The following is a 72,089-nucleotide window of genomic DNA, read 5'->3' as shown; positions in this document are numbered from 1 at the left end:
CTAGTCGGATCTTTGGTGATTTTAGAATAGAATTTGGTGTCGCTAAGCATATTTACCATTTTCTCGATATAGTTGTTAGTGTCAAAAATGGCAATGCCGCCTCCCTTATCACAACTTTTCACAGTTATTTGGGTTGATTCTTTTAGTTGCAATAAAGCGTTGTGTTCATCAATGGAGATGTTATAGGGAGTATGTGGTATATATTTGGTGATGTTTTGTAGTTTGGAGGTGACAATTTTTTCAAAAATTCCTATTTCCGGATCAACTTGGTCCAGAGACGGTGTAAAAATCGATTTTGGTGACAAACCAGATCTATTTGGTTCACGCAACTCACATTCCTGATTAGAGAAGAAACTTTTCAATCGTAGTTTCCGAAAAAAACATATCATGTCATTGAACAGTTCAAATTTGTTCAACCCAGAGTGGGGAACAAATGAGAGGCCTTTCGATAGTACTGCAAGAGTAGCTGAGTTAGTATTATGACTACTCAAATTAAAGATAGGTATTGTGTTCATTGTCTCCAGTACCTTGCATTTCTCGTTTCCAGATACCTGTCCGTATTCTGTTGATGGTCCTGGAATTGAGGCTGATATTGACCCTGAGGTTGGTATGGTTGGTTCGATGGATATTGTCCCTGTGGTTGATATTGTTGATTGTATTGATATTGCTGTTGTGGCCGATATTGGGATCGATAATTCGTTCTCCAATTTCTTCTCGGTTGTCGTCTCCCTAAAAAAGGTCTGTACCCTTGATTCGCTCTGAAAAGATTTCCCCTCGGTTGAAAAGGTGACATACTAGAGTTACTTCCTGAATCCGAAGAATTAGAAAAGGTAGTAAAATTTTTTGATCTAGAGTCTGAATGAGTAATATATTCTTGATCATTTTCGCTTATTGGGGCATAAAAATTATCTGCCAAGTATGGATATACTTTTTCCATACTAAAAAAGCGTAGGTCTTTCTGTAATTTATCCATTTTGCGCTTAAATAGATAGTCGCTATATGAATTGAGGTCCATCTCTACATCTTCTAGCTTTTTTTTGATGTCTGTAATTATTGTAGAGTTTTGGATCTTATCCTCAAGATCTGCAATTTCTTTGGCTAGTTCGTCTAGAACCTCTTTGACCGTTTCCACTATAAGCATCATGTGGTCCCTAGAACATCTGTTAGAAATAAGGGACCAACGTTCCAGGAAATGCTTTAAATGGACAAATAGACCAGGGATGTTCTTTATCTGGAGACCCTGCGGAATAACTCCTGCTTTAAGATAGTCTAATATAAATCTTCCATGTAACTCAGTTCTTTTGCTTTTCTTTTTAAGGGCCAATAGTTTTAATAAGTCTTCACATTGCTCATTGTTTGATGTATTTCTAGTATCAAAACTAACCGAAGATCCTACCATAGAGGCAAATTCTTCGTCACTGAAGCCATGAGATTTTAATGTAGCCATAATGGATGCAAGGAAGAATAATATCAAAAAAAGCCGTGAAAGGAGAAAGACGATAGCAAGATTAAATTTAGATATATAGTCGGAACTGCTGGCTAGAAAACCCTGAATCACTACAAAAATATTATAGGTGAACAAATCATACACATAAAACTGACAAATAGAGACTGTGGTATACACTATTTGTTATTCTTTTCTCACACAAAATAAGACACATAAATACTGTGGCAAAGGGAATAATATAAGAAACAAAACCCCTCATGGACTGGCCATGAGTATAAATTCAATGGGAAAAAGGGGGGCCCCTACAATGTACTGAGTTAGCTACTCGTAGGGAGTATAATCTATGTAGAGAAGAGGTGTAGCAAACTCCATGCATGTATATAGACCCTAGATCTAATAATGTATACTATACAACATCCAAATAAATATGTGCTGAAACAGTGATATATCAAAAATTTCTTAAATCTTTTTATTTCAGTTATGATATATTTTCTTATTATTTTTTTCTTTTGGTTATAACTTTTTTACACATTCATTTCATTTTTTACACTAAAAACATTTATATCTTTTATAAATGACATTCAAAATCTGTAAAGAAAGATTCTTACAAATAGAAAAGTGCAAGGACAATCAGTGTAGACAGAAAAACTACATAAACACAATGTCAAAAATAAAATACAAAGGTGATATACGATATAACCAGTCGTTGGAACAATTGATGAAGGCAATGCGGTTGAATAGAACTACGCGCGTTTCGGCCAAGAGGCCTTCGTCAGGGGACCGTCATTCGTACATTACATATATACAAAAAATGTGATATGACCTAAACAAACAAAACAAAGACAAAAAATATATATAAATAAACAGCACATACACGAAAATCAAATTCAACAATTCATGGTCCAAACCGTATCAGTATTAGAGGGTCTATAACTTTTCATATATAGATGCATATATGTATACAGTATTTACATTTCAGTGCAACCACTCAATATCAATTATAACAAAACCATCTGATTATTTGATTTGAACATGCTAGATTGCCTTTTTATTGATGTTTATCAACTTTGCACTATACATGATAATTTTTTAACGTCAAATAGATTTTTTTCCTTAACGTTTTTACTTTACTCCTACATGTGGTTACTTTTCTACGGGGTTCAAGAGGAGTTCAAAAACCAACAGTTCCATATTTGAGATAAATTTTAAAAACAGAAGAAATAAAGAAAGAAAGATAACTCTAGATGTGAATAAAGAATTGATAAGATCGACCTATAACCACCCTTGCTCCAGAAAAGAGAAGCAACCATTATTACTTACATCAAAAAAGGAAGCGTTGTAGGATCAACACAGAATATTTAGTTCCTATGAAGGCAGCTATTATTTCAATGGCATCAATTCTACCATACTGAAAAACAGACAAACGGTCTTATTAAGACACTAAATATTCACTATACAGTGCTATAAAGAATATATATACTGGCTCAAAATAGAAATATACCTGATTTGTTAATGCAAATGACTTTCAGCGCACTCAATCATGTGCGTAATTCAAGTAATTGGGTCAAGTTGCGATAAAAACGTTTTCATGGAATCCTTTTCGAAGTAGCCTGACTCTGTATTAATGGAGGCAAGAGAGATACTATTTATATGCCGCAAAGTCCTTATTATTATCAGTTACGGTCTATTCACAACAAATATATGAAGTTAGTTAGATTTAGCAAACCAGAGGCCTGTACTGAAATACTATTTTTATGCCGCAAACCCTTCTTTTTATCCGTTAAGGTCTATTCTAAACCAATATCCGAAATTAGTTACATTTTGAGGACCAGAAGCCTGTGCTGGCGATATAGTTTTGAACCCACAGTGTACCCAGTTATGACAGGGCGGTAATCGCGCAAAAATTGTGCGGGTATATCCAAAAATGTTTTATTAAAGAACAGCATATGCGTACAAATGGAACATATAATAGTTCATTTTAAGTGCAGCTGAAGAGACACAAAATGTAACTAATTTCGGATATTAGTTTAGAATAGACCTTAACGGATAAAAAGAAGGGTTTGCGGCATAAAAATAGTATTTCAGTACAGGCCTCTGGTTTGCTAAATCTAACTAACTTCATATATTTGTTGTGAATAGACCGTAACTGATAATAATAAGGACGTTGCGGCATATAAATAGTATCTCTCTTGCCTCCATTAATACAGAGTCAGGCTACTTCGAAAAGGATTCCATGAAAACGTTTTTATCGCAACTTGACCCAATTACTTGAATTACGCACATGATTGAGTGCGCTGAAAGTCATTTGCATTAACAAATCAGGTATATTTCTATTTTGAGCCAGTATATATATTCTTTATAGCACTGTATAGTGAATATTTAGTGTCTTAATAAGAGCGTATCTCTGTTTTTCAGTATGGTAGAATTGATGCCATTGAAATAATAGCTGCCTTCATAGGAACCAAATATTCTGTGTTGATCCTACAACGCTTCCTTTTTTGATGTAAGTAATAATGGTTGCTTCTCTTTTCTGGAGCAAGGGTGGTTATAGGTCGATCTTATCAATTCTTTATTCACATCTAGAGTTATCTTTCTTTCTTTATTTCTTCTGTTTTTAACATTTATCTCAAATATGGAACTGTTGGTTTTTGAACTCCTCTTGAACCCCGTAGAAAAGTAACCACATGTAGGAGTAAAGTAAAAACGTTAAGGAAAAAAATCTATTTGACGTTAAAAAATTATCATGTATAGTGCAAAGTTGATAAACATCAATAAAAAGGCAATCTAGCATGTTCAAATCAAATAATCAGATGGTTTTGTTATAATTGATATTGAGTGGTTGCACTGAAATGTAAATACTGTATACATATATGCATCTATATATGAAAAGTTATAGACCCTCTAATACTGATACGGTTTGGACCATGAATTGTTGAATTTGATTTTCGTGTATGTGCTGTTTATTTATATATATTTTTTGTCTTTGTTTTGTTTGTTTAGGTCATATCACATTTTTTGTATATATGTAATGTACGAATGACGGTCACCTGACGAAGGCCTCTTGGCCGAAACGCGCGTAGTTCTATTCAACCGCATTGCCTTCATCAATTGTTCCAACGACTGGTTATATCGTATATCACCTTTGTATTTTATTTTTGACATTGTGTTTATGTAGTTTTTCTGTCTACACTGATTGTCCTTGCACTTTTCTATTTGTAAGAATCTTTCTTTACAGATTTTGAATGTCATTTATAAAAGATATAAATGTTTTTAGTGTAAAAAATGAAATGAATGAGTAAAAAAGTTATAACCAAAAGAAAAAAATAATAAGAAAATATATCATAACTGAAATAAAAAGATTAAAGAAATTTTTGATATATCACTGTTTCAGCACATATTTATTTGGATGTTGTATAGTATACATTATTAGATCTAGGGTCTATATACACGCATGGAGTTTGCTACACCTCTTCTCTACAAGTGGATTTAGCTCCTGAATAGAAACCCTAGGTCTTAGTGCCTTCACTGTTTGTTCTAGCTGTTTGTATAACAGCCAGTGATTCTAGGGGATACCAAATTTTTGTTGCAAGGCCTCAAACCCTAGGAGATCATCTTTACACATTACATCCCCTAAGCATCTAATGCCCAAGCTCTTCCAGAGGCCACTATTCCTGTTTTGTCCAAGATGTAAGAATGGGCTTGAGTTCCAGAGATCTATTGTACCGTTAATCTTAGGAATCTTAAGAAATTTCAATGCCGCCTTCCATGCCCCCCACGCAGACAGCATCACTTTACTTTTACTCCGCTTAAAATACAGGACATTGATTTCACGTGTTAGAATCCCCCTGGCCTTATCACCCGTTACTAGTTCATAGATTGTGGGGATTCTGTGGGTACCATGCAGTGCTTCAGGAAGATCATAATACAATAGATGGTTCATACGTAACAATAAGCAGACCCAATGGTATAACCTTAAGTTAGGTGCAGATAATCCACCTCCCTCTAACGTTGTAGAGAGTCGAGCTAACGATCTTCTAACTTTGCCATATTGCCATAAAAATTGTGAAAAAACTGCTTCCATCTTTTTCATCAAGCCTTCATCAATTAATAGCGGTATGGCACGGAATAGATACAATAGCTTTGGGAACATTGACATTTTCAAAACATTTACCCTCCCGATCAGAGACAAATGTAGTACATCGATCCTTCTCAGTTCTTTGTCAATTGTAGCTAATAAAGGCCCATAATTTTCCTGATTGATTTTTCCTACATTTGCAATAATTTTTACTCCTAGATAGACCGCGGAGTCCACATACCTTTGATCTCTTTTCTGAATGTTCTTAGAACAGATTATTATAGTTTTTTCTGTATTGAGTTTATACCCTGAATAGTTCCCGAACTCCTGAGCCAAACTACTTAGTTCCTGCATTGCCGGTTGCGGATTAGTAGTGACGATTGCCAGGTCATCCGCATACGCCAATAACTTGGTGGTATGACCATAAGATACAACAGGAGATATTCTATCAGATGCAAGAATCTTCCTAATTAGCGGGTCAATGTACAATGAAAAAAGTATGGGTGAACAAGGACACCCCTGACGGGTGCCTCTTCTAATCACTACCTCATCTGATTGAAAACCCATTGTAGTAATTCTAGCAACTGGGTCCATGTACATCGCTTTAATGGCTTTCCTGCATTTTTCTCCAAAACCCCTTCTGACCAATATCTCCCACATAAAATCCCAGACCACACAGTCGAAAGCCTTCTCGGCATCCAAAAGGATCATAGCCATATCTCCACCCGTAGCAGTGACTGCATCAAATAGTGAAATTGCCCTTGCTGTATGTTCCGTGGTACCTCTCCCTGGGACAAATCCATGCTGCCATGGTGAAACAAGTTGGCTAATAATCCGTCCTAACCTTTTTGCCCAAACTTTAGAGTATAACTTAGCATCTGTGTTTATTAACGATATCGGACGGTATGATCCTGGATTCTCCTCTGGTTTCCCCTTTTTATGAAATATAACGATATTGGTCTGTTTCCATGAGTCCGGGATAATACCTGAGCATATTATTCCATTAAAAAGATCTTCAAGCAAGGGGAGGATTTCATCCCCCAACACCCTATATACCTCTATTGGCAGACCGTCTGGTCCCGCCGCTTTACCAGCTGCCAGTTCATTCAGAGCGATTTTTATCTCCTCTGCTGTTATACCAAATCTAAACTAGCCCTGTCATCCGCTTCCAGCATTGGGGTTAGGGGGGACTGATCTTGCATAAATGGTACTACCCCTGGCTCTTGATCATATAATTTTTGATAAAAGTCCTGGAACACATCCATTATGGATTTTGGGTCTGTATATTCTCTCCCATTGTATTTGATCTTCCTAATTCTATTACGATTTGATTCTTGCCTGATGCGGAGCGCTAATGCTCTACCCGCTTGTTCTCCAGTCTCATACCTCCTTGCTCTTTGTGTTTGATATTCAGATATCTCCTTCTGTGTGATTATTTTTAAGATTTCACCCTTAACCCGAACCATGTTACTAACCGTCTCCCCACTATCCTTACCTGACACTATTTCCTCAATATGACACCTCTCTATTTCTGCTAGATCTGAGATGAGTTTCCCTACCTTACTTTTATCCTCTTTCCTTAATTTTGCTGCGTAACTGATCGTCTCCCCCCTTAATGCAGCCTTGAAGGATTCCCAAACTGCATTTCTGGAGGCACTATATCTATTACACTCGAAGAACTCCTTTACCCATTTTTTAATGTGTATAACAAACCTTTCGTCATCTAATAATTTCCTTTCGAAAGTCCATCTAGACATTTTCCTCTGTACCTTAGGGACTTTATAAGTCAGAATTAGGGGATTATGGTCGGATATTATTCTTGGTAATTTGTCAATATTGACCTTACCGATTTCCCCCGCTGTGACAAAGAAGTAATCCAGTTTAAAATATTTCTGTGCCGGATGGGAGAAATATGTATACCCTCGATCTCCGGGCACTTTTTCTCCCCATACCTCCACCAAACCGTGAGACTGGATCAAGGAACTTAAAGCTCTATTAACTTTACGTTTGCGACCTGTGTAGTCCCTCCCCCGTTGCCAATCTGCGGAGATATTCATATCACCGCATACTATCAACGGGTTCGTCCAGTTAGCCAACTCTTATTCTAATTTGTCATATACCATAGGGTCATCCTCATTCGGACCGTATATTGTACACAGCGTGAAGCCCAGATTCATTTCAACTAGTACCCATCGGCCAGAGCCATCAGTTTTACTACGCTTCACCCCGGACAAATTATTTTTAGCCAAAATAGCCACCCCTCTGATCGTTGATGATTGCGATGAACATCCAATCAAGGTATACCCACATATCTCCAACAACTTTCTTTTATTCCAGGGGATATGGGTTTCCTGAATACAAACTATATCTATATTATTAGATCTAACCAAGTGACTCACTCTCTGCCGTTTCTTCCAATCATTTAACCCCCCTGCGTTAATAGAACATATCCTAATGTCTGACATTGTTACAGTATTTGCGTTTCCTAAATTGACAGTTCACCATATATCTGATATCCGTCCAAAACCAAATCCTTTCCATCTCGTGATTTTCCAAGGTTTTCTTCTCCCCTTCCCCCTCCTCCCCCACCCCTCCCTCCCTCTGCACTCTCTCCCTCCCCTTACCCAGCTCCAGCCTGGAGCTGGCCTTCACCCCCCCCCCCCTTGCCCAGAGGCGCTCAGACCGAAGGTCTGTGCACGTGATGGTTTACAGCTCAGATTGAGGAGAAAGATCTGTAACCATTTTTTTCCCCCTTTCTTTTTTTTTTTAATTATAATTTTTTTTAGATTTTAGTTTTGTGACCCCCTACCTTATAAGTTTCAGCTCAAAACACCAATTAACCATAATTACCAATATAATGAACTCACAAATAGATGAGACCAGTATTTTAAACACACTTTGACCGTTTAACCACTTGCAGAGTCCTAGGCTACCTATGACAAGAGAAATTCTTTTGCCTTAATCTCAGAAGAAAAATAAGATGTTTTTCCATTTTTGATTATTTTCAGCTGAGCGGGGTTAATCAGATAAGCCTGCATGCCCTTGTCCTGAAACGGTTTGATCATCTGCCGCAATCTCCAACGTCTCTCAACCGTAATATGGCAAAAGTCAGGGCGGACAAAAAAACGTAAAACCATCAACTGCCTTTTGTTTATCCGGTCTCGCCCTCTCAGAGATCGCTTGCCTCAGATTGAAGTTACCCAAAAAGATTAAGATCGCTCTAGGCTTGTCACTCTCTTTCCGATTCTTATGGATATTAGCAGGGATACGATGTGCTCTCTGAACCTCCCTGTCAAAATCCCAGTCTTTTAAGTCCATAAAGGCATGTTCGAACAGTTTTACAACGAATGATTTCATATCTGTACCCTCTGACCCTTCAGGGATTCCCAGAATACGTAGATTGTTTTGACGCGATCTGTTTTCCAATGACTCAAGCTTCCATTGCATATCCGTTAGCTGCTTTGCATGCATATCAACCTTATTGGAAGCAGCCGCTGACTCCGCTTCAGTAGAAACAACTCTATCTTCCAAATTGGTGATACGTTCTCCCAAGTTCCCACATGCCTTGGTCAGTTTCCTGACCGCCCCTTGTATTTTTCTGACTGCTGCCTGAGACTTACGACTCTCCTGTCTTGCTTCCTCTCGATGCGCTAGAATCTCCTGGTGAATAACCTCCAGAAGGGACATTTGTGCAGATTCCCCACCTAGACCATCTGTGGCAGTATTAATCTGCGGCTGCTCCTTCTTCTGGCTGTGCATTCTCGATCTCAATAAAGTTTTCACCGCTGTATTCGGGGGACTACCTTCAACTTGTTCCAAATCACTGCCAGAGTCTAAATCACTGCCTTCTTGTTCCAGGCTGTCCTCCTCATCTTCCGACCATTCTCCGCCCTCTGATACAGAGAAGAATGCCTCACTCGGGGCTTCTTTTTTACCGCAGTGACTCCCCCCGGTATCGTCCTCCAGGATCCCTTCTAATACTCGGGGTATTGCTGAGACATTATCCGCAGGTTCAATTTCAGGAGCCTCCCCCTGCTGTTCTTCCCCCTCTATATTTTCAACAGTATTAGGTTGCTCAATATGCCCCCCTTTTGTGTCATCAGGGGATCCCACATCAAGCTTTTGTGTAGTTTGCGGCTGGATCTGAGTTAAATCAGCCTTAATATCCTTGGAGTCTTTATTTTTACTCACTCTCTGAAAAATATCTGAAATTGGGATAGTACCCTGGGAATCCGGATTTGATTTGCTTGCCCCTTGCTGCTGTACCGGTTTTTTAAGTGAAGGGGAGCCTTGTTTCTTCTTCTTGTTACCCTCTAAATCTATCAACGATTCTGCTAACTCGGCTGCTGCCTTCCTCCTAGCAGCAGCTTTGGCGCTGGCGTTCATTTTAGGGGCCATAATTTCCCTCCTCCTCTCTTTCAGCCCAAACTGCTCCTTACCGCCTAAGATACAATCGCTGTTAGTATCCTCCTCCACTTTCAAGTCCAGGGGATCCTCCAGAGTGTACCGTTTCAGCCCCACCTCGCCTTGTACAGAGCTCGCTTGACAGCACAATCGAGTATCAGCTTGCCGTAATTCAGCTGAGCGGGATCTCCTGCTCCGCTGCCAGCTCCGTTTTAACCAAATGCTCCGCACCGCTTGTCTGCTGAAGGCAGACTCCACGAACTCCACTGCCTCCGCCTCCGCCTCCGCCAGCAGTCCGGCAGCCGCCCGCCTCTCAGCCTCCTCGTTACCTGCAATACGTCCAGCAAGAGCCGCTTCAGCGGCTGACGGCGGGTCAGTTTCATGCAGCGCCTTTTTTTTTTCCCCCCTCTCAACGCCTGATCAGCTCCAGCTCGCGTCTTTTGCTTCGCATACCTGACAGGTCAGTTTCTCAGACGTTCTATCGATACCATGCCCTCACAGTACGTTCGGTAGAGGGATTACGGGGATTGTCAAACATTCATAGTGCACCTCCTCAATCGAGCTGCTTCCCGGCCGTCTACACGGCCGCCATCTTGCCTCCTCGCCTCGAGTCGCCGTGACGCAGTGAAATCTATGAGATTTCACTGCGCCACTTCTAGGACACAAATATGTCAATTTCTTACGCCTGCCTCACAGCAGGCGTAAGACTGACGCAGGCCCTTTCACATGGGGCTTGCCCAATGTGAAAGGATACATTGCTGGAGTTGCGTCAATTTTGTGACACACTCCAGCAATGCGTCACTTTTGCGCCATACAGATACGTCAGAAATACTGACGTATCTGTAACTCCTTGCGCAATGATGCGTCATACTGTAAATATGACGCATCATTGGTATTGCAAGGAGGGCGCAGTGAAAAGTGACGCATCGCTGTTTTCACGCAGCTATGCGTCACTTTTCATAAATGAGGGCCTAAATGTCCAAAATTGGTCACGCAGGTTCTCCTCTAATAAGAAATAAGAAATAACTTATGGTCTGATTCACGAAGGGACTTACTACACGTAAAGGTACGACACTGAGGACGCAATCTCCGCAAGGCGCACTGCAGAGAGTGCGAGATTCCATCATGGGTGCAGGGGTTCCACCTCCGCACTCCTAACTTTACTACACATACGTTTTGTGAATCGGGCTCCAAGTATTTAGATCATGATTGAAGGTGTCATCGATTAAATTATGCTTACATGTGTTTGTATGTGCACTCTACCCACGTTTCATAAAACTGTGTGTACGGCACGAAAACTTGACTGCGAACATTGTGCCAGAATTTAAGGATAAGCATTATGAGTGAGCGATTGTAGCGATCATGCATGCAGTAGTTGCAGTGATACGGGAGCCCAGAGATTTGAGGGGGCCATCACACTCCAGTAATAGCTGTCTTTTAGTCATTGCTTAATTTGAGCCGTGGCTTCCGTTGCTCGGCACCTGCACTTAATTGTCAACACGGGCGCTTATGACAGTCTGCCACATTGCACCACTGTTTGCCTAGATTAGAGATGAACACAACAGCAGTTGTTTATTAATTCAATATACATTAAAATGACTATTACTTGTGCCAAAGCCATTCTTATAGCATTGGGGGCCTCAAATAATCTGAACAGTTACATTTGTGGGTGTGATGTTTAGGGTTATGCTGATTCTGTCACTGGCGGCACTGGCAGGGGCAATGGGTGAAGTGGCCTCCTGAACAGACCTCCGGCATTTAATTTTTTACAAATTAAGCACTGCTTTTAGTGCCCAAGAGGAGATGGGTAGGACGAGGATTCCTATTTTCCTCGCTTGAATTCGCTCTATGGCTCTCTAGCTTGGATACTGTGTCTCAATGTAGCTGCAAGAATCTCAGTTATGAACGAGACATTTACATTACCCAGACGTGTCCTCCCCTGCTCCTCTGTAAGGACCTCAGGTCTGGACTGGCAGATTGCTTTGGAAAGAGGATTGCATTGGCATTGCAAACAATGGCGGTGTAATTAATTGGGAAAGCTGTTTGCTTTGTTTAAGCAGCGCTGGTGATTAGCATTCCTCTGTTATGTGCTTTTCAGAACAATTTGCATTAAAAGTTTAAACTCTAATGTTTGCTTTAGCGTCCTGAAACTTGTTTCTGGTCAAGAGACACATAGTTTTGTTGACTTTGACGCTCGGGCCTGTGCAAATGTTTGCGAAACCTGCTCGTTGCAGCTTAACGACCTTAATTAAGTCTCCCAGAGCTCGTACAACATGCCAGAGGAGGGTTTCAAATCCAGTGCCTTGGTCAGTGGCAGCTGGTGGAACTTAAATGGGGTGGGACGCCTTTTGTATGTTTTTAACATGTTGGAGGGTTTCACTTTAGTACATCAGTTTATATCACTATAGTGAGAGGCATTTATTACAAATGTTAATGAATGCCCTCACTATAGTGATATTGACTGATGTACTAAAGTGAAGCGCTCCTGCAGGATAAAAGCATACAAGAACCCAGGGCACTTTCAAATATGTGAGTTCAGGATATGTGCATGTAGAAAAGACAAGTGCTTGCCATTTGAGGGCGCCTTTTAAAGATGACCTGTAAACAAAACCATGCTTCAATGATCAGAAAAGTGGTGGATTCGAGGAGGTGTAGATGCTGCAGTCCAGCGTAACGATTTGCTATATTTATTTAATTATTTTAGATACTTACTTATTTTAGATACCTATATGGCATGTAATTGGACCAAAAGCACCAGAGAGCTTTATAAATGAACAAGGGGTACATTCTGGTTAACAAACAACCTATTAGCACCATAGTCGATGGAAGTAGGGGTGTGGGGAAAAAGCAGAATTGACCATGCTGGGGCTCAGAAGGTGAACAAGCAATGAAGATGCCACGAAATTCTGTCTATATCTTGTTACATTTGCTGTGCATTTGAAGCCAGATTCCACATGTCAGGCTATGTCCTCCGACAAATTGTTGCTTAATCGTTTAACGGAAATCGGTGTTTCCTTTTCATTCTCTGACTACAAAGTGAGAGAATTTTGCAAAGTGAACTATGTGGCAATCTTGCTGCAGTACATGGACTGTGAAAGGAAAAACTGTAGCATGCCATTTTTTTGAACTCATCAACATTTAAATACCTGTAAATGTACTGTACGAATATTTCAAAATATATCAGCAGTCAAGAAAAAAACAAATGAAGCAATTTTTGTTGTAATTCTGAAGTGTGATAAAAACAAACATTTTAATAGGATCAACACAAATCAAGAAACCTTATGTAGGGATGTGCAAATGATAAATATTTGCTGAAACCTGGTTTACACACATTGGACCTGATTCACAAAGGGCCTCCACACTCGTGGCGAAAGCCCCACAGTCAAGGGGAAGTCTCCGTACTCGGGACAGAATCTCCATTTGTGCACTATATGATTTTATCAGGAAAATGTAGGGCTCATATCTATCACACCATGCTCTAGTAATATATTTGCGATAGTGTTCCCTAAAATGAACCACCGGCTCCAAATCACACCCTTTCCACTCTCCTGCTGAACCAGTTTGACTCATTTGTTACACTTGTTCTTTGATACTTGGATTTTTCACAATGCCTATGACCTTAGATATATACATTTAATGGCAGCTTCTCCACTCTGAAAATTGTTCCAGCACCACGAATACAGAGGACCAAACAGCTCTTACCAGGAAGGACGCTACAGGTACTTATCTAACAATCATAATAAATCAGCTGGGAAGCACCAAGTGGCAAAGGGAAGGAATATTTTGTAACCGGTGATGGAGTGGAGATCAGTTTTAATTAAAGTCTCGATTTACCATCACCCGGGCCAATTCCTGCCGTAACTGGGGTAATGAATTGTTGCTGTTGTTGTAGAGAAGATCAGGAGCTGTACATCACATAAAGTTATAACCACAAATGCTAATCTATTTTCAGTAAATAATGAGAATTAGGTATGAGTTAAAGGGCTTTATTTCAAATCTTTAGTAAATCATCTTTATTAGAATCAAAAGTTAAATTAATCAATTATTGTCATTAGAATCTTATTCAAAGTCAATAATCACCAATAAGCAATAAGTTAATCACAATAAAATGTATTAAGCGTGCCCATAAAGGAAAGAATCCCTATCCTAGGATGGGAAGATAAAGGTGTCAGTCAGAACCCTTAAAGTGTTCTAACATAAAACTTCAGCATAGTGAAGTGAAGGGTGGTCTTTCTCATATTTAGGGGCCTATTAGGATGGCGGACGGACCTGCGTCCGTCCGCCATCCCAGAGGTGGAGGGACCGTCCGCAGGGGCAGCGGCGGTCCCTCCGTGCGAATTAGGATGTGACTGCCACCCTGGCGGTCACATCCTGTATGTTTAACATTGCGGCGGGTGCTGCTTGAAGCAGCACCCGCCGCAATGTTAAAAATGCATGTTTAGCCTTTACATGTACAAAGCGGCAGGCACCATGTAAAGGCAGGGGGGTACCATAGGTACCCCCCATGTGCACCCCCCACCCCCTGACACCCTGGGGGCCCGCAACGGGCCCCCAAACTGAAAAGACCACATGCTTTTCCACAGCGGAAAAGCCGCAGTTGAAAAGCATGTTTACGCATGCATCCTAATATGGCTGGCGGTGTCTGATAGACACCGCCACCATATTAGACTTCCCGACCCCCCTGCCATCCTAATCTGGCGGGGGGTCTTGTGAATCACCGCAGCGGTGAATCCGCATCCTCGGGGCCGGCGGTGGCTTCCGCCGGCCCCGAGGATGCGGATTCACCGCAATCATAATCGGGCCCTTAGTGTCTAAACTACGGAATTCCCTCCCTATACACTTGAGAACAAACAGCAATCTCATCAGTTTCAGAAAGTACCCACCTGCTCATCTAGTCACAGTATAACTTTGCCATTACTATGTCTGCTAAGCGCTTTGAAGCCTGCTTTTGGGTAGCCAATTGCTTTATAAAATCGGTTAACATAACACAAAATCAGCTCAATAATTCAGGAATCAATCAAAGCAGAACCCTAAAGAGAGGTTCAAGAAACTCATTAGAGACTTAAAACAGCGTGAGTGTTGGGCAAGATGTCAGAGTGAAATCTCTGAGTGGATGAGAATATACTACTCTAGGAACACATACTATTAGAGAACACATTTTATTAATGTTGCAGTTTGTGGTTTCTTCTTTCATCAACTAGTCAATCATCTTTCAATGCTCTCATGTGAATACGTTCACTTCACGTCTCCTCACAGGTATACTCACAGGAATAAATAGTCCATAGACAGCGATGTCTAAATGTACAACTAAGTTGTATCATTTGTAAATTCATATTCATCATTCCCCCATTCAAGTATTACCCCTTGCAATAAAAATGGAAAGAGGACTGGGTTCTCTCCTACATTCAAAATAATAGAAAGAGGACTGTTAACTTATAGATTCACTCACAAATGGGGGGCAGCCTTCTTGGAGTGGTGTTTTTCTGGCTTGCAATAAAATCTGAGAGAGGGTTGGGTTCTCTCCTACATTTGAAATAATGTGTCTATTCGAGGCAGTCATAATTCAATAGGAAATTACAGATAACCACCCTGCCTCTCTCACGTTCTCTTGCAATAGCCATTTGAGGAGAAGAATAGGCCTCTTCCCAAAACTTAATTATCTGTTCTATAGTCCCCAAACATTTTCCTTACTAGACCCTACACACATTGTGGCCACGAGTAGCCAAAAGTTGCAAAACCTGCAGGGAGTAGGGAGTCTCCATAGACAGCAAGTTGCTGCCTGTCTCTTAAGAACACCATGGGCCTGCTACTTTACCAGATTTGATGGAACCAACATTGACCCCACTAATATAGAAAGATGAAACAATGAAAACGCTCCCACTCTTTCCCCCTTAGGTATTAACTCACTCAGAATCAACTATCCACCGGACTTATCCATAAATGGAGTGAAAAAACACTTCAAACAACATATTTTAAGCAGTAACCTGGGAACTCTTACATCTGACTTCTAATTCTGCTTTTCTAAAGGAGCCATTAAGACCAATTGGATCTTCCACTCAAAACACACAGCAAAATGAGAAATGCATTTTACTCGCACAAGGCTGTCAACGGCACACAGAACATTCCCGATCTCAAACTCATAATATCACCCTCTCCTTCACTCAAAACGAAAGCTATGATCTCAAGTTATAAAAACGGCAATATCCTTATCCAAGCAGCGGACAATGACCTACAGGCATTCGACTCATTCTTCAGCAACCTAAAAAGGCAAGTAGGTGCTACAGCAAAACCTCCCAATTTCCCATCTCATACCCAAACTCCTAACCACTACCCTAATCCTACTAACACTGATCAAAGAATTACACCCATTAGTAATGTTAGCCATGCAGTTCACGAAGATTCACAAAGACTTCAACCAGCCACAAAAAAAAACTACTAGTAACCTGTCTCATAACTCAATTCCTTGCCAACACCCTAAACCTACTAACACCCCCAAACAACTACACGCAACAGAAGTCATAACATGAAATCGACACAGCTTCTCAGAAACTCTAACTAGACCCTTCTACAATCAGCCCTCTCAACTCGAGAAGCAACTGCCCAAAAATAGAAAATGGACCAGTTCCCAAGGAACAACCCCAAGACACAGAGCAAGAGACAGAAACAACACACAGACATTTCACACAAATTTGCAAGCGCTCACACTGTATGATAATATAGCATGTCAGTGCCCAGCACACAAACTTCATGTAAACCAAATCAACCACAACCACTCAGGGAAGACATAGATTGAGCCAAGAAGAAAGTAATCGCACTTCTACTCACACTGGAGAAGGTGTACATGCCCACTGCCAAGTGGACTGACTCCCCTTCTAGCAGAAAATCTGTCTACAGCAGCAGACCCACTACTCGCCGAGACAACAAGCTTCAACGGCCAAGGAGAACGAACAATCACCTCTCAAAAAAAAGAGATAAGAACTCTGATAACATACTATCAGGGCACGCAGAAAACCTCCCTTGACACTACATTCAAAATACCGATCGTCATATCCAAATAGAAAAACTGGAGACTCAAAACTCTACAAGCCAATCACAACAACCTGATCTTGATCACAATGAATAGAATGTCCACTACAACAACTCACAAAACAGTGACAAACCTGAAATGCATTCAACACAATTGCAGATCAGCTGCAAAACATGCAACTGATATAGCAGATATGATCTTAGCGCATGACCTGGACATTCTCTTCCTAACTGAAACCTGTCTCAACTCAATGACAGCCCCAATACTGGAATTCCTCATTCCCCAAAATGTTGCGATATGATTTACAAAAACTCCCTATCCTTAAACCCATTTAATGAGAAGATATATCATTGTTTGAACTCATGGGAGCATAAATCAAGCTTGATAAGAAACTGTCAGTGAAAGCACTACTTTTATACCATCCACCAGGTAACACAGTCTTCCAGTCTTTCCACAATCACAGTCAATGGTACTTCGCTCTCTAATACAATATTAATAGGAGATTGTAACCTACATTGAAACAATGACAAAGACGCCACAGTGGCAGCACTCAGTTACCAGCTCCAGGACATCAACATGATTCTAGCACGCAAGGGACCGACACACAACAAAAGTGCCACTTTTGACCTCATCATCCCTAAACAAGGAGCAGTAAACTGGTCAGAACACCATCAAATTCTTTTCAAAATACCCGCACAAGAAACAAAAATAAATGGTCAAACGAAAATGGAAAAAACATGGGAAAGGGAGTACAAACACGTAAACAGAACAGAACTGATGCGTTTGTGTCTAACCTCCTTGGTACCTCGGACTGAAAACATCGGTTCAAGAACTGACGCTTCTCTGCAGCAGCAACATGACTGACAGGTCAGAAGGTTGTTCCATCACTTCTAAAAAGGTAAAAGAAAAAAACTTTGCTACCTATACATTATCAATGAAAGAAGACAACTAATGCATATGGGACTACTATGGAGGAAGGAACCAAACATTTCCCATCATGAACAGTTGAGAATGCAAATATTCTCATGCAAAAAAGCTATCTTGAAAGCGATCAGATCTCAACTAGACAGAGCGAAGAACAGGCCCTGAAAACTCTTTGAAATAATAATACAACAATCAGGAAAACTTGCAGAACCCACAAATGCAAAAAGCTTGACTGACATCTACAACATCTTTTCATCTTTCTTCAACCATACAATCGCAACTATAAACAACTTTATTCAAAGCAAAAACTAGCGCCCAACCAAGGGAATCCACCAACCACACTCTTGCAACACATGAATTTTTTTTTTGATCAACACACCGCAACTGTCCCAAGGAAAAACGGAGCCTTCTGGAACAGTTTCGGATCTTTATCTGAGTTGGAAATCATGAAAAACATTTTGTCTACAAAACCTACCATACATTTCGTTTATCCCATTCGCTCCCACCTGCTGAAAGAAATCCTACAATCCATCAGCACCCCCATTGACGAAAAGTGTGACCGCATCTCTCCAACAACAATCCCATTCTAACCATGCTAGATGATCTACAAACCTCACTAGACCAAAATGTATCCTTATACTTCTGGATTTATCAGCAGCGTTTAACAAAGAGAAACTTTTGAAGTCAGAATGGGACTGTCAAGAGGTTCAATTCCTTCTTCCAGTACCGACAACAAAGCATCAAAATCAGCAACTCTCTATCTGATGTAGCAGACATAGACAGGGACATTCTGCAAGGATCTACAATTACATCAACGCTCTTCTATCGATATATGGAAACACTCACTGAAATTCTTAAACAATCAAAAATCTTGCTCTAGATGTATGCTGAGGACACGCAATGCTACATCAAATTCTCATCTCTAGAGGATATCCAGAGACTCGATGATACACTGAGGAAAACGCAGGATTGGCTCACACACAACCATCTAAAAATAAATCAGTTGAAAACCAAATTCATTTTCTTCTCACCACCCCTTAGACCCCAACAGCCTCAATCATGGTTCCTTAAGATCAAATTACTAAACTGCACCTCAACCCTCTGCGACTGCATAAAATCCCTATGCATTACAATAAAGGCAAATATAAACATGTAAGCTCACATACAAGCTGCGACCAGAAGTGATAACCTACATCTGCACCTTCTAAGAAGACATCAAAATGGCAGTTCAATCTCTAGTGCTCTCAAGACTAGATTATGGGAATGCCACACTCATAGGTCAACGTAAAGTCAGCCTAGCACCTGTGGAAAAGTAAATTTTGCCATGTTCTGTGTCCCTACGTGTTCCCCATGTTATGTTGTATGTGCATGATTAATATGCATATGTATTCCCCATGATCGATTAAAGATGCAATTACAGTTGTGTCCATCTCTAGTATGCCAGTTTCCAGTTCTCGTGAAAGCTACGAGTGTTAGGTCTATGTAAATCTACGTTGCCACGTTTCTCAGTGTGCACGTTATTTTCATTGAAAATCCCCGTTTCTAGGCCTCAAAAGGGCCCGGACTCAGATTCAGCTCCTGTCTCCTGAACCCTCTCCGAGGAGCGATACAGCCCCCACCTGTATCCCTGACCCTTCACTTACTTCCTGCCTCACAGTGCCCGGCTCGGCCTGGCTCTGCCTGCCAGTCTGCCAAGAGTATGTTATGATTCTAGTTATCAGTCCAGCTCTCCTTCTCTGCATTCCTAAGCTACTGAATCGCATCAATAGTTTCAGTCATCGTCTAGCCTTTACGTCTCCATGTAAGAGAAATACTGTATTTATGGTCATTTAATATTCCTCAACACACACTACATGTAGAATAATGCATGCACCAGTCTTAGTGTCTGTTAGCCTTTGCCCTGATAACTTTTGGATTCTATCAACATGTTCTCTAAACATCAGATACTAGATAGTGTTTAGGTACATGTCGCTCTGACTCTCCAGACTTTCGTCTCTCCTTCTAGCTCAGAAGTCATAGCCCCCAGCTTCTCCCTAGTAACACGTCATTGCCAGCTTGCGCGCACCACTAGGTTAGAGGTCCTGGCTCCTTAGGTAGCCCCCTCCATGTTTCCGCCCCATTTATGACATATTCCGTTACGTTTACATCACATGTCTATGTATACGCCCTGTTCACGCCTCTTGTTACACCTACTTTCTGCCTTACCTTTCGCGACTGCTACAGGCCCTGCCCACTGCTACGCCTATTGTATTGAACCTCATGTATTTTGTTTAAGTATATATACTTGTGCACTGTTATTAAAAGTTACCATTCCTTTGTCCCTGCCCCAGGCAGCGCTGCCATCCTATTCCCGTGCAGGTTGTCCTGTTCCTGTCCTTTATGCTGTATTAAACCTGCAAACTCCAGTTACCTCGAATCTTGACTCTTATTTATTGAGCTATCTGTTATTGTATATCCAGTCAAAAATAGAGGTATTATTTATTTATTTACCACATAATGGCGCCCGAATAGGGACTTGCCCTTTCCCCACGCGCCGGAGAAGCCACGCAAGCCCCCTGATCCTCTGCAGCCGTGACGGAACCATACCGTGCACGTGCAGATATTTCTGCTTCAAGTATCCCTCAGGCCCACGGAGGAGACGGAGGTTGCGGTCCAGCATCCAGACGAGGCGGTGGAGGAACGCGGCGAGTCCCGACCAGAGCCCAAGCCGAGAGTCCAAGGTCCGAGGTATCCGGAGGCCCACCTTTAACAGAAGTCCGAAGTTCGTCCGTCCGTCGTCGTAGCAGTCCAGTCCAGTCCGAGGCCTTCCGTTCTTGCTGCCCGGTGAGTACCGTTGCTGGGGTAGTATCTAGACAGGGTCAATTGCATTGTCTCTGGTCCGTGGGTTTGGGTACACAGATCCAACACGAAGTGTCCACTTAGGTGGATGCGGGTCCTGACGTGTCTCTTTATGAGACCGGTAAGTTTCGTACTGTTTTAGCAGTGCATCTAGTTTCTGTTCTAGTCCGTTCTGTTCTCGAGAAATTCATGTATTCTGTTTTCAGTATTCCAGGTAGTATTTTGTCCGAATTGTTATCCTAAATGTCATTCATGTATTTCAATGTCGTGGTATGAAAGTGGTGTATCTTCAGTAATTATCGTGTTCGTTGTGTATCGTATTGTGTCTAGATTACAGCCCAGTCATGCCATTGTTCTCAAAATTACGTCAGTTAAGAACTAGAAAAGGTCTGTTAGAAGAAGCAGTTCCTGTCCCGCCTAGGGACAGTCCAGGTCATTTTATGTATCAAAAGCATGGCATAAGTGCCATATTGTATCTAGATTTATGGGTGGAGTACACCAAAAAGTTAGAAGAAAAGTATAGATGGCCCGTATCGGGTACATGGGATGCCGAGTGCATCATGCGAGTAGAAGAAGCATTATGGAAAAAGAAAGCCAGACAGTCACAGAAAGATGCAATCGAGTTATGGCGCAAAGAATCTCATAAAAGAACCGAAAAAGAAATCAGAAAGTCAGAATTAAGTAGAGAATCCTCAGAAAGAGCCCAAGAAAGGGAATTAATCGAAATAGGTGAACGAGTTAAAACCGAACAGTCAGACAGACAGAGGAATGCCCTTATTAAGGGTATGTACCCTCTTCTTGCCGAGGGCTTGCCAAAAGCAACCCCGGAGGCATCCAGTAATTCCCCGCCACCCTTAGTTCCGACCAAGCTACGTCACAAACCGACTGCAGCTGATATTTTTCTCTCGTCCTATTTGGACGACACAGTCCCAGAATATGCAAATCCTGTTCCGCCAGCTCCTGTAAATAATGTAAATCCTGCTCCTCCAGTCACCGGGGCACCTGTTACAGCACCTGTTACGGTACCCCCGGTCCAGCCTACATTACAAGTACCCGCTACACTGGTCACTCTGCCAGCACGAGGAGTATCAATCGACGATTCCAGTTTAGGGGCCGCGGGAGGAGGTCCTCCTGGTACACCGCCGCCAAATAGACGTCTAGGAGCAGTCGAGTTACATGAACGTGCGTTACAGCGTACGCCTAAATATCAGTCCATTGCAGAAATCAGGCGAGTTCTTACTGAATGCTGTTATGATCCAGTCCCAGGCGAGGATAGTATGGTCCTATATTCCGTACGTATAAGACAGGTGTCCGAGTATTTGGACACCCTACCGAATATGAAAGAAGATCTAGACAGAATGTATCGTTTCATTCGTACAGGACAAGATCCAGAAAGTATTGGTGAAGTCATGTCTCTCAGAAAATCTGAGATCCAGTTCATGTTATTAAAGTTTCTGATCAATTGTTTAATACGGGAACAAGATTCCCCGACTAAAGATCCGACCGAAATGAAAATTCTGACAAGGTGGAGTGATAATATAGCCGAGGGTAAGCACAAGACACTCAATAGTATAGAGAGTATGTACAAAAAAATACGTAAAGAAATAATAAGGTTACACGAACAACGCAAAGAAGCTCTAGGAAGCGAGAAAGAAAATGACTCTTCTACTGAAGAGGTGGAAGACGAGAATACCGCCAGAATAGCGTATGTAGGTAAATCTAGATTTCCAGACCGACAGTCACGCCTAGAACACAAGAAAGTCTTTCATCTTCCAGCACCAGAACAAGGTTCTCTAGAACAAGTATTTCAAGCTACCGATCACATTCTGAAATCACGAATCGGTTATAGTGAGTTAAGTACCATGCATGAACAAGAACTAGCCCGATCAGCAGTTCGATGGACTACTGATTCTACCACTTTTCCAGACGAAATAGTGGCACAAATGTTTCTGAAACTGCCCCCAGCCGAGCAGCGACTGGTGGGTATGTATATGATCCAGCATCTCATTACATTGTATGAGGGTCAGCATTCCGATCCAGGTCCGTTACATGATGTTCTGAACGAGTTACTCCAGTATAGATGGAAAGGTTTAGGTACCGATTTAATTAGTACCATTCTAGAACAGAGCCACAAATATAGAACGTTCCTAAATCCGCATTTTGTTCACGTCTCACCTCCAGAAAGTAAACCGTTTTACATAGACAGACAGCATCCGTTACGAGAAGTACACCCAGTTAGGACAGCGGATGGTGAAATGCAACGAGTATTTGTTTACACCCCAGTTACAAAGATGGAACTCTTAGAGATGAAGAAATTAATTCCCTGTCACGACAAAGATCCAGCAGGGTTCCACCGAGAATTAAAAGACATGCTCCGTATGGGAGAATACACGTATCCAGATATTATTAAAATGTTAAAAGTCCTGTTGCCTGCGGGCATATACGAAAAACTCAAGGAAAAGGATTGGGAGGTGGGAGAGAAAAAGATTGATTGGACAGCTCTAGAAGCTGAAGATAAGATACGAGTACCAGGTACCGGTCTTGGAGACAAATGTAAAGAATTACCTGAACTGTTAATACAAGTTTTGCCTAGATTATTAGCCACGAAAAAGGAAGACTGGGATGCAATCTCAGCCTGTAAACAGAAACAAGACGAAGATACTAGTGATTTCTATTCTAGATTCGAGAAATGTTTTAGCATCAACAGTGGTTTGAAGACGAGTAGTGAGTCATACCCTCATCTTTTTGTTACTAAACTAGTCGAGAATTCAAGTCCACAAGTTAAAAATCGAGTTTTGAAAGTCGAAAGTACCTGGCAAGCTAATACTCCGTCCCAAATGCTCCAGATGCTCCAGTATCACCAGAATAGAATCAGGGAAGAGCAAGAACACGAAAGGAAACGTATGAAAGACACGAAAATGAAAGTATTAGTTGCACAATCTGTTCCCCAAGACAGTCAGAAGAGGGGTCCGAATCAAGCCAGTCATACTGCAGTTCCCGTTAAAGGGACATGCAATTATTGTAAACAGCCAGGTCATTTTATAAACGAGTGTGCAGTTCTGAAACACAACATAGCCACTGGTAAGACTAAAGAAAGACCACGTCCGCCTAGACAAGAACAAGTTTCGCAGACTTCTCAGCCACAGAATGCACAACAGACAGTTACAGCACCGCAGCCTATCGCTGCAACACAGCATGTCACACAGCAGATGTACCAGTATGCACAATCCGAGTATCCAGAGTACCAGCCGTATTCATGAAACAGCCTAGAGAGGGAGGTAGGCTTGCCTCTCATCGAGATTCCTGTAGATCAAGAGGGTCCCTATGTTCACAGTCAAGTATTAGGGAAAGACAGAAAGTTTTTGATTGATACAGGGGCAAGTAGGACGACTATTAGTCATGACGAGGTTCCAGGGGCTCCGCTCTCAGGCTCTAGAAATGTTTCCCTTGGATTTTCAGGAAAGCCTATTGTAAACGAGATATCAAAGCCAGTTACTCTAGAAGTTGGTCCATTGTCCCGAACTACTGATCTATTACTTACGAAGTCATGTCCAGAAAATTTGTTAGGCATTAAGACATTGAAAGAATTAGGTGCAGTTATTTGTTGTTCCCCAGAGGGAATACGTTTGTTTTTACGTGACTTCAAGGGTCACTATGTTTTACGAGATTTTGATCCGAGATTGTCTAATGTTCCGCAGCATCTATGGGCACAAGGTCCAACTGATGTTGGTTTTCTGCAAATCACACCCCATCGTGTGACTCTCAAACAAGGTGTAGTGTTACCACGAATCAGACAGTACAGATTGCCACCTGAGGCTGCAGCAGCCTTATCCAAAATTATTGACGAGCTCATTGCTCAAGGAGTGGTTGTAGAAACTGACTCCAATGTATGTAATTCTCCTATCATTCCAGTCATGAAACGTACTGATCCAAATGCACCTCCAGTATATCGATTAGTGATTGACCTTCGAGAACTTAATAAATGTATCATTCCCCAGTACCCAGTTGTTCCAGATATTTCTTCCCTATTGACAGCCATTGATTCTGAGGCTACATTTTTCACAGTCATAGACCTCAAAAACGCATTTTTCAGTGTCCCCATTCATCCAGACAGCCAGTACCTTTTCGGATTCTGTTTAAATGGAAGGAGCTATAAATTCACACGAGCTCCTCAAGGTTTCACAGAAAGTCCTAGTATTTACAGTCAAGCACTTAAGAGACAACTAGACAATATTCACATGCCAACTGACACTGCCCTGCTCCAATATGTCGATGATCTACTGATCACAGCCCGTTCTGAACGTGACTGCGAGCGAGCGTCACTTACAGTTCTGTACTTCCTAGCCGAGATGGGGCACAAGGTGTCCCCTTCAAAGCTTCAATTCTGTGTCCAGCAAGTGATCTACTTAGGCCACTTACTGTCCAAGAGGGGTAGGCAGTTGACACCTAACCGTATCCAGTTAATAGCGAGTCTTCCTCAGCCCAAGACCCAGAAGGAGGTACGTGCTTTTATCGGCCTCACTTCTTATTGCAGACAATGGATTCCTCAGTATGCATTTCTAGCCAAGCCACTGATACAGTTAACGACACAGGAGGCAGCCGTATCGACTGTCCTCCCTTGGACATCTGAACATACACTTAGTTTTAATGAATTGAAGAAAGCTTTATGCCAAGCACCTGTTTTAGCTACACCGAACTACAGTAAGCCTTTTACACTTTTTGTCACAGAACGTGATGGTACAGCATTATCTGTTCTCACACAAGATCAAGCAGGACAATACAAGCCCTGTGCTTATTTTTCGAGCACACTAGATCCAGTAGCCCAGGCTCTGCCTGCGTGCCTCAAGTCAGTTGCAGCCACAGCACTAGCTATCAGACAAAGTGATTCCATAGTATTAGGACATTCCTTGACAGTACAAGTTCCACACTCCGTGGAAGTTCTTTTAAACCGAACACAGACTCAGCACTTGACAATTGCACGTTTAACAGGTTATGAATTGACACTGTTCCAGCCACACATAGAAATCAGACGCTGCAACGTTCTAAATCCTGCTACACTGTTACCGTCAGTTACTTCAAATCCTGCCACACATGACTGTGTGGAAGTAGTTAACACTATGACAAAGCCAAGACAAGATCTGACAGATATTCCGTTACCAGATCCCGACCTGACACTTTATGTGGATGGTTCATGTATGAGAACAAGTACAGGAGAACTAGTAGCCGCGTATGCAGTGACTACTGACACTGAAGTTATTGAAACACACCGTATTGACACCCTGTCTGCTCAGGCAGCAGAGCTAGTTGCTCTGACCCAAGCCTGCATATGTGCCAAGAACCTGAAAGTTAATATTTACACAGATTCACGCTACGCATTCGGAGTCGTACACGACTTTGGAGTGCTCTGGCAGGAGAGAGGTTTCATGACTTCTCATGGAACCAAGATTCAGCATGGGTTCCTTATTCAAGCTCTGTTAGATGCAATACATTTACCGACATCTATCGCTATCATGAAGTGCAAAGCACATACGAAAGTCACTGACATTATTTCTCAAGGAAACGATCTAGCGGATCAAACAGCCAAACTCACAGCTCAGACTCCAGACACTCCAGTTAGCAAGACACCGACATCCACTCTAGAACAGACTACTTGTATGACAGTTAAGGACCCTACCCAAGATGTCATAGATATCCAGTTACATGCTACTCCCGAAGAAATTAAGAAATGGTCCGAACAAGGAGGGGTCCAGACAGATCAGGGATGGGTGACGAAGGGAAAGGCCACATGGTTTCTCCCCGACTCTATGGTTCAAGTCATTATCAATACCGCACATAGTCCTGCACATTTAGGAGAAAAAGCCATGTTAGACAGTATCCAGAACATTTGGTTTAACAAGCATTTACGAGCTGCAGCCAAGCAGAAAGTCCGTACCTGTATGATATGTTGCCAGTTCAATCCAGGTAAAAGTGTCCCGGTGGAACAAGGGGGATTCCAGCCTCCTGACCACCCTTTTGAAGTCCTCCAGATGGATTATATTCAGATGGAGCGATGTCGAGGTTTCAAGTATGTCCTTGTAGTTGTATGCGCTTTGTCCAGGTGGACAGAAGCATACCCAGTCCCAGATTATACAGCCGCGACCACTGCCAAGCAGTTGGTTCGTGAATTCTTCCCCCGCTATGGACTCCCTAGGGTCGTGTATTCTGATAACGGCCAGCTATTCTCATCTGAACTTATGAAGCACGTTTCCCTTTTACTAGGGTACCAGTGGAAGTTCCATTGTGTACGCCATCCAGAAGCAGCCGGTCTCGTAGAGAGACATAACCAGACCCTAAAAATCCGCATCGCCAAAGTTTGTAAAGAGAAAGGTGTAGACTGGCTAGTAGCTCTGCCAGTCGCCCTATTTTATATGCGCATGGTCGCACATTCCAGATCAGGTCTGTCCCCTTATGAGGTCGTATTCGGCCGCCCCCCGAACATGTGGGGTACACCTAGACCCCGAAGTATTACCGATGTTTCCAGTAATATGCTGACAGATTACCTAGCTTCCTTGATGTCTGCCCTACACTCTTGTCGTTCACAGGTTGCCGCCGCATTTCCAGACAATACCGAGGTGAAACCGCATGAAATCGTTGCAGGAAGTCTAGTGCTTGTCCGGAATTTCGATCGTTCAAGTCCGCTGGAGCCTCGCTGGAAGGAGCCGAAGTTAGTCCTTTTGACCACCCGCACTGCCGTCAAGTTGGAAGGCAGGAAGGGGTGGGTGCACCTGTCGCATGTCAAGAAATTTCACGGACTCCGACTAAAAACTGTTTCCAAGAACATTTCCAAGGATTGTCAAGATTTTAAAGACTGCCAAGATACTATTATCAAGGACTGTCCCGCTATTGACTCTGATTCAAAGGATTCCCTGTTAGAGAAAACTCCACAGCAGGAGTATAAAAGTAAGCTCCGGTCTAGTAAAATAAGTCAGCCAGTTTAATTGTCTAAGTCCCCCTGGGTGAAACGGTTAGACAGGTATCTGACATGTATGAGATAGACCCCCATAGTGAGAGAGTTAGTCAAAACTCTATCCGATGTATCGTTTTTCTAAGTTTTATATTGTTTTTGAGCTTGATGATTACCTGCACGAGTTATGCATTTCATTTATGTTTTCCAATTTCTCATGTAAATAAGTATTCTAATGCTACAGTAGAGCATACGTTTAGTGATCTGCCTCCTCACGAACTATCCTATCGTCTTGCTATGCGCAACAATACGTTTATCCGTATGTTACACTATTCACACCAGACCAGCAATGCCACTAATTGTTGGGTGTGTGGTCGACTCCCCCCTTTCCAGACACCTAAGGGAGTTCTGCCACTCTTTCCTTATCCGTTTTCACATAATGGTTCATGTGGAGCCTGGTCCACGTTAACGTCATCCTCAACTGATATGTCCCTTCTGAATAGTACATGTTTTCCAGACAAGCAAGGTCTCACCCATAGAACCGGGTTAGACCTAGAAAATGAAGTTTATAATTTAGGTAATTATTCTTCGAATTTTATGGTCCTGAATGTTCAGTCTGATACTACTCCAGATTTACCTGCTATTTCAGTATTACCAGTCAAAGGCGAATTATGTGTCCGAAAAAATGGTTCCGCACATGTAGGACATAGTGATTGTACTACTATTGTCAAGTATAGTGGCAGTGGGAAATCTATTTTCAAAGCCTCACGTCATTCTTATTTTGTTTGTGGTCAGACCGCATATGTTCGTCTGCCCCTCGATTGGGATGGAACATGTTACATTGCCTTCCTACTACCACCAGTTTTCCTAGCCCCATCCGATTATCATAGAAACACACATCTAGTACACATTAGACATAGAAGGGAGATTGAGTTCCCGATTGTCGATCAAACTGAAACTGCTCTAGAACAGTATACAGACTTCAATAGAGGTTTCTTCTTCTTTATAGGACCTATCCAGAATAGTAAGTTAATCCGTAGGTTAACCAGAACCCTTGAAGCAGTAGTGAATGAGACTGCCTCTGCCCTAGGTAACTTAACCGAAGAGCAATCTGCTATGAGATTTGTCGTGCTCCAAAATCGTCTCGTTCTTGACGTCATACTGGCCGATAGAGGAGGAGCATGTAGAGTCATCGGATCTAGTTGCTGCATTTTCATTCCTAATAACGCACCGTCTGTTTATTCAGCTATAACCAGACTTCATAAAATCGCCCATCAGTTACACCAGAATCCAGGCACCTGGACATGGTCCGGTTGGCTCTGGAGTATAATTTCTGCCTGGGGATGGAAAGTATTGTAATTTCTAGGTATTGCAGTAGCGATCATATTCAGTTGCTGCCTCTGTTTACATTGTGGCCCTGCGATTTGCGGCATTTGTGCTACATCCTGTATTCCAAGTCCTAGTCCTAAGTCCCGTTCCAAGACAATTCGAGACGAGCAAATGATACTGTATGAAATGATAGATGGTATCATGAATATTGATGTTTCCTGATGGAAACGTAGTGACAAGGAGGGAATGTGGAAAAGTAAATTTTGCCATGTTCTGTGTCCCTACGTGTTCCCCATGTTATGTTGTATGTGCATGATTAATATGCATATGTATTCCCCATGATCGATTAAAGATGCAATTACAGTTGTGTCCATCTCTAGTATGCCAGTTTCCAGTTCTCGTGAAAGCTACGAGTGTTAGGTCTATGTAAATCTACGTTGCCACGTTTCTCAGTGTGCACGTTATTTTCATTGAAAATCCCCGTTTCTAGGCCTCAAAAGGGCCCGGACTCAGATTCAGCTCCTGTCTCCTGAACCCTCTCCGAGGAGCGATACAGCCCCCACCTGTATCCCTGACCCTTCACTTACTTCCTGCCTCACAGTGCCCGGCTCGGCCTGGCTCTGCCTGCCAGTCTGCCAAGAGTATGTTATGATTCTAGTTATCAGTCCAGCTCTCCTTCTCTGCATTCCTAAGCTACTGAATCGCATCAATAGTTTCAGTCATCGTCTAGCCTTTACGTCTCCATGTAAGAGAAATACTGTATTTATGGTCATTTAATATTCCTCAACACACACTACATGTAGAATAATGCATGCACCAGTCTTAGTGTCTGTTAGCCTTTGCCCTGATAACTTTTGGATTCTATCAACATGTTCTCTAAACATCAGATACTAGATAGTGTTTAGGTACATGTCGCTCTGACTCTCCAGACTTTCGTCTCTCCTTCTAGCTCAGAAGTCATAGCCCCCAGCTTCTCCCTAGTAACACGTCATTGCCAGCTTGCGCGCACCACTAGGTTAGAGGTCCCGGCTCCTTAGGTAGCCCCCTCCATGTTTCCGCCCCATTTATGACATATTCCGTTATGTTTACATCACATGTCTATGTATACGCCCTGTTCACGCCTCTTGTTACACCTACTTTCTGCCTTATCTTTCGCGACTGCTACAGGCCCTGCCCACTGCTACGCCTATTGTATTGAACCTCATGTATTTTGTTTAAGTATATATACTTGTGCACTGTTATTAAAAGTTACCATTCCTTTGTCCCTGCCCCAGGCAGCGCTGCCATCCTATTCCCGTGCAGGTTGTCCTGTTCCTGTCCTTTATGCTGTATTAAACCTGCAAACTCCAGTTACCTCAAATCTTGACTCTTATTTATTGAGCTATCTGTTATTGTATATCCAGTCAAAAATAGAGGTATTATTTATTTATTTACCACACACCAATGAAAGCAACAATAAATGCAGCCGTAAGACTCTTTCTTAACAGGCACAAGTTTTGATGATCACATTTTCCCATCACTCAGAGCCCTCAACTGGTTCCCAGTTGAGGCTAGGATCCAACTGAAGGTTACTTGCATAACACACAAAGCTCTCCACAATCCTGATCCTCAATAGTTGATGAACAGATTAAAGCTATCAGTAGGTGGAAGGGACTCGAGAAGAACTAAATCCCTCACACTAGAACCAACCAGATTAAAAGAAAGGAAAACACACAGATGCACTTTTGCAGGATCTGCATAAAAAATGTGGGACTCCCTACCACCATCAACCAGAACAATCAATCAATCAGGGTTCTTATATTGTGTGGCTAATCAGGATTTCAAGGCGCTGGGGAGGGGGTGGGGGGAGGAGGGTGGTTCTGCAGTTCAGTCGAACAGCCAGTTCAGTCAAAGCTGAGCTTGAGCTTGAGCTGAGGTTCTGTCCCTCTGAAACCATCTTCCGAGCCAAACTTAAAACCTGGCTTTTCTCCGGACTCTAGTTTCCCCTTCATCTCCTTCTTTTTCACTTCCCCTTTTTCACTTGGGTACCCCTGGATTTTAGCGCCGGGACACCCCCTAGGGGGTAGCTGCGCGCTCTACAAACTCCATAAAATAAATAAAAAATAAATAAAGAGCCAGGTCTTGAGGTTCTGAATTGAGGCAATAAGGGTGATTGCATGAGATGTACAGGAAGAGATTTCCAGGTGTTTGTGGAAAATTAGGAGAAGGATATTCCTCCAGCTGTGGTCTTGCGGATCCGTGGAATAGTGGCCGGGGACAGGATGGCAGAGAGAGGGGTCTGGGGGCAGTGTAAGAAAGGCGATGGTTAAGGTAGGCAGGTCCGATGTTGTGGAGTGCCTTGCAGGCATGCGTGAGAAGCTGGAAGGTGATTCTATTGTTGATCGATAGCCAATGGAGATTTCTCAGGTGATCGGTGATGTGGCTGCAGTGGGGGATGTCCAGGATAAGTCATGCATTGGCTTTCTGGATTCTTTGCAATTTGTTGTGGAGCTTCTGGGTGATGTTGGCGTAGAGTGCTATGCTGTAGTCGAGTTCGCTGCTGACTCGGTGGAGACCCACTTAGGCAGAGCAGGTGGAAGCAGGAGGACGAGACAGCATTCATTTGGGGTTCATTGAGAGCGAGGAGTCAAGGATGATGCTAAGGTTACGTGTGTGGTCGGGGTTGCGGCGGGGCTCCAATCGCTGTGGGCCACCAGGAATTGTCCCAGATGGAGAGGGTGTTTCCCAGCTTGTGGGTGTCCTTTTTTTGGAGTAGAGTTTGAGGCAGCTGTCCGTCATCCGGGTGGTATAACTACCGCCACGTACATGGTGTTTTATGTATACTTCCATGTATTTTGATGAAATAATGTTGAAATGCAAAACAATAAAAGTCCTAAAACACATTTAAAACGTAGAGTACAATTTAAAAAACAAAACTATACCAAAATTACAAAAATCCATGAGGGAGAGCTGGAGATATGATTTTTCACAGAGGAAATAACAAGGCACATATTTGTCACAGTAAGAGGTGATGCAGCTGTCAACCGCAGTATAGTCCATAAGAATAATACACATACAGGGAACAAAGGCAGCATGGAACACACATAGCAACAACAAGGCCCCTAATTAAAATGCCGTAGCCATTAACCCCTTGCACGACAATGCTTCAAGGGACAACCAATGGCCTCATAGACGAGCTCCTGCTCTGCGCATCAATCCACTCCCCCGTCGCCATTGCGAAAGAGTGGGGGTTGGGTTCTTCCAGTGAGTCACAGCGTCTTGCTTGGCTAAAATGGGGGCATTACCTAAGAATGTGCGATCCACTCTCGAGCACCCGGTTCCCTCCAATTCCCCTAGCAAGATCACCATGGCCAAACTCTTGGAAAAATGTGTACACCTTCAGCTTGCAAAACACATAGACCACTTCAACCTCCTCAACCAAAATCAATCCGGCTTCTGTGCAGGACACAGTACTGAATCAGCTATGACCCACATAATAGACGATGCCCTACAAATCCTAGACCAAAATGAAGCCTGCCTGCTTATCTTGCTCGACCCTTCCTCAGCCTTTGACACCAGCAAACACGACAACCTGTTAGACCTCCTGAAACACAGAATGGGATTATCTGGATCCGTTCTAAACTGGTTCATCTTGTTCATCGAAACAGATCACAACGATTCAAGGTAAATCATTCCCTGTCCAATCCCGTCCCTGTCACCCTAAGAGTCCCACAAGGATCATCCCACTCTCTGACACGTTTCAATTTATTCCTGAAACCAAGCACTGAAATTCTCAACTCCTCTAATGTACATTATCATATGTACACAGATTATACTCAGCTATACTTAAAGATCCATTCACTAGAAGACGTCAAATCTCTCAACACAACGCTAGAAAAAACTCAGACCTGGCTGGCCAAAAACCATCTTAAATTGAATACCCTTAAAACTGAATTCCTTCTCATCGCTCTACCCTCCCAAGTAACCATAATTGAAGACTGGATCAAATACCTAACAGCACTAAATTGCCAACCTCTCACTGTCGACTCAGCGAAATCACTGGGATTAACGTTCAACAGAAATCTAAATATGCAGAAACACATCAGCACCGTGACAAAAAGAGCAAACTTTCAGATGAACACATCTAGAAAACTAAAACCTTTCCTACCCAAAAAAGACTTCAAACTGGCAGAACAAGCACTAGTTATCCCTGGAGTGAAATATGGGAGTATCTCTCTTTGCGGTCTTCCTAGATCCTCAACGGCCCCTCTAAGAACTTCAATCAATGTAGCAGCTAGACTTATTACCGGCTCCAAAAGAAACTCTCACATCTCCCCGGAGCTCAGATCCCTTAATTGGCTACCTTTTGAAGCCTGAATTCAACTAAAAATCGCATGCCTGATGCATAAAGCCATCCATAACAACACCCCTAGCTATCTGGCAAAAAAGGTGTGCCTTCATGTGGCAACAGAGCGTCCAGAAGTGCTATTACTTAAACCACAAAGATTCTGCAAGAAGAAACCATACAATCGAGCCTTCTCAGGGATGGCGCGTAGGAAATGGAATTCTCTGCCCCCAGAAACTAGACTGAATCCCCCCACTGCTTCCTTCAAAAAAGAAGTGAAATCTCTTCTCCATGGCCCAATTTACTTGAGCCAGGGATACCGTGACTATACCATTCTTGATTTGTATGGAGCTGTATGTTACTTACTACATGCATATGTGTCTTCTATATTTTACATTGTAAAGCGCTCTGATACCCGCAAGGATCTTGTTCGTGCTATATAAAACCTTCAAAATAAAATAAATTAATAAATAAATGATATATTTTAATGTATTCAATAACTTTTGAATTTTTTAATAATAAAAATGATTACTATTTCTAAATTTGAACTGTATATGTCATAGTTGTGTTTCATTGAGCGGGTCCCTCGCAATGTTAGGTGATTTATTGGGCAGGCTGGCCCGGACTGTGTCAATTTTTTATACATGTCCTTTGAAGAAATTACAAGCAGCTCGAGTCAGAAGGGGGTAGGCAGTTTTCGTTTAGGGCATCTAACGATGCATTTTAAAATAACTGGCCCTTACTTAGTGGATGCATGTTCTCTTTCATTAACAGGCTATCACACTCTATGTGAATATTAAAAAAAGTTGGTGCTACGAGTATACCAAGAAAAGATAAATCAAAAGTAAGTAGATTCCTGTGATCTCTCATAATGACCCGAATAGCATTATTATACCATAGATGTCTGTATAACTACACACTCAATATACTTACTTTTAGATGTGGCGTCCCCTCCACATGTCAATAGAAATGACGAATCAAATCTAGAGTTATTGGATAAGCCGACCTCAGCCTCGTTCTATGCTGGTGTATATGTAACAGGTAACAGGCTTTCTCTTGGTGCATCAGTTACAGTATATGTATTAAATATCAATTAGGGCTGAATTGTTATTGTAATTGTTATACCTTTCAGGAAACTCCTACCGTGTGCTCTGAGGAGAGTATGGAATAGGCATATATATTGGTCATGATGAGTAGTAATTCTCAGGTAAATCAAAAATGTAATTAGTTCTTCATTGTGCATAGTGTAAACTACTTCAGGGTTTAAGAAGGCTGTATGTGTCCTTTCATAGTATATCATGTTGGGGAATAATCTAGTACAATCAGCAATACCATTATTGCAAGATCATTCATTAGGTACCTGTTCTACAAGCCCCTCGGGTGTTAGGCTTTCATGAGGACCATTTTTCAAATAAAGGAATCTTCTCTCTGAGATAGCTGTGAGGATACACTCCATTTTGTTTGGGCTATAAGGTAGCACTATTGGGTATGAGACTTGTGTGAATTTGGATGGTTGTATTGGTCCATTCTGATGTCTCAAATGTAAATGTATTTAAACAAATGTCTTTCAGGGCGTATTAGTAAAAAATGTTTGTTTTTGTCGTGTACATATCTTTTCAGACTTGAATTCCAGGTGTAGAGATCCTTCAGTAACTTGTGGTCCTGATGAAGGTGTTTTCCACCGAAACGCGTCGACCAACTCCTAGACCTATGTTTTTCATTTTTTAGATCTAATGAATCTGGTCTTATACTGGACAACAAATGCAATGTTATATGATGTTTATGCTTGATTGTAATGTAATGGATGTTTAGTGAGTATGTATGTGTTTGTATGCATGGTTCTCTACCTGGTCTGGTCTAATTTGTTTTGTACTTTTATATAAATTCTGGACAACTAATGAAAAACAGTTATGGCTCCAATGTATTGAAAGCATGTTTCTTGGAGATTTTTTATGATCAATGTATATACAAAAAATGAGATAAAAAAGTTGGATATGAAAAAAATGAAATAAAATAACTAAAAATTCTAATACTAGTGTGATATATGTGTATATGCCCTGGGTTGGTGAGATAATTTCTATGTGAAAAGTATTTATAGGTCAAGAGGGAGTTTTCTAGCGTGTTTCACTGAGCTCTACACTATAAAGTGAGAATTGTTGATTTAGTTGCCTGGGAATCAACTTTTCAAATATATTTACCCTGTTCTAGGAATTAGTTTAATCAATTTTGTCAGGGGGTCCTTGTTACTCACATCTACGTCATCTAGGTGGTGACTGCCTTCATCCCATTGTAGAAGATGTACTTTGCAGCTGTAGGTTTGTCGGTGAGGGAGAGAATCAGCTGGGTCTCATCATGTAAGAGGTTTTATTTAGTCTGTGGTTTCTGACAATGCCTGCCAGCGGGGTCATGTAGATGTGAAATGGGTGAGATTCAGGAGGGAGCCCTGAGGGACTCTGCAGCTGATCTCTGTAGATTCTGGGGAGAATGGTGGAAGCCTGACTCTCTGGGTTCGGCCGGTGAGGAAGGAGAGGATCCACTCTAAGGCTTTGTCTCAGATGCCGGTGTGGATGAGTCTTGCCTAGTGGGTGTGGTGGAAGATGGTGTCGAAAGCAGCAGAAAGGTCCAGAAGGATGAGGGTTGTAGTTTTACATTGATTGAAGAATTGTAGATGTTGCTGTTACAGAGTGCAGTCTTGGTGCTGTGGTTGCTTCTGAAGTCTGATTGCGAGGTGTCCAAGGTGTGGTTTGTTTACATGAATTTGGTGGGTTGGGCATTGGTTGCCTTTTCGATGACTTTGGCTTGGAAGGGGAGCAGAGGGACGGGTCTGTAATTCTTGGGGTCCGTCAGGTCGGCAGAGGGTTTTTTCAGTAGGGGGTTGATCTCTGCGTGTTTCTAGTCTTCAGGGAAGGTGGAGGATTTGTTGGAGCAGTTGATGGTGCAACAGAGTTCGGGGGCAATAGTGGCGCTGGCTCAGTTGAAGATGTGGTGGGGGCTGGGATCCGAGGGGGCTCCAGAGTGGATGGTCTTCATGATCCGTAAGGTGTAGTCAGTGGTGAGGGTCGTCCAGTTGAGCATGGTCTGCTGGGATCGGGAGCATTTGGGTGCGGTTGTTGCAGGTGGGGTGTGTGGGTCCTGTGCTGTGAAGCTGCCGTAGATGTCTGTGATCTTGCGGTGATAGAAGGTGGCGAGGTTGTAAAGAGGGCTTGGGGGTGGGAATATCAGTGGCATCCGTGCTGTGTTTGGCAAATTCTTTGATCACAGTGAAGCGTTATTTGCTGCTGTGTGCGTTGGCACTGATACTTTTCTGCATGTCGTTTTGTTTGTGGCTCTGAGGAGGTGGTGGTGCCTGGTAATGGCAGTTTTGTAGGCTGCATAGTCTGCTGGGGTCTTGCTGCTCCTCCATCTTCTCTCAAGTCTTCTGCAGGTGCGTCTAGACCAGGGGTCTTCAAACTGTGGGGCATGACCCCCAGGGGGGCCGTGGAGCGATGCAAAGGGGGTCACGCCTTCCCAATCACACTTCTGCCCAGGCCCAAGGGCTTCAGCCCTCTCTCTTCCCCCTCCGGTGTCTTAGCCCGGGCTGCTGCAGTGCAACTCGAGCTGCTGGGGGCTCAGCCAGAGGTGTAACACAGGCCCCCCGCAGCTCCCGCGTTGCTAGGGGGGGGAGTTCCAGGGGGCCCCCTCAGCACAGTCCAGTTATGACCAGCCACCAGAAACCCAAAATGGCTGCATTCCCATGTTAATGTGGCACTTGACCCCCAACCTCCTCAGGCTGAACAGGACACCCCACCATCCCTAAAGCCGTATTCGATGCAACAAGTCAAATTAGGATTCTTTTATTTCTCAAAGCCCCTACCAGTATTACAAAGAGGAACATGCAGTAACTGAAACAAAAAATAAATACAGGTGACTTTGCATTTAATCATTTGGGAACAGAATGAACCATTGGACTGTGTCTGGGAGGACAAAGTAAATGCTAAAACCAGGAAACAGGAATTACAGAATATTGATTCTTATCAAGCCAAGTACAGAAAATTGAGGTTGGTACATAGCAGTGAGTTTCTTAACAACCGCTGAAGATGACATGCCTATGTAAAACGTGATGTTTGTATCGACAACGGTTTGCAGGGAAATACAGATTTGTTGGAGTTTCACCAGCCAGCAAACAAAATGCACATATAATTATTTTTTGAGACTCTTTTAAAACAACAAATGTAGCCTGGGGCTGAGACAGATGTTTTTCCAGCAAAAGTGCAGTTTATTTGCTAAAAAGTCATAAATTATGGGGCATATTACCAACCAATAGAGATAATTTTTGTCTCTAACTTATTTAGAGACAAAAATTATCGCCGCAAATCGGCGATTTTTATCGCAGATAAACCTTGCTATTAGCAAGGTTTATCGCAAATGCGATAAAAAACGGCCGCAATGCATGAATATCGCTGAAAAGTCAGCGATATTCATGCATTATCGAGCAAATGCTCTTAGCCATGTTATCCACCTCCCATTGGATAACATGGCTAAGAACTGCTCCTGGGCAAGTGTTAGCTTTTGGAGATATTCGCGTTTAGCACGAATATCTCCAAAAGTTGGTAATAGGAGATAGCGATGTTAGCGACTGTTTTCAGTCGCTAACATCTTGGCACGCCCACTTTGCATGTCATTAGTGATAAATATCACTGACATGCAAAGCGGGGCCCAAGAAGGTCACTATCTCCTATTAGCTGTCGCTAACTGGTGTTAGCGACAGCTTGGTAATAGGGAGATAATTTTATCTCCGCTTTCTTGGCTTTTAAAGCCAAAAAAGCGGAGATAAAGCCCCTTGATAATATGCCCCTATGTTCTTTAAATTAACGAGAATTAGTGCTTATGCTTTTTAGTGAAAAGGTGTATTGGGGAGTAGCAGAAGAAATAACAAAAGGTTCATCACTTAAAAATACATACAATTCCTGTTCAAGAAGAAAACATCACCTGGTTTGAAATCGGGGCTACAGGAATGGGTCCTTGCACCTCAAAATGTTGACGGGGGGGTCTCGGCATCCAAAAGTTTGACTCTAGACTTCTTCTTGAAGGGTGGAAGAAAAACAGCTGGCTTTCTCTGCTGTGGGCTGTTTTGCCGGATGGTTTCCTGAGGGGGCCAGTGTGTTGGTGCAGTCAGAGATCCACAAGTGGAAGTTGCATACTGATGTGTTGGTGGCCGCAGAGGTCGGCAGGGGTGTCTTGCAGAGGGGGGTGGTGAGTTGGTCTTCAGAGACCTTGTTCTAGCTTCTGCATGGATACCGGTGGTGTAGAGTGGGTTTGGTGAAGAAGTGGACGCAGTGGTTGCAAGTCCATTGGAGTTCGGAGGTGTGAATGACTAAGATGCTGTTGCTTGCGGAGAAGATGGGGTCAAGTCTGTGTTCTGCTGAATGAAGTGGTGAGTTGACCATTTGAGTCGGAGGGTGGCGAGGTTCTCCAGTAGGGCTGAGATGTTGGGGTTGCTGAAATTGTCTAGGGAGAAATGGAGGTTGCCGAGGAGGATGTGTCTGTTGAGGTTAGGGCTTGGTGTGGGATAATTCGACTTTGGATTCGCTGAAAGGGGTCTGGGTCTGGGGGGTCTGTAGATGAGGGTGTGACAGAGGATGGAGTTTGGGTTGGTCTGGATCTGGAAGTGGAGGTGCTCCATATCAGGGGTGAGTGGTCATCGGGCCAAGTTGTGTGGAGAAGGGTGTTTTTGTGTATGATAGCAATACCTCCTCCTGGTTGGTTGGCGCAGTCTTTGTGGATGATTTTGCGTCAGGGATGGCTGTGGAGATATCCGGGGCAGAGGTGGGATTCACCCAGGTTTCTGTGAAGAAGGCGACATTGGGAAGATGGAGTCAAGCAGTTCCCCGATTTCCACAGTGTGTTTGTTGAGGGAGCCTGTTTGAGTAGGATGCAGCAGAGGTTGTCGAGCCTAGTTCTTTGGGGCCATGCAGTTGGTAGGTCTGGTGTGCGAAGGCAGAAGGTGCAGTTGCGGCAGGTGAACGGTCCCTGGATGTCATTTGGTGAGGTGGGGTGGTAGGTGATTGAGTTTCCTACTTTGAGGGCTGGAAGATGTGGGCATCATAGCAGAGAAAGGCGCGGGGATCATGGTCCGTGGTGCTAGGCACTGTTCAGGCATGGATAGATGCAGGCGGGCATGCCTTTGTCACGCGTCTGCTGCACGGCCGTGCAGCAGCTGACATTAAATAGTGGTAGTGAGGTAGGAGTGGCTGGTCTGCTGGGAGGTAGGAGGTGGGAAGCAGCGCTGGGAGGGAGAGGCAGGGTCGCAGGGACTTAGCAGCAGCAGGGGCGGGAAGTGAAGAGGCACAGAATGGCTCTGCATTGCTTGGTAAATCTCGAGTAACACAAGGCAGCACCAGTTGCTGACTTGCATTATTCTGTGCCGGGATGGCGTCACATAGATTGAGCGTGGGTTTTACTATGCTTCCACTCATGAGTTTTGTAGCATTCCCAGATTTACCAAGAGTAGTAAACATGAGAATGCATCAGAATTGTATACCTTGTGATAGAGGCGCAACAAGGAAAAATATGTATACTTCTAATTGTTTCCGCTTTCTAAGTATGCTGCATTCTGCAAAACACTTAGGAAGAGGAAAGTGTCTTTAATTATTGTTTTTGTGCAGGAAGGTGTTCCTTTCTGCACAAAAAACAATCCTTCCTGCAACGCACCATGGCGCAAGGGTGCCTGCATTGGCACTAGGCAGCCACTAGTGCGCTAGAAAAAGGAAAGACGAGGGGCCTTATTTATGAAGGCCTTGCGCCACCGGTGCGTCACTTTTTCCCATGTTAAAAGTGACGCACCGGCGGCGCAAGGCCTTCATAAATAAGGCCCCAGGTATATAGTGCATTCCCACCCTTTCCATTTAACACAGCACAGTGCTGGGTCAAATTTTAATAAATCTGGCCCTTGGTTTTTATCTGGAAGTTCTTGAGGAAATTATGGGGCATATTATCAAGGGGGTTTATCTCCGCTTTTTTGGCTTTAAAAGCCAAGAAAGCAGAGATAAAATTATCTCCCTATTACCTAGCTGTCGCTAACACCTGTTAGCGACAGCTAGTAGGAGATAGCGACCATCTTAGGCCCCACTTTGCATGTCAGTGATATTTATCACTAATGACATGCAAAGTGGGCGTGCCAAGATGTTAGCGACTGGAAACAGTCGCTAACATCGCTATCTCCTATTACCAACTTATGGAGATATTCGCGCTAAGCGCGAATATCTCCAAAAGCTAACACCTGCCCTGAGCAGTTCTTAGCCATGTTATCCAATGGGAGGTGGATAACATGGCTAAGAGCATTAGCTCGGTAATGCATGAATATCGCTGACTTTTCAGCGATATTCATGCATTGTGGGTGATTTTTATCACATTTGCGATAAACCTTGGTAATACCAAGGTTTATTTGCGATAAAAATCGCCGCATCTCAGCGGTACATTTTTGTCTCTAACCAAGCAATAGCGATAATTATCGCTATTGCTTGGTAATATGCCCCTATGTTTTAATTTCCTGGATATAGCAGTATGGTATTGGTCATCCCTATATGGTTCTGAGTAATAGAGGGTCTACAAAGGAACTACGGGGCATATTATCAAGAACTGCGATAAAATTATCACTGCTTTAGCAGCGGGAAACATCCGCTAAAATGGCGATAATGGGCTTGATAATATGTCCTTGTGAATTCCCATTGCAGCCCAGGTTCTGGTGGTAACTCATCCATCTCACTTTCCCCTGAGTACTGGTACTGTGTATATTGTTGTTCTGGAATCTGGCAGAGACAGTGGCTAGGTGGCACAGGGAATCAGCTGCTGGAATCACATCTTGCTACCACAGGATTTGAGTAGCTGCAGAGAAAAACTGAAGAGCAGGGTAGTGCCAAACGATTAATCCTGAAGGACTGAGCCTACTCCCTCTTGTACACAGGACAAAGAAGTGGCCCTCTTATTCATGGCACAAGGATGCAACAAGCTACAAGAGACTTTTCCTGCAGCTACCCAGCCAACCGTTGGTAAGTGGACCTGAACTGGACCCTCCTGTTTGGACTCTACCAGGCACATTGTGAGTCTTTAAGTGCCTCCCAGGAGGTGGGTCCTTGGGTGCTTTAGAAGTGTACTTGTGTGGTGGATTGTGACTGAAAGGACAAAGTCAGAAGGTAAAATCTGTGGCTAGAACAAACTTAGTTGGTGTATATGACTCGTGCTCTAGCGCTGTCTTCCTCAAATTGCGTATAGGTCCCAGTGTACTACGACAATTAACTATCATTAGCACTTTGTGATTCTCTGTGATATTCCTATGTAAAACTTTTACAAATGTATATCTTCAGTTCCCAGTAATGAATTTTGTCATTTTTGACATTACAATTTTATTTTTCTAATTCATTTAGGATTTGTATTGTTCTGGGTTTTGACTTTATTACTGTATTGGTTCTGCATTATTACTGAACACATTGCCATAAGTCAAGCCAATCTGCTCTCTGCCAAAGCTACTAGGGGGTTGAGCTCAGGCTAATTTAGTGACTTTGGTATTTCACCCCGACAAGGGTTGTGATTTGTCCTTGAGGTGGGTGGTCACCCATCCCAAATAATGTTCCAAGTTCTTACACTAAGATAGTAGATTAATTATTCAGTAAGGAAAGACATGAATACATTCCTTTATAGCACACCCATCTACAAAACACCTTTTAAATCTGGTAATACTCTCACTTTCCAATACTCCACCAGGGGTACTCATATGACAGGCCATGAAGGCACCTGTTTTGGGAGTGCATGAGTAATTCCAACAGCAGATAGAAACTCCCTATGCTTCATTTGTATTCTCCACTATTGTATAACCCAGAAGGACCATAGAGCATGCCTCCAGTTTACTGAACGACATCTTGGCCGGCAGTATGCTCATCGTTTCCTGCTGCATCACAGTGTGAGCTGCCTCGATGTGAGGCAGAGCATATGGAGCATCGATCTGGTCTACAGTGCATCATCCTCCACTGTTCAACTATAGATCAAGATGTAGTCATTGCTCCACATAACCTGCGGTAGGGCTCTCAGAAGACAAAAAAAAGAGAGAAAGTGAAAGGGGAAGAAGGGACATTTTATTTTTTTAAAAGAGGTGTGCTGGCTGATGAGTCTGTTTAGGCAGGACTGCCTCTCACATAGTAAAGAATTAAAGTGAGGGAAAGGACTTGGATTAATGTGGTAACTGGTAAGTAATTGAAGCAGACCCAGTTGTGGGTTTAAAACAGCACAACCAGCAGCAAATTAGTATACAAAAAGTGATGGATTGAATGCTTAAATTAATCTTAGTCATGGGTAATTACTCAAATGGGAGCAGTCCAGCCGAACTGCCAAGCCAGGTCCTCCCTGAACTGAAACACAAGCAACCCAAGTTCGGTTTCACCCTTGTAATGCTTGCTTCAGGTAATTACTGCTGTTACTGCGCTCTGCGCGCGACAGATAGCGCTTCAGGAAAGATACTTAGCGTGTTGTATTTCAAATTTTAAATTATCCCGTTTTTGGTATTTTCGTTCTCTTTTTTTTATTCCCCATGCTTTTAGCCCTGACATCTTCGCATACTTCCACTATAATTGGATGCTCACCGCTTCTTTTGGCGGGTCCCCTCCCTCGTATTTTCCAACTTGCGGCCATCTTGGGGGTGAAAACGGGACGCCTGGAGGCGCCATTTCTGGTCGTGGTCTAGTGTCCAGAAGGACTCACGAGACCTCTATTTAAGCTGGGCAGTATTGGCGATCTGCCTTGCTTCAGGTAATTACTGCTGTTACTGCGCTCTGCGCGTGACAGATAGCGCTTCAGGAAAGATACTTAGCGTGTTGTATTTCATATTTTAAATTATCCCGTTTTTGGTATTTTCGTTCTCTTTTTTTTTATTCCCCCTGCTTTTAGCCCTGACATCTTCGCATACTTCCACTATAATTGGATGCTCACCGCTTCTTTTGGCGGGTCCCCTCCCTCGTATTTTCCAACTTGCGGCCATCTTGGGGGTGATAACGGGACGCCTGGAGGCGCCATCTCTGGTCGTGGTCTAGTGTCCAGAAGGACTCACGAGACCTCTATTTAAGCTGGGCAGTATTGGCGATCTGCCTTGCTTCAGGTAATTACTGCTGTTACTGCGCTCTGCGCGTGACAGATAGCGCTTCAGGAAAGATACTTAGCGTGTTGTATTTCAAATTTTAAATTATCCCGTTTTTGGTATTTTCGTTCTCTTTTTTTTATTCCCCCTGCTTTTAGCCCTGACATCTTCGCATACTTCCACTATAATTGGATGCTCACCGCTTCTTTTGGCGGGTCCCCTCCCTCGTATTTTCCAATTTGTGGCCATCTTGGGGGTGAAAACGGGACGCCTGGAGGCGCCATCTCTGGTCGTGGTCTAGTGTCCAGAAGGACTCACAAGACCTCTATTTAAGCTGGGCAGTATTGGCGATCTGCCTTGCTTCAGGTAATTACTGCTGTTACTGCGCTCTGCGCGCGACAGATAACGCTTCAGGAAAGATACTTAGCGTGTTGTATTTCAAATTTTAAATTATCCCATTTATGGTATTTTCATTCTCTTTTTTTTATTCCCCCTGCTTTTAGCCCTGACATCTTCGCATACTTCCACTATAATTGGATGCTCACCGCTTCTTTTGGCGGGTCCCCTCCCTCGTATTTTCCAACTTGCGGCCATCTTGGGGGTGAAAACGGGACGCCTGGAGGCGCCATCTCTGGTCGTGGTCTAGTGTCCAGAAGGACTCACAAGACCTCTATTTAAGCTGGGCAGTATTGGCGATCTGCCTTGCTTCAGGTAATTACTGCTGTTACTGCGCTCTGCACGCAACAGATAGCGCTTCAGGAAAGATACTTAGCGTGTTGTATTTCAAATTTTAAATTATCCCATATTTGGTATTTTCGTTCTCTTTTTTTTATTCCCCCCTGCTTTTAGCCCTGACATCTTCGCATACTTCCACTATAATTGGATGCTCACTGCTTCTTTTGGCGGGTCCCCTCCCTCGTATTTTCCAACTTGCGGCCATCTTGGGAGTGAAAACGGGACGCCTGGAGGCGCCATCTCTGGTCATGGTCTAGTGTCGAGAAAGACTCACGAGACCTCTATTTAAGATGGCCCTGCAGACGCGCAGCGGTAGCGCGCAGTGGGGGCGCCGGTCGCGTGCCGGAGTCGCACCTGAGTCCAGCCCGTCTGCGCCCGTCCGCGCCTGGACGGGCCCAGGGGCCAGACCCTCTGCATCAAATTTGGACCTGTCCTGCCTCCCTACCATCGCCTACACTTACACTGGTGAGGAACTGATATCGATGAGGCAATCTCTTTGCACTAATTGTACTCTGTGTAATTTACCCACACATAAATTTAAATGTCCGGGCTGCGCCTTTTCTATGGGGAAAATGAGCAAATGCAAGGCTATGAAACGCATTTATAAACGTGGTAGGCTGAGGGGCATTAAAACTGCAATGACTCACCCTCCACTACAATTCTGGAATATTAATTGCAGGTCCCTTCCCAAGCACAAGCATAATATTTATGATTTTCTTGTTGATGAGAAGCCGGATGCTGTGTTTCTCACTGAGACCTGGTTCCATGAGAGTTCCGGGCCAGATGTTGCAATTGCTATTCCCTATGACTATGCCATGTTGAGGAAGGACAGGAACATTGGTAAAGGGGGAGGCATTGCAATAATTTTTAAATCTATGTATACCTGTAAGCTTGAAGATCTTCCCTTACAAGGATGTGAAGCTGCTCTTTTTAAGCTTGCGATTAACCTCCAATTCACTATGACAGGTCTCTTGGTTTATCGGCCCCCTGGTAATGGAAGTTCCTGGGTGTCTTCTCTAGCTGAAACACTAGCCCCTTTGCTTTTAAGGGCAGCTAACTTCACCATTCTTGGTGATTTAAATCTTCACCTTGAAGATTCTTCCTGCATTTCCAGTAAACATCTTATTTCTGACCTTGAGGTTTTTAATATTCTGCTGTGCAACTCAGGTCCCACTCACTCTGCTGGCCATTTGCTGCATCCCATTTTTTCTAATCTTCAATTTGACTGTGCACAGAGTGCTCGTCCGTTGGAGTGGTCAGATCACTATGCGGTTCACTTTTCCTTACCTCGCAATAAAATCAAGGCCGGGGGCAGAATCGGAAAGGATGAGCATATACGTCTGTGGGGTAAGCTTGATGTAACAAAGTTTAACCAATACCTATCGGGGACTCTTCCTGATACTGATCTGCCCGCCACTGAGTTAAATACCGTGGTACTCCAATGGCTAAACAATGCGGTGGATACTCTGCTTCCTTTGACACCCAAGCACTCCGGGTCTCATCGTCCACCCGTGCCATGGTTCTCTGATGATCTAAAACTTTTGCGGGCAAAATGTAAGGCCCTTGAAAGGAAGTGGAGACGTACATATTCTGTCTCCCGGAAAGTGGCCTACAGAGAGGCCCTAAAAGGATACCATAAGCAATGTAAAACTGCTAGAGCGGCTTATACTGTGAATATGGTGACGCACGCACAGAATAGCTCTTGCGTCCTCTTCTCTGTAGTCAAGAAATTGACCGGATCAGACACTACCCAACTCCCCCTGCATTGGATGAGGTTCAATGTAAAGCTTTGGCTGAGTTTTTCATTGCTAAGGTTGAGCGCATCTATTCCTCGCTAGGTTCTCCTTCTGTGGTGGAGGAATTTCAGACAGAATCTACATTGCCAGTGGAATGCTCCCTCGCCACAGTGAAGCTCACGGAATGGCAATTGCTAGATGATGTCTCTTTCCTCTCCTGCTTGAACACTGTAAGATCGGGCTCTCCCCGTGACCCGTTACCTGTTAAAATTCTGAAGCTATTGGATTCCAATTCCCATCAGGTACTCATGAGACTGCTAAATGCGTCTTTAATTGAATCTTATGTACCCCAGGACTGGAAACATGCGATGGTGGTGCCCCTTTTGAAGAAGGCAGGTGCGGATGCTTCCAACTTGTCTAATTTTAGACCTATCTCCTTGCTGCCCATTCTATCGAAGATTCTGGAAAGACACATTAACACTCAGTTAAATCATCTTGTGGAGAGCTCGGGATTTCTGCACCCATTCCAGTCCGGCTTTCGAGCACATCACTCGACCGAGACTGCTCTCCTTGGAGTTACGGAGAGTCTGCGACACGGTATAGATCGTGGGGAAACATCTGCACTCATCCTGTTGGATTTGAGCGCCGCGTTGGATACCGTGTCCCATTCCATTCTTTTGAATTCTCTCCGGTCCCTAGGAGTGGCAGGCTCGGCACTAGCCTGGATTGCCTCCTTTCTTAGTGGGCGTACTTTCCAGGTCTTTTCAGCGACAGCAGCATCTGCCATCGGCGCACGGCGTCCCCCAGGGGTCTATACTCAGCCCTCTACTGTTTAACATCTATATCAAACCCCTGGCTACTATCGTGGAGGATGCAGGGTTGACGCTATTTTCCTACGCCGATGACACCCAAATCGTCTTCTCCCTATCAGGCAAAGACGGGAACAACCCCTCTGCTTTGAAACTCGGTTTATCGCTTGTAGCCGAGTGGATGCAGAGGAATTGTCTTAAGCTAAACGGGGAGAAGACGGAAGTGGTGATATTGGGCAAGAATAAGGATCTCTGGGGCCCCCAGCATTGGCCTAGTCATATGGGGCCGCTCCCACAACCAGCGGCGGTAGTTCGTAATCTTGGATTCCTTGTGGATGAAAAACTATCCATGAGATAGCAGGCTACAAAGGTGGCTGCCATCTGTTTTGTTACTCTAAGATGGCTCCAGAAAATTTTATGGATGCTGCCCATATCTTCCCAGAGAACTGTTGTCCAGGCGTTGGTCGTTTCCCGCCTGGATTACGGTAATGTCCTCTATCTCGGAGCTGACGTAGCAACAACCAAAATTCTTCAAGTGGTGCAAAATGCGTCTGCCCGTCTCCTCCGTAATGTCCCAAGAAGAACTTCTGCTGCCTACGCCTTGCGCGATCTCCACTGGCTCAGAGTTCCGAGTAGCATTAAATTTAAAGCCTTGTGTTATCTGTTTAAGATCAGGCAAGGCTCTGCGCCTAAATATTTGCAGAGTTTGGTGCAACCCTATAAACCTCACCGTGTGCTGAGATCATCCGAGAATGGCGATTTCATCATTCCAAGGTTTAAGCTTGTAAAAATGGGTGGTCGGTCTTTTTCCCACCTGGGCCCTAAGCTCTGGAATGCTTTACCGGTGACTTTAAAGTTGGAGACAAACATGCTTTTTTTCCGGAAGGGACTCAAAACTTTGCTTTTTGAGTGTTCTGTCTGATGTATCAGTTCCATCTTTATTACCTGCTTTTCTTTCTCGAGTCTATCCCTAGCGCCGGGAAACCCACTGTGGGTAGCTGTGCGCGTTATAAGTTTAAATAAATAAATAAATAAAATAATGGGCTCATCAGCAAGGTATTGTGTGGTTCTAGTGAAGCAGTATGCAAGGGAACCATGTCTGGGCATACCCATTCCACTTAGGGATACATAATAAAGTATACAAAATGTAATGAATGGAATGCTTGAATTAATCTCAGCCACTGGTAATTACTCGGGCTGCATCTCAGTCCATCGTTATTTTGCACACCATGCCACCTCAGTTTGGATTGAGTTTTATGCAAACCAGTCTTGACACTGCTTCAGTAGGAATAGTCCAGCCCAAACTGCCAAGCGAGGTTCTTCCTGAAACAGAGTACAAGCAAACCAGGACCATTTCTGACCTTGTTATGGACTTACCAACCATGTATAGCTTGGTTCCAGTGACACATTGTACACACGACCCACGTCTGAACAAACCCGTCCCACTTAGGGCTTCATAGTAAAGTATACAAAAAGTGATGGATGTGATGCTTGAAGTAATCTCAGCCACTGGTAACTACTAAGGGCTGCATCCCAATCCATCGTTATTTCGCTCACTATGCCACCTCAGTTTGGACCCAGGTTTATGCTCATCAGTCTTGACCCTGCTCGAATGTCCAGCCTGAACTGCCAAGCCAGGTTCTCCCTGAACTGCACCACAAGCAACCCAGGATCGGTTTATTGCTTTCTATGGGCTCACCAGCCACGCATCGCTTGTTTCAAGTGACACAGTGTGCAAGGGACCCACATCTGGGCATACTTGCCCAGTTAGGGTTACATCCTAAAGTATACAAAATGATGAATGGAATGGTTGAATTAATCTCAGCCACTGTTAATTACTTTGGTCAAAATCCCAGTCCATTTCTATTTTGCACACCATGCCACAGCAGTTTGGATTGGGCTTTATGCATATCAGTCATGGCCCTGCTCCAATTGGAACGGTTCAGCATGAACTGTAATGCTCACCTGTTGTTTCCGCAGGGGCGAGATGCAAGGTCAGGAGCATGTACCCCACATTCCGCACCCCCCCCCATGCAGACCCAACAATGTCAAAGCCACATGGTGGAAATGAGGGGAAAAAAACAAGGATAGAAAAAGGAAGACATGTCACTGACTTGCTTCAGGTAAGGATATTCTCATTGAGTGGTCTTTATGCGGTTCCTGTAATGGAGACAAAGTTATAGGTATTACCTGGTATATGTTACTGGTGTGCACGCTTTACAACCAATTAGTGTGGTCCTACTAGATATATCTACCAGTGTAAAGTCCCTCTTAGATTTTGGTATATATGATATTGGAGACTTTAATCAGTTGTATCGCCCATATGAGGAAGATTTAAGCATTAGGAGGATTCATAAGTAAACAGTTAACCATATAAAAGGAATTATCTAAATATAACTGACCTAACAAGATGTTCAGAAGCCCTATATTTTTATATCAATTTTAAAATCGGAGAAAAAAACAAAAAAGATATTCTCCCTTAATGGATAATGCTAATGAGGGTAAAAAAATACTAAGAAAAAATACACAAAAATGTGTAGGGCTAAAGTACAATGAAAAATTAACCCCTTAAAAGTCAGGAGACTAATTTATAATTATCTTGTTCTTACAGACATCAACCAATGTCAGCAAGGATCTCCATCCACCGTGGAGACATACATCAGATAAGTACATAATGCATATATATAAATATATAGCAAAATGTTACTGCATTTAACAACTTGGATTCTTTACAGCCGTTTGTAAACACAAAGGACCTTGTGACACCGGACAAGAAGAAAACATTCAGGAGGAGAACAACGAAAATCTACACAGCAGAAACTTGACGAGGGAATGCCGACCCACGTCTGAGAAACCCGGAAGGAAATAAGGTAAGTGTCACAAGGGGCAGGGCAAAAGACCCGCACGCGTCACCTGGAACTCAAGACAATCTTCCACCGTGCTCGACTTCCTTTATTCTTGCTTTGCTCTGCCCCTCCCGCACACCCAATTGGTAGCGGAGTAAGCCAGACACGAACTGCCTGAACCCTTTCCTTCCTGTACAAGAACACAAGCAACCCAGGACCAGTTTTGGCCTTGTTATGGGCTTATCAGCTGTGTTTAGCTTGGTCCAGTGATGCAGTGTACGCAGGAGAAATGCCTGGACATACCGACCCACTTAGGCATACATACTTGACCCACTTAGGGATACATACTAAAGTATAGATAAAGTGATGGATGACATGCTTGAATTAATCTCGGTCACTGGAAATTACCCGGGCTGCATTTTCACAGCATGCCACCTCAGTTTAGGCGCAGCTTTATGCAAATCAGTCATGACTCTGCTCCAAGGCAACAGTCCAGCCCAAACTGCCAAGCCAGGTCCAAGCCAGGTCCTCCCCGAATGGGAACATAAGCAACCCAGGAACTGTTTTGCCTTTGTTATGGGCTTATCAGCCTTGTATAGCTTGGTTCTAGTGGCACAATTTGCACTGGACCCACTCCTGAGCTACCTGTCCCAGTTAAGGCTACATACTAAAGTATACAAAAGTGATGGATAGAAAGTGCAAATTAATCTCTGCCACTGGTAGTTATTCTTGGTCGCATCGCCCTCCATCGTTATTTTGCACAACGCGCCACCAGTTAAATGTTTGGTCCCTAAGCCCTGCAGTGAGACCAGAGGCTAAAACCCTCTGTCTCCCAGCATCTCTATCCTTGTACCACTCCACTGAGAATAAATACATAAAATAATTAAAATATTTAATCAATTCCTCAATGTTATCAAGTAATGACAAGTCACAAAACCTTTTCTGCAATGATGGTTTGCAGGGATTCTTTTCCGCCTTTGATAACCAAGGTCAAATGTCAGCAAAAGAAATGACCATTCTGATATTCATACAGTACACAACTTGCTGCACTCCTGACATGCTTGAAAATTGCAGCACCAGCAGGGCTGGGCTGAATCGCAGACAGAAAAAATTGGGGTCACAGAAGAGTGACCTTCAAATTCCGCTCACAAACTGACCTACCACATGACATCACCACTCATTAACTCCACTTCTTCCTAGTTTCCCCCTCTATTGGAGCCAGAAGTGGCTCTCGCTGAGGGCTCATAGAACCCGGTTCCAACATCTTAGGAGCTTCTGGAGGAGGACTCAATGCCCTCCTGTTTTTCTTTTAGGTACGAGGTAAGCCAAAGTGTACATAAAGTCATGTCTACTCCATGCCCAATTTTACTTCCCGTACCCCCATGGGGTATGCTTCTCTAAATGTTTAAAAAAGATATTGCAAATGAAAAACTGAGCTATAAGTGCCTAGCAACATTGCTACTGATGGAGCGAGGTTCAGAGTAAAATTTTGTTCTGACTCGCAAAGTTAAACTTCCATAATATAATTATACTAATAAGTTTGTGAGTGAAAAGAATTAACCGACCTAGATTAAAACGCATTCACGACATTGGGAACTAATACATGTGCTCTTTGTTGCAAATGCATGTTCGAGCAAAATAATAAATTAACCTTGTTTATTGTCTTTGTCAGTATTAAATGCGGCTGTTTTTATAATGGCATGTGCATATTTTTGTGCTTATGTTATGTTTTCCGTCTTATGTGTGGCTTAGTTTGTGGAGAGTAATGTGGCTTGCTTAGGCTAGATAACATTGATTAATGGGTTAATAATTAGCAAAGGGGGTGGGTAACAGAAGGGTTTTCATTACTCTAATTAATTGATGTCTTGTGTTTCTTTAATACTAGTTCTTCTTGTGGGAGACCTAAGGCCTGAGGCCTGCGTTAGATGATAAATAGAATCCTGTCCGGTGTGGAGCCTTGCACGTTTTCTGAAGTGGAAAACTTTTACCACATTGACAGTTGTCAAAGGAAAAAACTGATGAATGGCTTTTGTGCAAGATGGGCAGGATGTGCTCTGAGAGAGACTAAATCCAAGGACGGGATAAGGCAAAGCGGCCAAGTTAAGGAAGCAGCGAACAGATATTTAATAATTTGTTGCATTTCCGAGGAAGCTGAAGTCCCATGATTGAGAGGACAATAGCATCTTAGAAAGCATGACTTTTGGAACGAAAATGTGATGAGCTAACGTGGTCTGACATCTGTCAGCCAATCCGGACTCTGGATGGTTGAAAAATGAATACTTTTGATGAGATTAGTCAGTTAGAAAGGTATAAAAATTGCCCCTGTGGGTAGGAGGGTGCTGCTCGTTTCCCGAATCCAGAAAGGCGTGACATGCTGTTGGACATTTGCTGCACGTAAGGATAACAGGCCTAAATGATTAATTCTTTACAGGTGAAGTTTAGTTTAGTTAGGGAAATAGTTTAAGGGTTTGAAAACTATTAATTTGCCTTAATACATGTTTACTGGAATGCTTTGAAATGACAGCTTAAGTGTTTATTCCTCTTTAAATGCTGCTAACTTTTAATAAAATATTGATTTAATAAAAATGATCCTTTCCTTTGAAGAATGGAAATTAATAAAATAGATTTTAAAATGACAAGCCCGTCTTGTTATTTATTAGTCTAGTTACCATTAGTTGATCCGTTTACCTTAGTGACTTAATTAAAATGTTATTTGCATAAAACCATGGTAAGAAACGATAAACTGCAGTTGTATATAAAAATGTAAATAGATTGTGAATAGATTCGGTTTAATTAGGTCACATGATTCAGTGCTCAAAAATTGTTTTGTTAGCTTATGGGCCTTTTGAGTGATTTATGATTAATGGTGAGTATTATGGTGCTGGGTAGTGTTTTGTTAGACCTGTCAGCCCTTAGGTGGTCCCTCCTATTTATTTATTTATTTTTGTCCCCTTTTTGCTCCTCGATCTTTTTATTTTTATGTCCACTGGGATTTTTCAGGTGTTGACCTAGGGGTTAGGTGCTTTTTGCCCCTATAGCGTTTCCCTTACCCTAGGTGCCTTCCTGACTGAAACTGTAGGAACCACAAAATGGCTTCCTCAGGATCCAGGTCCATAGGATAACATGAGGGTTTCCAGAACCTTCTGGACTCCTCTGGACATTCTGGGGTCAGCCTATATAAGGCGGAACGTTGGGCAGCCATTTTAGGTTGTTGTGAGGAGGGGAGTCCAGACAGGAGCTGAGGCGACTGAGAAGGGAGATTGGTGTGCAAAGCGACGGATTGATTGTCCTTTGGGGTTGTTTCCTTTCGCTACCGATGCCATCCCCTTTGGGCTGACCTGGCCCTGCCCTCCCCCACCCGGTCATCATTCCCCTTGGTGACTGTGGTTGGGACCTCAACCGAGGGGAGAGATCATACGACTTGGCAGATAGAGGGGTGTCATTTCCTCTAGGAAGGGACTACAAATCCTGCCACTGCACTCTCACCCTTGTGGTGTGGCCCGACTTCTGGCTGTCCTGACGGAAACCCCCGGAGACTGCCCCATCAGTACAGGCCCCGGCGTGACCGGTGCATCTGGCACAGGCTCAACTTACTGACCTGAACCCCTGCAACGTGTGAGGCGACGCCGCTGCCGCAGGCTGCCGACTGCAGGATCCGCTTAACTGCACCTGAAGGGGGCCGGCGTGTGAGGCAAGTGCCGCTGCCGCAGTCCGCCAACTGCAGGATCCGCTTAACTGCACCTGAAGGGGGCCGGCGTGTGAGGCAAGTGCCGCTTCCGCCATCAACAAGGAAGGCGAAGGTGAGGGCAAAGTGTAGTCCCGCCCCAGTGCTGACAGGAGGCCGACCCTGAGCGAGATTCCCCGCCCCGAGGGAGGTCCTCTTCCCTCCGACGCTGAGGTGAGGGACACGCAAGAGGGAGAGACTGTCCGACGTGGGCGAGTGGATCCCTTCCAGGAAGCTTAGCGGTTAGGGCTTCACCTCCCCTGGGCAGAGTGGGAAACGAAGACCTCAGTCCATAGATTCCGAGAGACGCAATCAACGCCCCCGACAACGAAGTAAGCTGGGAGTTGGGGTGGTGAACTAGTGTACGCTGGAGGTCTCTGCAGGGCCCATTTCTTGAACTAACTTGCTGTGAATCATCGGGAGATCGTGTTGTGGCTCTGGGTGCTGGAGACAGCAGAATTATACTGCGGGTGGAGTCAGAGTCCGACAGGACAAAGGAAACAAGAACCCACTCTGTCTGACTGAAACTAATTGGAGATTGGGGCGTGGCCGATTATTTAAGGGGGTCATGATAACCAGCTCAGGCTGAAGTGTTGCCATCATTCCTTGAAAGTATCTGCCTCCCTATGATGCTAAATTGCATTTAAAAATCTGTCCGTTTACCGTGAGTGTTTACATCAGCAGTTTACTGCCTGTATGGTTTGCCATTTTTGATCTTGCTGTTTAAAGAAAGGTGGAAAGTACTCAATGTATAAATGACCTTTTGCTTTGACCTGCAGGCAGCGCCCTAGGCTAACAACTGCTGGATTCCTCTTTCAGGATACCCTTGCTGCAGAATTGTTAAGAGATCTTGATCTGTACAAAAAGGGGTAATGTAATGAATACCTGTTTAGAACTAACTTACTTTTCCTGATATATTTTGAGAGCTGAAAGGAATCGCCTATGAAACGTGAATTGGTACTGTAATGTAGGCTTTATCAATGCAGGTATTCCAGAAATAATGACTATTATGTAAAATATTGTCGAATATGAAACTGATAAGCCAACTGAAGGGAAGATAAAGCTTTTCTACTTTTATAAGTTACGGTGTAGTGTCAGTATTTTTGATGGATGGACGCTGAGTTATTGTGAGGGTGTGACGCAAGCTTAACATTGTTGCCTCAAGGTTAGACCTTCCTACTCTGTGTCAGGCTACCCTATGTGACTTGGAGACCCCAGGTCCAACATGTTTGTTGAGACAGTTTTTCTATACGGGCGCTGCATCAATTCCTTGGTAGCAGAGTTACGGTTACTATGGTAACGAACATGCTACATGTTAATTACATAGGATCAATGTTTTAACATATGTTGAGTTTGTTAAGTTGTTATATGTTGTCGAAAGGTTTTTTCCAGCAGTGTGAAAATTCCTAGTTGAGCCGGCATAAGAGTAGTGTGACAAGTGAAGTTACACAGTGCATTTGTTCTGTTTCAAAATAGTGGTATTGACTTATATCACTAGTGTTGTGGACGTACAGCACAAGTTTAGGGATTCTAGGTGTGCTAGGTAAAATGCATAGTGAGGATTGTCTATGAAATCGTAGCTTTTGAGTATAGGGACTTGGAGCCTGTTTTAAAACTCACTGTGAAAAGAGTAATAGATTTTATCCGAGCTTGAGTGAAGGGTAAGGAAGCGACGTCTATCTTACTGGCATATGTGGTTTTCTATGGTTGGTTAAAGTCCTGCCAAGATACATGTATACATGGTTAGGGAAATTTTTCGTTTGATTGTGCGAAAATGATTTAGTAATTTCGTTCGAGTCAAACTTTGAATTGAACTTTATGTGCATTCAGAGAGAAACGAGTTCGTTATTATCTGTTAGAAGGGTACAGTAGTCTTACTTTATCAAGAAATGAATATTCTATGAGAATAGCGTCATCTATTTCACGCAAAGAATACTTGTATGACTGTAAAACCTATCACTCTATTTTAGTGAAACAGACAAATGGTTTGTTTTTCTGGAGTTACTAACTGATTTTTATTGAAAAGTTTTGTTTTAAAATGGCGCTGTAAAAATATTTTGTGAAGGAGGGGTGAGCTCTAGGAGCGAGAGTCGAGAAGCTGCAGCGGTAGTGTACGTCACATGGTCCGCGCTGTGATTGGCTTACATATGTCACAGCAAGCGCACTGATTGGTTCACGTGACTAAGGCAAGCTGATAGCTGATTGGCTTATTCTGAAAGCACTATTTCTATTGGTTGAGCAAGGTGGTGACTTAGCTCAATCTGATTGGCTTGTTGGTGTGTTTCGCGCACGGATTGGTTGGATTTGCGGAATAACAAGGAAATATTTACGATCATTTAGAAATAAGCGGATTTGATTAAAACATGAGTTATTACTACAAAAAAGAGGAAAAGAAGCTTACATGGCTTCAGAAATTGAAAAATATATTTACACCTGATAAGAAAATTGAAACGCGAGGTGGAAAATTACTTCATACGTACAAAACACCTGCAGCGTATATGGAAGGTGAATATGGTTATCATACTTGCCTTTGGTTTGATAATTGGATGGATTATACCAAAGATGATGGTGTATTAGCATGGCCGGAAGATGGAGCATTTAACATGAGGGTTTTGAAAAACTTGAGAGAAAAAATGATGGCTCTTGTACCAAAGCCTAGACCTACTCAATTTGAAGCTTTAGTTGAATGGGAGGATGAGATGTTTGAACATCAACGAGAAAGCAGTGGTATAACGAGAGGTACAAAATTAGACATTAATAGAGAAACTCAGGAAGATAGAATGCGTCGATGGAGACAAACGGATATGTGTGATGGTTTATACCCAGTTAGAGAAATGGTTACTGAAGTACAAGGTCAAAAGAATATCCAAAAGAAAAATAATAATACTGAGGAAAGTGATCTAGAAGATCCTGTTTTAGAATAAATTTTAATTTCAAATCGGAAAAAGCCTCCTCCTTATCAACCAGCTTGTTCATGGTCTTCCCCAATGATTCCTCCAGGAATTACTCCAAGTATGTATGTATGTATGTATGTTTTGGATTTATATAGCGCTTATAACCCAGGGGTCTCTAAGCGCTTTGCCTTGGGAACCCGTCCTGGTTTTTCCCTGTGAGATAGCCCCTACAGGGCATCCCCAAGGTGAAAGCCAGGCATCCCGCCGCGGGGGGCCGTTGTGGAGATTAAGCAAGCTTAATGCCCAGAGTTGCAGAGTGTGAACCCATGATTAGGTCAGGCACCGAAGCGAGAATTATCGAGTCCGTGGACATTTGAGCTCGAGACCCTGCCGCGTCGGGAATTGAACCCTGGTCCCAGGTCTGACCTCTGCTTCAGGGTCTGCCTGCTCTAACCAGTGAGCCACACTTCTCCACCTAGAGAAGTTAGTAATGAAGGATCTCCTAGATCATATCCGAATAATACAAATACTCCTGAAAGAGTAGAAACTAGAACTAATTCTAGCATATCTGGTGAAAATAGAGATCATGCTAAAACTCCAGTTCGTAGGGATGAAATTCCAAGAAAGGCATTAAGAACAGAAAGTTTTGGGGAAATGCCAAATTCTTCAGAATATTTACGAGCAAAAGAAGAATTAATACAACAGTTAACTAAAAGCATGGAAGCAGTAACGGTACCAGTAACGATTGGACCTGTTCAACCAGTGTTTGATCAAAGAGAAGTTGGACATTCAGCTTTAACTATTCCATTAAATGCAGAAATTCAGAAAGTGGCTGAAAAATTTTATTCAGATTTGTCAGAAATTCATTGAGATAGATCAATGTTGATGCCTGATTTAACTTTTAATCAAAGTCCGTTGTGTAGAACACCAACTGGTGCAGAATCTGATGCTGAGTCACCTGAAAAGAGCATAAATAAAATAGATTTAACGCATACCTCAAACACTCCAGAAAATAAATTACTTGATGTTGCAAAATTAAAAGCAGATTTGGAGGAATTAATTATTGGCACAATTGGACCTGACAATTTAAAGCATTATCAGGATGAAGAATTGTTGTTTATTTGTAAAAGCATACAATGGAAAACGAAAACAAAGTATGATCAATTAGAAGAATTAGCTACTGAATTAGAAATTGATTTGAGCAGACAGAAACATTTGGGAAAACATTACAGAATAGAATTTACTGAAAGGGATATTGAAAACATGAATTCAAATGGAAGAATATTGCACATAAAGATTTACTTGTGTATTTAACAAGACTAGGAGATTTAAGTAAATGGAGAGTAAAATGGACCAAGAAAAAAGAGGAAGAAAGGAGAGAAAGAGGTGAAGTGGCAAATCAGTTTCCTATGAGAGAAATAGCAGGATGTGGATATGTACATGTCCCTTGGTCAAGACAGGACATATTATTATTCACTAATGATTTTCCTCGGCTGAGAGAAAAGCCTGTAGAATGGTATCATCAGGTGGATAGATTCATTAAGGTCTCAAAAGTTCTGTGGATTGATCTTGATGGTTTCTTTGACATTGTTGTTCCATCAGATCTTTGGACAGAATGTAAAGTTTCTGTAAGTTGGCCAAAAGTAGAACCTGCTCGAGATAAAGTAACTGGTGCTCCATCATCAAAAGTTATGGAATTGTATGATAAAGTAATTTATTGGTTGAAAAACAAGATTCCCCCAAAAGAAGTTGATTGGGTTAAAATAGATAGAACAAATCAGGAGCCGAAGGAATCAGTTCATTCATTTTATGAAAGGTTACTGTTGGTTTTTAAACAGTACAGTGGCTATGAAAATGTAAGTGAAAAGGACATGAGCCACTTCATGTACAGGTATGTATATGGTTTAAGACCTGAAATTGGTGAAATGATTAGGAACGGGATTGTTGGTTGGCAATCGCTCTCAGTTGATGATATTTTGAGAAAAGCTAAATACTGTAGTGATGAGATAGATGCCAGACAGAAAAAGCTAAAAGAAAAGGCAATATGGGCACAAGTAAAAGTAGCTGAACAACAAATTGCAAATTCGGAAAATAAAAATCAGAATCAGAATCAAGGTAAATTTAAAGGTAATTATAACAAACCCAAATTTAATGTGAATATTGAAGAACTTAAGCAGAAGTTACAATGTTTTAATTGTGGCGAAATTGGACACTGGAAGCGCGAATGTAAAAATCCGACCAGAAATTTAAAAAATGCATCATTAAATCCACAGATGCAGAATGAGATAAATCTGCAGCAACAGCTACAGCAACAGCTACAGCTACAGCGACAGGTAGTGAATCACCAGAGTCAGATTCCACAACCACCTCTTCCAAACTGTGTGAATGTACAGAGATACAATTCTGAGCGGGATTCTGTGGTGGTGATCAGGTAAACAGATCGCAAAGAGTGAATGTGCAGAATGTTTCTCAACAATATTTGTTGAACGAAAATGGAGGGAGTGATTCAGATGATTACCTATGACGATGCCTGAGAGAGGGAGAAGAGTGTATGCTTGGAGCCATTCTTGAGGTAGATCAATCGGGTCCATTTGTAAATGGTAAAGTGAATGATGTAGAAATCACTTTTCTTGTGGATACTGGTGCTACCCGTTCTACTGTTAGATCAGTAGAAATAGAAAACCTTCCTCTCTCGGGTGAACAAATTCAAGTAGTTGGAGTAGCTAATCAACAAATTAAAACAGATTTAACAGAACCTGTCAAAATTGAAATTGGGAAATTTATAGACAAACATAGATTTGTAGTTTGTAACAGCAGCCCTGTAAATCTGTTAGGGAGGAACATCCTTTGTAAAAATGAATTGCAAAATATATTGCTCACCAGAGGGTATTGAGCTTCAAACTCTAGAAGAAGATGGGCTTTATAAATTAACAATGTTAATGGTTGAAGCAGAGGAAAATAAATTATTTCCTGTATTTGATAAAGAAAATCTTCCAGAAGAATTAAAAGAGACAGTCAATGCTAAAATTTGGGATTTGACAGGAAGTGAAATTGGTTTGATAAAAAATGTTGACCCAGTTAAAATTACAGTAAAACAAGGAGTAGATTTTCCAAACATTCCACAGTATAAAGTGAAAGCAGAAACTATTGAAGGTGTCATACCTGTAATTGAAAAATTCATAAAACAAGTTGTTCTAAAGGAAATTGAGAGTAGCCCATGTAATTCACCGATTATGGGTATCAAAAAGCCAAACGGAACTTACAGGATTGTTCAAGACCTGAGAAAGGTTAATCAGATAGTTGTTCCATGTTGCCCAGTTGTTCCAAATCCTGCAGTAATTCTTTATCAGATTCCGCATGATGCAGAATGGTACACGGTCATTGATCTCTGCAATGCGTTCTTTACTGTTCCATTGCATCCAGATAGCCAGCAATTTTTTGCGTTTAGGTACCAGGATCGCATCCTAGCATGGTGTTGTATCCCTCAAGGGTATACAGAGAGTCCATCTACTTTTAATCAGTTGTTAAAGAAGTCTTTGGAGAATCTAGATTTACCTGGAAAGTCAACATTGGTCCAATATATTGATGACTTGCTAGTGGCTGGTAAAACACGAGATAATTCTGTGACAGATACCATTACTCTTTTGAATCATCTGGCAGATGAAGGACATAAAGTGTCTCCTGCAAAATTACAGTTTTGCAAACAAGAAGTGAAATAACTTGGTCATAGAATTGCAAAGGGAATCTGACAGGTGACAATTGAAAGAATTAGAATGATTCAGGGAATGCAACCTCCAAAAACACAGAGACAGGTCAGAATGTTTCTAGGAATGGTTGGTTATTGTCGCCAATGGATTAGTGGATTTTCGGTAATTGCAAAACCACTTCAGAGACTCACAAAATCAGACATAAAAGACCCAATTATTCTAACAGAAACTGAGTTAGAAGCCTTTGAAAAGCTAAAAAGAAGTCTGTGTGAAGCTCCAGCTTTGGGTATGCCAGACTACGAAAAGGAATTTGAGCTGTATTGCAGTGAAAGGGAAGGTTGTGCATTGTCAGTTCTTATTCAGAGACACGGAAAACTGAGAAAGCCAATTGCATATTTCTCAGCAGTTCTTGATCCTGTTGCAAAAGCATTACCTGGCTGCTTAAAAGCAGTGGCTGCAACAAGTGTGAGTCTTGAACAGAGTGAAGGAATTATAATGGGATTTCCTGTAAAAGTATATGTACCCCATTCAGTTGAAATTCTCCTTACCAGAAGCAAAACCCAGCATTTGACAAGTAACAGATTGACGAAATATGAAAAGAATATTCTCGGATCCGATAATGTCTCTATAGCAAGGTGTGTGAATTTAAATCCTTCCACATTATTGTCTGATGGTACTGTAACAGAAATCAGAAATGAAAATGATATTGATGATGAATGTCTGGATGTTTTAGAATATTGTACGAAACCCAGGCAGGACATTAAAGATGTTCCTTTGCCAGAATCTGATTTTGTTTACTTTGTTGATGGATCATGCTTGAGAACGAATGAAGGTATTCTGAGAGCAGCATATTCTGTATGCACGTTGCGGATGTGGTTGAAGCCTCATGTCTCGAAGGAATTCATTCAGCTCAAGTAGCAGAATTGATTGCTTTGATTCAAGCATGTGAGAGAGCAAAAGATTTGAGAATTACCATAGTGACTGATAGCCAGTATGGGTATGGTGTGGTTCATGATTATGGTCAGTTGTGGTCTCAGAGAGGTTATTTAACTTCTGCGGGATCACCAATAAGAAATGCAAAATTGATCAAAAGATTGATCGATGGCATTCAGTTACCAGAGAAAATCGCTGTTGTGAAATGTTGCACAAAAGAGGCAATGATTATATAACCAAAGGTAATGCCTACGCAGACGAGATTGCAAAACAATGTGCAATAAACAATTATTCAATCAATCGGGAAAAGGATAATGAACATGTTTTGAGTTCACTCATGCTAACATCTGTAGTTGAAACATGGCAAGGAGTTAAAGATTTACAAGATGAGGCAAGTGATGAGGAAAAAGACTCTTGGTTAAAAGCAGGTTGCAGACAGCGTGAGGAAGATGAAATCTGGGTCTACAAAGATGACAGACCAGTTTTGCCAAATAGCATGATTGCTGACATGGCCCGAATGTATCATGGTCCAGGTCATACAGGAAGGGATTCTATGATTAGATTATTCAGACAGACTTGGTACAACCCAAAGTTCAGAATAATAGCAGAATCTTTTTGCCAAAGATGCTTAGTGTGTCAGCAAATGAACCCAAACAGAAAAACAGTTGTAAGCATGGGAACCATAGGACGGGAGGGTGGTCCTTTCACAAGGTTACAGATGGATTTCATTGACATGCCAACCCACAACAAGCTGAGGTATGTTCTAGTGATAGTCTGTTTGTTTTCAAGATGGGTGAAAGCGTTCCCAACACGTCACAATGATTCAGTTACTGTTGCAAAATTACTTTTAAGGGAAATCATACCTAGGTACGGATTTCCAGTGACTATTGAAACTGATCGTGGAACTCATTTTAAAAACAGACTATTACAAATGATTTGTGAAGCATTAAATATAGAACAAAAGCTGCATTGTGCCTACAGACCAGAAGCATCAGGTGTTGTTGAGCAAATAAATGGAACAATCAAGAATAGAATTTCTAAAATGTGTTTAGCTACAGGAGTTAAGTGGACTGATGCACTTCCACTTGTTTTGATGTCTTTGAGAAGTATTCCTGATAAAAAGACAGGTCTAAGCCCTCATGATATTGTCATGGGTAGAGTCATGAGACAAGCATTTGTTCCAGTTGGAAAGCTTATCAGCATAAATGATAGTGTCATTATGGAATACTGTAAAAACCTTTCTGATGTAGTGACTTCTGTGTTCCACCAGGTGGGAACTGATGTAATTGCAAGAGACAAAGAAAAAGCTCATGATCTGTTACCAGGAGATTGGGTGAGCACAAAAATACATCGGAGAAGAAATTGTCTAGTACCAGGTGGCAAAAAGCAAGACAGGTGATTCTTGTCACAACTAATGCAGTGAAGTGCAGAGGATTTAAAAGGTGGATACACGCTAGCCACACTATTCGTGTGCCTACACCTGAAAATCCTGACGAAGGTGACACTACAACTGATTCAGATTCAGAAGAAGAACCAGAGAAAAATCCAGATTCTGACGATCGACAAGAAGGTCGACATCTGGAAAATTCAACTGCGAATGAGGCATTGAATGAAGATACTGAAGAAATTGTGATACTAGACTCAGATGAAGATGAAAATCTGCTAGAAAAAGAAGCAGAAGAGTCTGATCAAATGAAGATTCAAAATCAGGAAAGTATTGAAAAGCAGATTGGAAGCTCTGAAGGCAAGAACAGAATTCCTGAAACTGGGAAGTTGGAAGTTATTCCAGAAGAGGAAGACGAAGTTCCGAGTACCAGCTATAAGGATAATGTTTCTAACGGAGTGAAACTGCCGAGTAAAGAAGATCCTAGATTTAGAATTGAAGTTTCTGATTCGGAAACAGATGATAGTGATGAAGATTCTGAAATAAGAAATTTTAGAAAATCAATCTGAGCCAAAGAAGAAATTACCAAGAAAAGGTGATAATTGGCCTAATGGAAATGAAAATTTTAAATTCAAATTGGTGAACAGATCAAAGAGCAGATTAACGAGATATCAAGTCAAAAGGGAGAAACAGATAAAAAAAATTCAAGCAGGAAAGAAAATAGAAGTAATTACTAGTAAACCAAAAAGAGTTGTAAAGCCAAATCAAAAATACAAGTCTCCTGAGTGGACTTACATCATAATTCCACCAGTAGTGGAATGAATAGTAGTAGTCAGGAAGATTTAGATGACACTAGTGGAAATGATTAAATTTTGAAGATTCATTTTGGCATAAGGCTGAAGAAATTGTGTTAGGTGACACAAGGTCGAAGAAACTGTGTTAGCTGAAAATACATTCATGTAAGACGCAAGGTCGAAGAAAAGTTGTTAGAAAGTAGGGTTTTCTTAAAAAAAAAAATCAAAAATAGGGGGTAAAAATGTGTGTGTTAGAATTCTTGTTATTATCTTTCTTAAATTTTTGATTTTTGTTTTTCTTGAAAGGCTTTGTAGTTAAAAATGCCTTATACAAAGACTAATTCAAGATGTTCTATTCTTAAGAGATGCTGTAAAATGTCTTTAATTTGTGTAGTTTTAATAATCCTGGTCTGGTTAATTTTAGCTGTCATTTTCCCTTTTGGAATTGACAAGGAAGTGTACAAAGCTAACATGTCAAGTAAAGCTATGGTTAAACAAGATAATCATGATTTAGCAAGCAAAACTAACAGAGTTATTGATCACAAGCCAGAGATCCACCAAGATAGATCTGTTGGTGATTTTTCTAGTAACACTTTTTCAAGATTACTTTCTGAATATGTTAGGGTTATGGATGTTAAAGATTGTTACATTTGTGTGAAACTACCTGCTTCTGTTTCTGAGGGGGTGACGTATAATATGCTTCCCCTTACTTATGGCATCACATGTAGCGTTATAGCTAGTCTATTTTATCAAACAGGTCGTTTAGAATATTATTATTAAAATTTTGATGACATTTTTGGAAATCTAAAGGTTGACAAAAGCTTGAATAAGCATAAACAAGCGAAACAGATGAGGGAATTCTTTGTTGTAACAAATGAGCTGACTTATGAATATGCTTTTAGAAATAATTTAACTTGCAAATTGAGAACTGAAGAAAAGTCTTTCTTAAATTTAGTTGAAGAGAGAAGAGCAATTCATAAAAGAAACGAGATGCTGAAACAAACCAAATCTAAGTTTTGGCAAGTTGAGGATGAAAAGCTTAATGGTAGATCATCAGAAAATGTTGCTATTCACATAGATAAACCTGTTAGTGGAAAGCTTTGCATTAGAAGAGACAATACGCTTTTTGATAATTATTTTGTGGGTGCAAGTCAGTGTGAGGATACTTATCAAATTTTGGGTGGATGGGGATTTAAAGGTGGCAAAGATCCAATTTTCCCTGGAATTTATTTTGTATGTGGGAACAAAGCTTACTATATTCTCCCAGACCATTGGTATGGGACATGTTATGTTGGTTTAGTTTTACCAAAGATCTTTCATGTTGACAGAAATGAAAAAGGTTCATTTGAAATTGGCAATCATCTGAGTAGATTCAGAAGGGAAAGTTTTTCAGAAATGTTGGGAGATATTTTTGGTGCAGTAATTCCTTTTGTGGGTATAACCCTGAATACAGTCAAAATCAGAAAATTGTCCACCATTGTTGATAGATTGTCCACTGATACTGCTGGTGGTTTTCAGTTAGTGGATACTGAAATTATTGCTATGAGAACCATGGTTATGCAGAACCGTCTTGCCCTAGACATTCTGCTAGCAAAAGATGGAGGAGTTTGTGGGATATTACATGTCCAGCATTGCTGCACGTATATTCCTGATAAGAGCAAAGATATTGAAATGTACATCAAAAACATCACAGAGCTTCATTCAGAAGTTGTTCCTTTAGAAGATGAGGATTTTTCACAATGTTTGAGCAAAAGATTTGCAGCAATCATAACCTGGTTTCAAGAGATAGGTAGTTCAATCTTAGGTAAAATACTGACTCCTTTACTAGCTATAGTTTTTGCAATGCTTTTGTTAAAAATTAGTTGCATGCTGCACAAAAGAAAGAAATATTTGAAAGAAAATAAGAGGATTTACAAACTTAGAAAGGCACAAGAAAAGGAAATAGAATTGGAAGAGTTTCGTAGATCACAGTATGAGAGTTTCAAGCAGACAGCAGAAACACATTTTTAGAAATACTAATACGGAGTAAATCAAAACATGTTCCAAGATAACATTTTTGCTAAAGTTTTGGGTGTAGTTTGGTGATTTTGTAATCACCAGATGAGGGAGTTGATGGAGCGAGGTTCAGAGTAAAATTTTGTTCTGACTCTCAAAGTTAAATTTCCATAATATAATTATACTAATAAGTTTGTGAGTGAAAAGAATTAACCAACCTAGATTAAAATGCATACACGACATAGGGAACTAATACATGTGCTCTTTGTTGCAAATGCATGTTCGTGCAAAATAATAAATTAAACTTGTCTATTGTCTTTGTCAGTATTAAATGCGGCTGTTTTTATAATGGCATGTGCATATTTTTGTGCTTATGTTATGTTTTCCGTCTTATGTGTGGCTTAGTTTGTGGAGAGTAATGTGGCTTGCTTAGCCTAGGTAACATTGATTAATGGGTTAATAATTAGCAAAGGGGGTGGGTAACAGACGGGTTTGTTTTCATTACTCTAATTAATTGATGTCTTGTGTTTCTTTAATACTAGTTCTTCTTGTGGGAGGCCTAAGGCCTGAGGCCTGCGTTAGATGATAAATAGAATCCTGTCCAGTGTGGAGCTTTGCACGTATTCTGAAGTGGAAAACTTTTACCACATTGACAGTTGTCAAAGGAAAAAACTGATGAATGGCTTTTCTGCAAGATGGGCAGGATGTGCTCTGAGAGTGACTAAATCCAAGGACGGGATGAGGCAAAGCGGCCAAGTTAAGGAAGCAGCGAACAGATATTTAATAATTTGTTGCATTTCCGAGGAAGCTGAAGTCCCATGATTAAGAGGACAATAGCATCTTAGAAAGCGTGACTTTTGGAACGAAAATGTGATGAGCTAACATGGTCTGACATCTGTCAGCCAATCCGGACTCTGGATGGTTGAAAAATGAATACTTTTGATGAGATTAGTCAGTTAGAAAGGTATAAAAATTGCCCCTGTGGGTAGGAGGGTGCTGCTCGTTTCCAGAATCCAGAAAGGCGTGACATGCTGTTGGACATTTGCTGCACGTAAGGATAACAGGCCTAAATGATTAATTCTTTACAGGTGGAGTTTAGTTTAGTTAGGGAAATAGTTTAAGGGTTTGAAAACTATTAATTTGCCTTAATACATGTTTACTGGAATGCTTTGAAATGACAGCCTAATTGTTTATTCCTCTTTAAATGCTGCTAACTTTTAATAAAATATTGATTTAATAAAAATGATCCTTTCCTTTGAAGAATGGAAATTAATAAAATCGATTTTGAAATGACAAGCCGGTCTCGTTATTTATTAGTCTAGTTACCATTAGTTGATCTATTTACCTTAGTGACTTAATTAAAATGTTATTTGCATAAAACCATGGTAAGAAACGATAAACTGCAGTTGTATATAAAAATGTAAATAGATTGTGAATAGATTCTGTTTAATTAGGTCACATGATTCAGTGCTCAAAAATTGTCTTGTTAGCTTATGGGCCTTTTGAGTGATTTATGATTAATGGTGAGTATTATGGTGCTGGGTAGTGTTTGTTGAGACAGTTTTTCTATACGGGCGCTGCATCACTACCAATTGTTATATGCAGGGCCACTGGAATGATGCTGCAGGGTAGGATCAGATTATGTAGCAGGATTGAGAAAATTATGGGGCAAGAAAAGGCTTATTATGTGGCATTATGCTGCACATTTTGTAATAGTATTAATTCATTATCTTGTCATTTTCAAGCTTGTTCACACTGTCTGGGCATTAGTTGTACAGTCTTAGGGGCAGATTAGGATGGCGGACGGACCTGTGTCCGTCCGCCACCCCAGAGGTGGAGGGACCGTCCGCAGGGGCAGCGGCGGTACCTCCGTGCAAATTACGATGTGACCGCCACCCTGGCGGTCACATCTTGTATTAATAACATTGCGGCGGGTGCTGCTTCAAGCAGCACCCACCGCAATGTTAAAAATGCATGTATTACATTTACATGCACAAAGCGGCAGGCACCGCGCGGTGCCTGCCGCTTTGTGCATGTAAATGTTGGGGGGTACCATAGGTACCCCTCATGTGCACCCCCCACCCCCTGACACCCTGGGGGCCCGCAACGTGCTCCAAAAAGCCAAAGTCCACATGCTTTTCCACAGCGGAAAAGCCGCAGCGGAAAAGCATGTCTCTGTGCAAATCCTAATTTGGCTGACGGTGTCTTGCAGACACCGTCACCAAATAGCCCTCCCTACCCCGCGGATCAGCGGCGGACGGACCTGCTGTCCGCCGCTGGTCCAACCGCAATCCCACCGCCATCCTAATCTGGCGGTGGGTGTTCTATGTGGCTGCGGCGGTGAATCCGCATACTCCGGGCCGGCGGTGGCTTCCACCGGCCCGGAGTATGCGGATTCACCGCAATCATAATGAGGCCCTAAGTACCAGTTTAACACCCATATCACATATATATCAATAAACTACAGAAAGGTGACCAGTCATCCTTTGCAAAGGGGCTTCCACTGTGTGGCAACATGTGTCACTGCATGTTTACTAACTTTCGAACCGTTTGAGCTAGAAACAATTTTTTGTTGTTGTTAAAATCTGCAGATTATGCCGCAGTGGTGCAGCTGTTATTTTTAGTCTTAAAGGATGCCTTACTCAGACCCGAACTATCCAACCAACATGACCTCCCCCGCCGAGACATGTTGATCTGACCTGCAAGAGAAAAGGTGTGTTAGACATGACAAGCAATGATTACGACTTCAAGTAAACCCAGATGACTTCACAAAGCAAGCTTGTAGAACTTCGCATCTGCCCCACCTACTAACCACCGGAGTCAAGCACTCTCCCCCACCTGGCACCCTTTGCTCAAGGGATGGTGGGCGTGGATAACAAGCAGTCTAACCTGTGCAGCTCCCAGAGGCACCAATAAGGACAAAGGCTGTGGCTGCAGGGTCGCGGCAGCGGAGCGAGCCTTCCTCCTAAACCAGGTGTCTGGGAGAGTCACAAGAAAGATTGCTCCTGATGTGTCTGGGGCGGTGAGTGGGAAAGAGACCCGACCACTACCTTGCAGTACCTTTTAAAGGGGGACCTTCTGCATTGCGGGGAAGGATCCCGGAAGCCCTCTAGTGCTTCTGAGTGTGCGCCCGGTCAACCAATCCCCCCGACTCCATCCAAAGGGTCGCGGCAACTGTGCCTTGATCCCTGGTTTGGGCCCAGATATGGCCCGGTAGTCACCGATGTGCCATGTGGAAACTCCTTCCTTCCCCAATGCCCCTACCCGCCCTCACACCCAAGTTAGTGAACATAAACACAAAACTGAAGTTTTTTGGGTTAAGGGTTGAAAAATCCCTAGCTGTATTTATTAATACATATAACCAGAAAACACAATTTGTCATTTTGATATGCACTGTAATCCAATAATTTATCTTTTTGATTTACAGAGCTCCGTCCAACTTAACAGAGTCTCTAATACATGGGAGTTAACAAAACCATAACTGAAATTGTTCCTGTGCATCTGACACAAAACATCTTTCCTGAGTAAGATCATGACTGGCTCCAGGACCCTTCCTCTTAGAACCCTCTTGTGCAATACCCACTGGACACGGATGGGTCCCTCCTTTGGGAGGACCCCACCCATCCAACCTCCCATACCAGGAGTGCCGACGGCCCGTCTGTCAGCTAGGATACAATCCTCGGGCACCCCTACACCAGTCTCCCCCCCCCAGTGGCCTGTGCAAGCTTGCGCCCACTGTGTATGCATGGGTGAAAACGAGGTAAAGGCTGCGTGTCAGTGGCCGCCCCAACACCCATGCCAATTGCCATGTTCTACCAACTTGCTTCTAGTACCCCATGGATGATCCAGTGATGCCGCTGTTATTTTTTGTCTAAGAGGATGCCTCGAATGGACCGGAACTGCCCCCCCCCACCATAGCAAAGGTGATGCCCGTACCACCTACTCCCGATACATTTTCTCTACCTTCTTCAGACCCGTGGACCGCATCGTGCACAAAACCGCTTGCCCTTGATGCTCCATAAGGAAATAGCCGACAGCCCAGCCAACCTGCACCACTTACCACTCCTACTGCCTACCCTTTGCACAGTGTCATCTACTTAACTCTCTTACTATATACCCACAGTACTGGGCTATAGAGGGCTCAGACCAACGTATCACCTCTCCCACTCAAATTGGAAATGATGGCTAAATATGTTACCACAGCTTCATGAAACTTCCTCGTGAGCAAGCCCACCTCAAGGATCACCAAATTCAGACAAGACTGTCCTTTAGCAGCCCATGACAACATTTCTGCCAGGATGTAACCTCATACCCCCTAGGAGCATCAACCTGGTACTGTACACTGCCCAATTTAGACCTCATCTAGGCCAAGTGCAGCCCCCCGTAACCATTAAATGTCATCCGGCATCCTGCATCCTTAGCCATGGCTGCACACCCCCCTGTGGGATATACAAAATCTTATCATGCCTGACGTACGACTGGCCCAGCACCAACTCCTCTTCAACCCCTTCTGCATCAGTAGGAGGCAATGAGGTATTTAGCAGCGGCTTCGACTCCCCATGTCTTCCTCCGTCATCACCTGGAGAATGCAAAAGAAAGAAAGAGTTAGAGGGAGACCTACGACAGTTTTAATTTAACATAGTGCTTTTAGCAGTCATATCTTCCTCACCAGACACTTGCACCACCGACCCAGCCAGCCCATCTTAGCCCCGCAGTGGTGGCCCCACTTCCAAATGAGCGAGGGTCATAAAGCAAGGTCCGAACCTGACACCCCCAGGGCCCTGGTCAGCACCGTACAGAACTGATATCCCAGGATGGCATCCCATCCTTGTGCACCAAAATGAGGAGCCACAAGCCAAATAACACCACCAAACCCCCAGGAGACAGCATTCACTTCCTGGAGTCTCATACCACAGACATGCTGCCACTCCTCCCCATCTATAGGGTCCTGAGTGAGGTCCAGAAACCCAATGCTTTTCTGGCTAAACCCACAGCCACCACACCCCTCAGAGGCCAATGATACACTCACCGAGAGTCACCCAGAATGGCCCCAAAACCCTACGCACCTTCAGATCCGAGCCCAGTGAACTAGTATGGTGGTGGCCCCAGTTTCCAATGGACGCGTCTTGGGTGATTGACCGTAGCAGATGAGCAACCCAAGGACATGCTCCGCAGAGCAACATTCAACTGCCCCATGACCAGCCACAACTGGTGATGAGTCACTTTCCTGGACGCCAGGCAGTCCCCAAAGGCTGCGACACAGTCTCGCCCTTTTCCTGGGGGAGCCTAGAGACATCCCCCAAGGGGCCCAATTCCAGATGCTAGATGTAGCTCAGCCACAAGCCTATTCAGCGCCCAGGGTAATCTCAACAAAAGGTTGTAACAACATTTCCGTTTATCAATGGGAGAAGAATGGCACCCAGGCTGCTATCCAGCTCAGATGTAAACCTCATTGAGCTGTAAAAAGGATCACGATTCTTGGCCATAATGCTCATAGTGCAGCATCATGCAGCACTCTAGAAATGCTGCCCTAATGGCAGGGGCACTGCCATGATTAAAGGTGAACAACCTTTACAACGCAACTTTTACATCGCAGAGCCTTTACAACGCAACCATTACAACGCAAACTATTACAACGCATTGCTCTGGGGGGTGCTATAGGATAGGGAATAGGTTAATTTACTATCCAATAACCTTCCCTAGTGTCCACGGGGACTGGAGTTGGAATAGTAAATTAAACTATTCACTATCCAGCACCACAAAGCACTATGCGTTATAATGGACTGCGTTGTAATACTTGCGTTGTAAAGGCATGCGATGTAAAAGCATGCGTTGTAATGTCATACATCCATGATTAAACTATCTGTACATACAACTGGCAAAGCCATACTCATTCTGTAGACAATGGTAAAGGTTGCCTGCCCAGCAGGACTTTGGCTGACTCCAAAAGGACAAATGTGGTAGAGGCTTGACTCCCTCATTAATAGGCACAGTCCAAAGCACCAAGAACTGTGACCCCAGCCTTTTCCTCAAAATAACCCATTGCTGGCCCCAGTAGTGCACTATAAGGCAATGGCCCCTACAAACTTAGATAGGAGCTCCAGTTTCACTGCTTTCGGCCCATGTTGAGTCAGAGGTATTTCCTCACCAGAGTCAATCTAATTACCTCCACCATTTGCCAAGCAACCAAATGCCAGCGGTCAGAACCCAAGACCATTGTTCGCCCCTAAGAAAACTGAAAATGTGCCCACACACAAATAAAGGCAATCACACTGGTAAAAATAGGAGCATTGGGCCAGGGCCAAAGGGGCCAAACCTTGGAGACTGTGAAAAGCTGTTTTTGAAAGAAATGGCCATCCACAATTCTGATGTGCTGGTGCCCCTCCCCCCCGCCCCCACCACCACCCTGAGCCACATAGAAACTGAACCAAACAGGAAGGACGACACTTGAGGAGCAGTGCGTAGGGCATACAATCCAATAAAATGCAGCCTGCAGCTCCATTGGCCTTTCAATCACTTGCAACCAAGGGATGTCACCCACCTCCATAGCAAATTAACAACAGTTGCTATGGCTTACCTGATCTGAAAAACAAAAAAGGGGGGCTAACATGGCCCTAGCTAAGACTGCAAACATCACATACAGGTATTTGTGAGATAGCTGGCCGACCTTCATTTCCCTTCAAATATTGAACAGGGATCCTGAACGCCTCTCTAGAACACGTTCCACAATGCTTCATATGTAGCCTTGCTGTATGAGGTGCCAATAGAGAATGCAGTCTTAACTTCCCAAGGTTTCTTACTCTCGGCGGGGGGTAGTACCCTAAGCTCCCTTCAACTGCACTCCTGCTTCGTGAGCCTAAGAGAAGCTGTCAGCTATAGACTATCCGCCCCAGCCCCAAAACCCTTGCAGATGCTGATGACCCTAAGACCCATCTTGCATACCCATGCCATGCCGTGCGGCTGGCAACCGAGCAAGACAGTGGAGCGCAGCACAGTCGTAGTGGAACAATGCTATATCACAGCAAAGAAGGCTCATGCGTACTATAAAAGTGCCAATATACATGCCCAAGTCATCCATTAAATGAGCCAGATGGACAAAACGTGAAAGAATCAAGGCAT

The sequence above is a fragment of the Lissotriton helveticus genome, chromosome 6 (assembly GCF_964261635.1).
Source record: "Lissotriton helveticus chromosome 6, aLisHel1.1, whole genome shotgun sequence".
In the NCBI taxonomy this organism is placed as follows: Eukaryota; Metazoa; Chordata; class Amphibia; order Caudata; family Salamandridae; genus Lissotriton; species Lissotriton helveticus.
Note: the sequence above shows the minus strand (reverse complement) of the source record.